At 40.6% G+C, this 50,512-nt stretch overlaps 1 protein-coding gene and 1 non-coding gene across 2 annotated transcripts; both read right to left on the bottom strand.

The window, feature by feature from the left end:
- Window positions 1-10,323: 10,323 nt before the first annotated feature.
- Window positions 10,324-48,864, bottom strand: kpna4 (karyopherin alpha 4 (importin alpha 3)). Its single transcript, XM_085990408.1, has 17 exons — window positions 48,638-48,864; window positions 39,301-39,345; window positions 38,830-38,919; window positions 37,483-37,512; window positions 37,342-37,394; window positions 36,145-36,240; window positions 35,870-35,955; window positions 35,264-35,350; window positions 32,683-32,852; window positions 32,530-32,574; window positions 28,665-28,796; window positions 25,641-25,769; window positions 24,816-24,920; window positions 24,336-24,407; window positions 23,957-24,119; window positions 22,139-22,233; window positions 10,324-12,381 (listed from the first exon to the last, which is right to left on the bottom strand). The coding sequence occupies exons 1-17, from the start codon at window positions 48,695-48,697 to the stop codon at window positions 12,283-12,285; spliced, it is 1,557 nt and encodes a 518-aa protein (XP_085846534.1). The 5' UTR covers window positions 48,698-48,864; the 3' UTR covers window positions 10,324-12,282.
- On the bottom strand, window positions 25,193-25,523 carry LOC147115821 (small Cajal body-specific RNA 7). The gene has a single exon (XR_015078902.1).
- Window positions 48,865-50,512: the final 1,648 nt, after the last annotated feature.

Below are 50,512 nucleotides of genomic sequence, written 5' to 3'. Positions count from 1 at the left end.
GTTGGACTATAACCTGGTGTTGTGTGACTTCTTACATAGTATGAAAAGATATGTGACCGCCAAACCCTACACCATACTAAAATGCACGAGTTCCCAGCATTTTGTTTTTATTTCAGTTTTCCAGCATCCGCGATATTTTACTTCTACATGTTACTTGTGTTTGCCACTGCACCCTCTTCTGGTAACCTGTGTTTTGCACATCGCGTGTTTAGTATTGATTGATACGCGAAGGCATTTTCCCGTGTAGAATCTGCGCTGTTATTATCTCGGGCTCGTAGCCAATCGCTCGGACAGACGACTCCAATCTCCACCATTACCATCACCACGCTCTTTGCATCTATTCAATCAACTGGATTCCCAAGAGTAGAAAATCTAATTTTTGGAAAATCTTGTAATTTCTTCTACTTAAGCTGCTAAATGACTTTATAAGATAAATAACCTGTAAAACCAAGATATTTATGCAACGAAGACGCTTTAATTGACCCAAGAAAATGCACATTTGAAGCGCGGGATTTTTTTTCCAAATCCATAAATTTAATAACGAGGTCTCAAGTCTTGTGAATGAAAAATCACATCCTCAAACCTCCTTATTAACTGAATTAGAGACAGAAGTGAAAATAATTATCCATTATTGGCAGCGTCCCGATGTGTTAAGACGAGCAGAGTTAGTTCTCTTAAATAAAAATAGAAAATTCAGCTCGATGCCTAACGTTAACCCTGTTTCTCTCTCCACAGATGCTGCCTGATCTGCTGAGTATTTCCAGCATTTTCTGTTTTTATTTCAGATTTCCAACATCTGCAGTATTTTGCTTTTGTATTAATTCTCTTCTTGCCTTGCTGGTTTCCCTAACCACAGTGCTAAAAACCAGTCTGTTGTTTTAAATGCCATTCACGGTTTTCAGACTTTACTGGTGTTTCTTAAACCATAGCCAGCATCACCAACAGCCTCAAGAGGCTGAATGGCCTACCCTTGTTCCTATGGTCTCCAGTTTTTCTCTCTAATTAAGCTGTTTTATGTTTTTTTTAAATCAGAAAGTTACAGCACGGAAGGAGGCCATTTTGGCCCATAGTGTCCGCGCCGGCCAACAAACAGCTATCCAGCCTAATCCCACTTCCCACCTCTTGGTCCGTAGCCCTGCAGGTTAGGGCATCCCAAGTGCACATCCAAGTATTTTTTTAATGTGGTTAGGGTTCCTGTCTCTACCACCCTTTCAGGCAGTGAGTTCCAGACCCCCACAACCCTCTGGTGAAGAAATTTCCCCTCAAATCTCCTCTAAACCTTCCACAAATTATTTTAAATCTGTGCCCCCTGGTTTTTGACCCCTCTGCTAAAGGAAATAGGTCCTTTCTATCCGCCTTATCTATGTCCCTCATAATTTTATACACCTCAATAAGGTATCCCCTCAGCCTCCTCTGTTCCATGGAAAACAGACCCAGCCTAGCCAGTCTTTCCTCATAGCTAAGATTCTCTACTCCCAGCAACATCCTTGTAAATCTCCTCTCTACCCTCTCTAGTGCAATCACATCTTTCCTGTAATGTGGTGACCAGAACTACAAGCAGTACTCTAGCTGAGGCCTAACTAGTGTTTTATACAGTTGAAGCATAACCCCCCTGCTCTTGTATTCTATGCCATGGCTAATAAAGGCAAGCATTCCATATGCCTTCTTAACCACCTTATCTACCTGGCCTGCTACCTTCAGGGATCTGTGGACATGCACTCCAAGGTCCCTTTGTTCCTCTACACTACTCAGTGTCCTACCATTTAATGTGTATTCCCTTTCCTTGTTAGCCCTCCCCAAATGCATTATCTCACACTTCTCCGGATTGAATTTCATTTGCCATTGTTCTGCCCACCTGACCAATTTATTGATATCTTCCTGTAGTCTACAGCTTCCTTCTTCAGTATCAACCACACAGCTGATTTTAGTATCATCTGCAAACTTCTTAATCATACCCCCTATATTCAAGCCTAGATCATTGATATATACCACAAAAAGCAAGGGACCTACTACTGAGCCCTGCGGAACCCCACTGGAAACAGCCTTCCAGTCACAAAAACACCCATCAACCATAACCCTTTGCTTCCTGTCTCCAAGCCAGTTTTGAATCCAGCTGGACACTTTGCCCTGGATCCCATGGGCTTTTAACTTTGTGACCAGTCTGCCATATGGAATCTTGTCAAAAGCCTTGTTAAAGTCTATATACACTACCCTCATCTACCCTCCTTGTTACCTCCTCAAAAATTTCAATCAAGTTTGTCAGACACGACCTTCCTTTAACAAATCCGTGCTGACTATCCTTGATTAATCCATGTCTTTCTAAATTAAGATTCATCCTGTCCTTCAGAATTCTTTCCAATAATTTTCCCACCACCGAGGTTAGGCTGACTGGCCTTTAATTACTCGGTCTATCCTTTTCTCCCTTTTTAAACAAGGGTACCACATTAGCAGTCCTCCAGTCCTCTGGCACCGCACCTGAAGCCAGAGAGGATTGAAAAATGATGGTCAGGGCCGCTGCTATTTCCTCTTTTGCTTCGCTTAACAGCCTGGGATACATTTCATCCAGGCCTGGGGATTTATCCACTTTTAAAGCTGCTAAACCCCTTAATACTTCCTCTCTCACTATGTTTATTTCATCTAATATTTCACACTCCTCCCCCCTGATAGCAATGTGTGCTTTGCCCCTCTCCTTTGTGAAAACAGACGCAAAGTATTCATTAAGAACCCTACCGATGTCTCCCGCTTCCGCACACAGATTACCCTCATGATCTCTAATAGGCCCTACCCTTTCTTTAGTTATCCTCTTACTCTTAATATATTTATAAAACATCTTTGGGTTTTCCTTGATTTTACTTGCCAAGAATTTTTCATGCTCTCTCTTTGCTTTCCTAATATCCTTTTTAATTGCACCCCTGCACTTTCTGTACTCCTCTAAAGATTCTGGAATATTTAGCACTTGGTATCTGTCATACGCCTCCCTTTTTATCTTTATCCTACCCTATCATTCCTGGGATGTGGGCATCGCTGCTACGGCCAGCATTTATTGCCCATCCCTAGTTGCCCTTGAGAAGGTGGTGGTGAGCCACCTTCTTGAACTGCTGCTGTCCTTGTGGTGAAGGTACTTCCACAGTGCTGTTGGGGAGGGAGTTCCAGGATTTTGACCCAGCGACGATGAAGGAACGGCAATATATTTCCAAGTCAGGATGGTGTGTAACTGAAGGGATAATTACTAGTCCTAGCCCCCCAGATCAGGCGTAATCCTCAGGCGTTCACTTTCAACTAAAGTTTGAGGTAGCCGAATCCTAAAGACGCTTAATTGGGTCTAAAGGTCCGGACTATCTCTCCCTAAAGGAAAGGAACAACCTGTAAATGTTACCGTCCTCCAGATAGCACTTTTAATAAGTTTAGCTAGACTGTAACATTCTGGATATAAGGGACCGGAAAACTCCCCCAGAATTCTGCTATTCCTCACCAAAGAGTGTACAGAGATTGAGTTCACGAGTTTGACACATAAGTCTTATGTGAGACAATTCTAAAAATATATAGATTTATTAAAGAACTGACATGTAATTTACAGTTGGTGAGTCAATCGCAACATTAACAGTTCCAAAAAGTGAAAGCTTACAATTCTAGTATCAGAGAACCTTACTCTCAAATCTTAACTTCGCTAGTTTTAGAATTCTCAGTTTTCTACAGGATATCCACCAAAATCAAATACCTTTGATCCCTATGGTACAAAGAGTTGGAGACTTACAGAGCTGCCTCTGAAGCCGAGAATCGCTTTGCCCCTTTAAAGCGAGTCTACTATCCCATTTGAGAGTTCAATATTTATACCCTTTTCCAGTGGTATTTCCTTTAAGGTTTTCTGCTGATGTAAGCTAATTATCTCTAGTCATTTTTCTGCTGACCCCTGCAATTTTTACAGTCACCTCAGCTGGTAGCATTACAGAATTATGTCTCTTTAGGTGTTCTAAGTTTACCATAAAAAAAGTGTAATGGCAGGTGTGTTTTACTTGATGTCATTTTTACAAAGGCAGATGTTTCTTACTTTTATGTGCTTCTCTATGAAGTGTAAATTAGAACACCTTGTACAGGGTGAACCATTGTTTGATTCCAAAAGGTTCAGACTGCCGGAGCCTTTAACTTTCTGTTTCAATAAGGTTATTGATTCAGTGTCAACAACTATCTTATCTCTATAGCCAGGATGCTTTCACAGCTTTTTCATAGTTAGGTTTCTAGATTTCCAGACCCAGTTTGTCATGTTTTAATAAGGGCAGAATTCTTTCATAGAATGGTGTATTTTTCTGAATAGGTTATATGGCTTATTCCTTCACATAACTTGATGGGGAACTTGCAGGTGATGGTGTTCCCATGCGTCTGCTGCCCTTGTCCTTCTAGGTGGTCGAGGGTTTGGGAGGTGCTGTTGAAGAAGCCTTGGTGAGTTGGTGCAGTGCATCTTGTAGATGGTACACACTGCAGCCATGGTATGCCGGTGGTGGAGGGAGTGAATGTTTAAGGTGGTGGATGGGGTGCTAATCAAGCAGACTGCTTTGTCCTGGATAGTGTCGAGCTTCTTGAGTGTTGTTGGAGCTGCAATCATCCAGGCAAGTGGAAAGTATTCCATCACACTCCTGACTTGTGCCTTGTAAATGGTGGAAAGGCTTTGGGGAGTCAGGATGTGAGACACTCGCTGCAGAATACCCAGCCTCTGACCTGCTCTTGTTGCTACAGTATTTATGTGGCTGGTCCAGTTAAGTTGCTGGTCAATGGTATACCCCAGGATGTTGATGGTGGGGGATTTGGCGATGGTAATGGGATTGAATGTCAAGGAGCGGTGGTTAGATTCTCGCTTGTTGGAGATAATCATTGCCTGGCACTTGTGTGGCGCGAATGTTACTTGCCATTTATCAGCCCAAGCCTGAATGTCGTCCAGATCTTGCTGCATGCAGGCATGGACTACTTCATTATCTGGGATTTGTGAATGGAATTGAACACTGTGTAATCATCAGCGAAACATCCCCACTTCTGACCTTATGTTGGAGGGAAGGTCATTGATGAAGCAATTGAAGATGGTTGGGCCTAGGACACTCTCCTGAGGAACTCCTGCAGCGATGACCTTCAATAACCACAACCATCTTGTGTTAGGTATGACTCTAGCTGTCGAGTTTTCCCCTGATTCCCATTGAATTCAATTTTACTAGGGCTCCTTGATTCCACGTATGGTCAAATGCTGCCTTGATGTCAAGGGCAGTCACTCACCTCACCCTTGGAATTCAGCTCTCTGGTCCATGTTTGGGTCAAGGCTGTAATGATGTCTGGAGCTGAGTGGTCCTCGTGGAATGCAAACTGAACATCAGTGAGCAGGTTATTGATGTGGAAGTGCTGCTTGATAGCACAGTTGGCAACTTCTTCCATCACTTTGTTGATGATTGAGAGTAGACTGATGAGACGGTAATTGGCCAGATTGGATTTGTCCTGCTTTTTGTGGACAGGACATACCTGGGCAGTTTTCCACATTGTCGGATAGATGCCAGTGTTGTAGCTGTACTGGAACAGCTTAACCAGAGGTGCAGCTAGTTCTGGAGCACAAGTCTTCAGCACGACAGCCGGGATGTTGTCGGGGCCCACAGCCTTTGCTGTATCCAGTGCACTCAGCCATTTCTTGATATCACATGAATCGAATTGGCTGAAGACTGGCTTCTGTGATGGTGGGGACCGCAGAAGGAGGCCGAGATGGATCATCCACTCAGCACTTCTAGCTGAAGATAGTTGCAAATGCTTCAGCCTTGTCTTTTGCACTTGCATGCTGGGCTCCGCCATCATTGAGGATGGGGATATTCATGGAGCCTCCTCCTCCCATCAATTGTTTAATGGTCTACCACTATACAGGACTGCAGAGCTTTGATCTGATCTGTTGATTGTGAGATCACTTAGTTGTCTATAGTATGCTGCCTCCCCTTTTTCCATGCATGTAGTCCTGTGTTGCAGCTTCCCAGGTTGGCACCTCATTTTTAGGTATGCCTGGTGTTGCGCCTGGTGTTGCTCCTGGCATGCTCATCTGCACTCCTCATTGAACCAGGGTTGGTCCCCTGGCTTGATGGTAATGATAGAGTGAGGGATGTGCCAGGCCAGAAGATGGTGAATCTTTGGAATTCTCTACCCCAGAGGGCCATGGAGGCTGTCGTTGAATATATCCAGAGCCGAGATCAAAAGATTTTTGGATATTAACAGAATCAAGGGATATGGGGATAGTGCAGGAAAGTAGAGTTGAGGTAGATCAGCTATGATCTTATTGAATGGTGGAGCAGGCTTGAGGACGAATGGTCTGGTCTACTCCTGCTCCTATTTCTTATGTTCTTATGAGGTTATAGATTGTGGTAGACTACAATTCTGCTGCTGCTGATGGCTCACAGTGCCTCATGGACACCCAGTTTTGAGCTGCTAGATCTGTTCTGAATCTATTCCATTTAGCACGGTGGTAGTGCCATACAACGGAAGGGTCCTCGGTGTGAAGATGGGACTTTGTCTCCACAAGGACTGTGGTGGTCACTGCTTCCAGTGCTGTTATGGACAGATGCACCTGTGACGATGAGGTCAAATAGGTTTCTCCCTCGTGTTGGTTCTCTCACCGCAGGTCCAGTCTGGCAGCTATGTCCTGCAGGACTCAAGCCAGCTTGGTCAGTAGTGGTGCTACTGAAACACTCTTGGTGATGGACATTTAAGTCCCGCACTGCCGCTGGGACAGGACATACCCAGGGATGGTGATGGAGAAATCTGGGATATTGGCTGAAAGGTATGACTCTGTAAGACTATGCCAGGCTGTTGTTTGACTAGTCCGTGGGACAGCTCTTCCAATTTTGGCACAAGTCCCCACATGTTAGTGAGGAGGACTTTGCAGGGTCCACTGGGCTGGGTGTGTCATTGTCATGTCCAAAACTAGTGCCTAGGTTGATGCCGGCCCGTCCAGTTTTATTGTTTTTTGTGGTGGTTTGTTACAACTGAATGGCTTGCTTGGTCATTTCAGAGGGAATTAAGAGGCAACCACATTGCTGTGGGTCTGGAGTCATATCTCAACCAGACCAGGTAAGGACAGCAGATATCCTTTCCTAAAGGGCATTAATGAAACAGATTGGGTTTTTACAACAATTCAATAATTTCATGGTCACCGATACTGATACTAACTTTTTATTCCAGATTTATTTAATTAACTGGATTCACATTCCACAGCTGAATGGTTCATTAGCCCAGGCCTCTGGATTACTAGTCCAGTAACATAATCGCTATGCTAGTTTCCATCTTCTTTTGGACAGTGGAGCTTAATAGATATGAAGGGTAAATTAAAAATGCTTGCCTTCATTGTCATAGGCTATCTTCAAAACTTAATTTTTCACTTTGTCAGGAAATGAAGGTTTCAGGAAAATATTTCAATCTTTAAAATTAATTCATAGAATCATACAGCACAGAATGCCATTCAGCCTGTGCTGGCTGTTTGAAAGCGGTCCAATTCAGTCCCCACCTTTTCTCCGTAACCCTGCAATTTAGCCCTCTTCAATTACATGTCCAATTGCCTTTTGAAAGCTACTATGCAATCTGATTTAACCACACTTTCAGGTAGTGCATTTCCGATCTTAACACTGCAAAAAATGTTATAATTTCCCCTCTAGTTCTTTTACCAATTATTTTACATCTATGAACTCGAATTACTGACCCACTTGCCCGAGGAAATAGTTCTTCCCTACTTTCTCAATCAAAACCCCTCATAATTTTGAACACCTCTTAGGTCTCCCTTTAACTTTCTCTGCTCTAAGGAAAACAATCCCAGCTTCTCTAGTCTCCACATTAACTGAAGTCCCTCATCCCTGGTACCATTCTAGTAAATCTCTGCACCCTCTCCAAGGCCCCATTCTTCCTTAAGTGCAGTGCCTAGAGTTATACACAATACTCCCAACTGTTTGCAAAGCCAAGTATCCATAATTCTAAGTTTCCTTTTCTAAATTATATTTATTCTCAGCACAAAAGCATATATCCATATTTGGCAATGGAACACTGTACAGCTGTTGGCATTCTATGCTACCATCAAATAATGCTGGTTTAGATATAAGCTAAATATATCTATACGGTGAGATTAACCTCAAAAGAACCCCTCTCCCAAACACATCAGTGATAGAAGCATGTCTGTTAGAAACATAACTAAGTGGGGCTGCCAGTAAATACTGAATTATGGAGTGTTATGTTGTACCTTGCATACACCAGGAAGTGGGTCACTCTACCCAGCAATGAAAAAATTCTAATCCAGTCTAATCTTGCTTTGATATGGAAGAGAAATGTTAGCTGCATTTCCTTCTTTCTCCAACCGAACTGGGATATTCTTCAGTGAAAGCAGCAACTATTCTTCTCCCCATTGTGAAACTTGTACTCTGACTAAAGTTGATTGACAAGAGTAAAATGAATTGCTTTAATAAATCTTCAACCAAAACAGTGAGGTTAATGGTGTTCAGTTATTTATGCGTAAATGGTACAGGAACAGATACGCACACATCCAAAAGTTGCTGTCAGAATTGCGCCACTACTGCAAACAGCATTTAGTTCTCTGCCTCGCCCTTGACATGCATTGAATGTCTTGAAGTTGCTGTATGTGTGGTGGATACGAACTAAACTCACTGCAGATATTTAGTACTAGTAATTAGTGCAAGTACCCTTTTAATGATGTGGTAATTGTTAATTACTGACCATCAACCTCTGGCACTGAAAATTAACTATTACAAGTGTGGAATCTCATGCAAGTTTTGAATTTTTCATGGAGATTTTAATAATGTCAAATTTTAAATGTTACTTTGTTTCCCCCCCTCTCAATCCAATCTTTATTTTCCTCCCGGTACCTGATTTGACATTACATTCACCCTCCTCCGTCCTTCCGTTGTATTTCCTAATCCTTAAATCTCCTTAGTTAAGGAGATACCCTATTGGTTTCCTGTTCACTTTAGGTCCCAGATGCCATTTTCAGCTCACACTTTCAGCAACTTTGTGGGCAAAATTTTTTTGAGCTGAAGGGGGCAGGGGCTATTAGAGGCCCTGCTCCAGCAAGATCTGGCTCATGTTTAACCAGCACTACAGACAAAATAAGCCTAAGTGCACAAACATAAAAAGTTAAAGATTCCTACATTTCCAGTGCTTCTTCAGATGGTTAGTTAATCCCTAACATTTAAGCTCCTTCCCTTTACTTTAAAATTAAAAACCTGGGCACTACAACAATTGGGCAGCTTCCTATTAAAAGTAATATTGGAATGTAGTCATTTTTTTGCCAACCCCCTCTCCTCATGCCCTCATCTCCCAAAGGAAAGGTCACAAGCATATTCTCCAAATGCAAACCTACTCATCAAATTCTCATATGGTTGCATCTTCCAAGACAACAGGTAGTAAAGAACCCAACCCAATACAGAAGTGATTAGGCCCAGTCTTTTATTGCTTTCTTCATTGGTAGTACTTGGAATTCTCCTTGTGGGTTTTTTTCCCCCTGAGCTTTGTCCTCCACAAGGATAGCAGCTTTTTTCTTTATGCAGGTGGGATTTAATGTTGCCAAGTCTATTTGCCTTTTTTGAAAACTTGCAATATATTTAGCAAGGCACAAGCACAGGGCTTAATGGAAGCACCAGAGGCACTCTACATGAACGTAAAAGCTTTTCAAATCCATAGATGAGGAAAAAATACATTTAGTGGCCTTGTTACTGTATTACTCTATTAGTGAATATACCTGAAGTAAAAACAAAAGATGATAATCAACATAGTGAGCCTTTGGTTTAGTGGTAGCATCCTCACACGAGTCAGAAGGGTTAGGTTTGGGCTCTACTCCAGGCAGACCCAGCGAGCAGAGACTGAAGCGCTGGCTCTGAAAACTAGGTGACACCCAGCAGGGGCACTTGCTCCCAATGGGGGGGGGGGGGGGGGGGGGGGGCAGCAGCCCCTCAAAGGGCAGGTGGGGCTATTTAGCCTGGGTTGCAGTCTACCTAGGAGAAGGTACACCAAAGATAAAAACTGATAACAGGAAACCACCTCAGCTACCCTTCCCAAGTAAGTGGCTCAAGAATCTAGTGTGAGATTTGATTTAGGACCTGCCCTAGAACAGAACACAATAGATGGAATCAACATAGATGTTGAAATTTAATGTACTACCAATTCAAGCATGTGATTTGAACACTTGCATTTTTTTTTGTTGAGAAATGCATCACAGCGGGACAATTCAGATGAATCTGTTCAATAGATTAGTCCACCCCATGGTGGAACCGCTCAACATTAATACTACAATGCAACATCAGGCCACACAGAATCATTTCAAAGTTTATTTTTCTCTAAAACAGATTAGCCTGCACTCTAATGGAAAACAGTGTAAGCAAGCCAATTTTCTGCCTGTTCCAATTTTTGTTTAGCTTTCAAAGCATGTGTATGACGACAAGGAATGCTTCAAGGGTAAACCAACTAATTTACAAAATAAATCACAACTACATATTAATCCAGTCTACAATATTTCAAAATTTTAAACACAAAATAAGAATCAGGTAATCATTTTTCACATTCCCCTTTAGTGACTATTACCTTAGGTTTTAAATACAGCAACACTTGTTCATGCAACACTTGTGCTCTAAGGGAGAAGGCACAGTATTTCCTACAATGAGCCACCTTACCAAGAGGGTAAGCATTTTCTTTCATAAACACTGATCAATAGGCCAAATTTAGTGTACTGGACCTCTTCAAGGAAGCAACTACCTTCCAGATTTTTTTTGATTTTTTTTTTAAAACTTGCATAGTTTGTATGCAAGTCTCTTGAAACACAACATACTCTTTTTAAAGTGGCTCAGATGGTTCATGGCTACTTGTATCTAATTTAAAAAAAAAGGTCCTTCCTAAAAATATCAAACATGTCAAGGGTGTTTTCACATTTGATTAGTTCACCTATACATACTTCTATCAATCCCCCTTTAGCAGAAAGTATGCACCAAAATTAGTCACAACTGAAATATTTTAATCAGGAAAAATAACAGGAAAATAGGAAACAAATGTTAATAAACAGCATTTACCCCAAGAGGTACTGTGCTAAATTCTACACAGGAACTAACTAAAAATATAGCTAAAATAAATCAGAAGTAGCCATCAATTAATAGATGCATGTGATTTGATTATCTTAGCCAACTTTATGTATCCAAGTTATGACTAATAAAGATGATGAGCTCCACAACACTGCTGGTGTTTGACGTTCCCTGGATTTAAATTATGGCAACTTTTCAAAGTTTATTAAGCAGCAGAGCATGTACATGTTCTATTTTTTGTCTCTGCAAAATGTGCATGTGAGCAGCTTATTACCATTACAGCTCCATTAATTTATTATTGTATTCGTGATTTATATGGAAAGCAACTCACAGCATTTATTGATTTTAACTGGTGCAATTGTTAAGCGAGGAACAATTCATAACTACAAATAAAGTACATAAGTTGTATAAACATTAAAAAAATAGAATGGCAAAGGTGGAAGTAAAACAAGCAAACAACATATGCTGCAAGATTCAACCCAAATTGCTACAGATAAATTATACAATGCACTGCTGCTAAATCGGTTAAATTCTCCAGTGTATGTTAAATATTAATAAAAACAAACTCATTTTGGTGTTTTTCTGGGTTTATTCATTAGCCACTTGAAGGCAATCAAGTTTGCATGCGTTCACATACAACATCACGCCCATACACTACTCTCTTCCACACACAACTCCATCACGAGGAGTTTATTTTCATGAGTGAATACAGAGCCCAAGATTTCAAGTAATGAACCTGGCTCCACAGCACCGAGTCCAGACATTCATACAGTGGGTCCATTCACACAGTGCTTCATAGCAAGGCCTTGACTCGGTCTTCTGACTTGGTCGATGTCCCTTTCTTGGTTTATGAAGTTTGAAGTATCTTAAGTGCTTCATTCTTCTAATTATTCTAGATAACTGAATTTGATCTTGGTTTAGTTACTTCGAAGACATTGACCTTTCTTTGACTTTTAGCCCCCTTTCTTTAAACAACCTAAATAGCATTCACTGTGAAATTTTATAACATTTTACCACTCTCACGCGCACTCGCACCCACTCGCCAGCTTGACTTCATTTGGGCTTTTCTCGGATACCAAACGCAATCTGCAAAACAGCTCTCCGATTTAATGCAGCAGTGGATCCCACATGAGCCAAGCATGATCGATCAAACCTTCCTTTAGTGCTGCATTATTTCACTTGCTCCAGGAATTATGCCTTTCTAGAATTGGAAGCCTTCTGCTGGAACATTGGTGGATGAGTTGAACCCAAATGTCCCACCTTGAATTGCTTCTGGAACCAAGGCAGGATCTTCATCAATCTTAAAAGAAAAAAAGAGGGAAAAGTCAACTAAGGCAAAACCTAACAGTTAAAAACTCTCAGTACTTCAATAGCTAAGAAGGTAGTGAATGATGATGATACAACCAGCAAATAGGCTTAAAAGAGGGGAAGAACACAAAACAGTAAATATTCTGAATGATTGCATCCTCCAAGTATTCATTGGGGAAAACAGGAGTAACATGCCCATGCCAGAGTTAACCAAGGCAAAATTAATGACAGATACAAAAAGAGATAGAAGTCTTAAACAGGGTGAAACATAAAAGATAGGAGCAGGAGTAGGCCATTCGGCCCCTCGAGCCTGCTCCGCCATTTAAATGAGATCGTGGCTGATCATCCAAATTCAGTACCCTGTTCCTGTTTTCTCCCCATATCCCTTTGGCCTTAATATATCTAACTCCTTCTTGAATATATTTAATGAATTGGTCTCAACTGCCTTGTGTGGTAGAGAATTCCACAGGTTCACCACTCTGGGTGAAGAAATTCCTCCTCATCTCTGTCCTAAATGGCTTACCCCTTATCTTTAGACTGTGACCCCTGGTTCTGGACTCCCCCGCCATCGGGAACATCCTTCCTGCATCTAGTCTGTCTAGTCCTGTTAGAATTTTATAAGTTTCAATGAGATCCCCTCTCATTCTTCTAAGCTCCAGCGAATATGAGCCCAATCAACCCAATCTCTCCTCATACGTCATTCCTGCCATCCCAGGTATCAATCTGGTGAATCTTCACGGCACTCCCTCCATGGCAAGAACATCCTGCCTCAGATAAGGTGACCAAAACTGCACACAATACTCAAGGTGTGGTCTCACCAAGGCCCTGTACAACTGCAGCAAGACATCCTTGCTCCTGTACTTGAATCCTCTCACTATGAAGGCCAACATACTATTTGCCTTCTTAACCGCCTGCTGCACCTGCATGCTTACCTTCAGCGACTGGTGCACTAGGACACCCAGGTCTTGTTGCACTTCCCCTTTTCCCAATTTATTGCCGTTCAGATAATAATCTGCCTACCTGTTTTTGCCACCAAAGTGGATAACCTCACATTTATCCACATTATACTGCATCTGCCCAATCACCCAACCTGTCCAAATCATACTGGAGTTTCTCTGCATCCTCCTCACAGCACACACGCCCACCCAGCTTTGTGTCATCTGCAAACTTGGAGATATTACATCTAGTTCCCTCGTCTAGATCATTAATATATAGTGAATAGCTGGGGTCCTAGCACCGATCCCTGCAGTACCCCACTAGTCACTGCCTGCCATTCAGAAAAAGACCTGTTTATTCCAACTCTTTGCTTCCTGTCTGCCAACCAGTTCTCCATCCAAGTCAATACCTTACCCCCACAATCCCATGTGCTTTAACTTTACACGCCAATCTCTTATGCAGGACCTTATCAAAAGCCTTCTGAAAGTCCAAATACACCACATCCACTGGTTCTCCTTTATCTATTCTACTAGTTACATCCTCAAAATATTCCAGTAGATTAGTCAAGCACGACTTACCGTTTGTAAATCACAGAAACCCCACAGTGCAGATAGAGGCCATTTCGGCCCATCGAGCCTGCACCGACACATATCCCATCCCATCCAATCCGGTCACTGTTTTTCAAGTGCTCTGCTATTACATCTTTTATAATAGACTCCAGCATTTTCCCCACGACTGATGTCAGGCTAACCGTTCTATAATTCCCCCTTTTCTCTCTACCACCTTTTTTAAATAGTGGGGTTACATTAGCTATCCTCCAATCCATGGGAACTGTGCCAGAGTCTATAGAATTTTGGAAGATGACCAGCAATGCATCTACTATTTCTAGGGCCACTTCTTTAAGTACCCTAGGATGTAGCTTATCAGGCCCTGGGGATTTATCGGCCTTCAATTTCCCTACAAATACCGATTTAATTCAGTTCCTCCCTCTCAATAGACCCTATGTTCCCCGACATCTCTGGGAGGTTATTTGTGTCCTCCTTTGTGAAGACAGAACCAAAGTATGTATTTAATTGGTCAGCCATGTCTTTGTTCACCATTATAATTTCCCCTGATTCTGACTACAAGGGACCTACACTTGACTTCACCAATCTTTTTCTGTTCAGATATCTATAGAAGCTTTTACAGTCAGTTTTTATGTTCCCTGAAAGCTTACCCTCATACTCTATTTTTCCCCTCTTAATTAATCCTTTTGTCCTCCTTTGCTGAATTCTAAACTGCTCCCAATCCTCAGGTTTGCTGTTTTTTCTGGCCAATTTATATGTCCTCTCCTTGGATCTTATGCTATCCCTAATTTCCCTTGTTAGCCATGGCTGCGCCACCTTTTTTGTTTTATTTTTATGCCAGACAGGGATGAACAAATTTTGTAGTTCATCCATGCGACCTATAAATATTTGCCATTGCCTATCCACCGGCAACCCTTTAAGTAACATTCCCCAATCCATCCTAACCAACTCGCGCCTCATACCATCGTAGTTTCCTTTATTTAAATTCAGGACCCTAGTCTCTGAGTCAACAACTTCACTCCATCTTAAGAATTTATGATATTATGATCGCTCCTCCCCAAGGGGCCTCGCACAAGATTGCTAATCAATCCTTTCTCATTACATAATACCTAGTCTAAGATGGCCTGATCTCTAGCTGGGTCCTTGACATATTGGTCCAGGAAACCATCCCGTAAACACTCCAGGAATTCCTCCTCCACAGTATTGTTACTAATTTGGTTAGCCAAATCTATATGTAGATTAAAGTCACCCATGATAACTGCTGTGCCCTTATTGCACGCGTCTCTAATTTCCTGTTTAATGCCATCCCCAACCTCAGCATTACTGTTTGGGGGTCTGTATTCAACTCCCACTAACGTTTTCTGCCCCTTGGTATTTCTCAGCTCTACCCATACAGATTCCACATCAGAGCGAATATCCTTCCTTACTATTGTGTTAATCTCCTCTTTAACCAGCAATGCTACCCCACCTCCTTTTCCTTTTTGCCTGTCATTTCCTGAATATTGAATACCACTGGATGTTGAATTCCCAGCCTTGGTCACCCTGGAGCCATGTCTCCGTAATTCCAATTATATCAAAGGGCTCAAGACAAATACATTTCCAGGGATAGAAGGTATTTATACCAGAGAGCTGAGACACTTGGGAGATTTGTGAGGCATTGACACTAGATACTGGAGAGGTACCAGTAGATTAGAAACAGACTAATTTGTTGTCCATATTCAAAAATGCTGACAAAATAGAAACAGGCAACCACAGACCCATTAGTCTTACTACAATTCCATGTAAAATAATAGAACCGATTATCTGGAGTAAACTTGATTATAGAATCATAGAATGATACAGCACAGGAGGCCATTCAGTCCATCGTGTCTGTGCCAGCTCTTTGAAAGAGCTATTAAATTAGTCCCACTCCCCTGCTCTTTCTCTACAGCCCAGTAAACTTTTTCCCTTCAAGTATATCAAATTCCCTTTTGAAAGTCACTACCGAATCTGCTTTCACCACCCTTTCAGGCAATGCATTCCAGATCACAATAACTCGCTGCATAAAAGAAAATTTCCGTACGTCACCTCTAGTTCTTCTGCCTACCACCTGAAATCTGTCTCCACTGGTTGCCGACCCTTCTGCTACTGGAAAGTTTCTCCTTATTTACTGTATCAAAACCCTTCATGATTTTGAACACTATCAGTTCTCCTCTTAACCTTCTTTGCTCCAAGGAAAACAATGCCAGCTTCTCTGGTCTCTCCACACAAGTCCCTCATCCCTGGTACCATTCTAGTAAATCACTTCTGCACCTTCTCCAAGGCCTTGACATCCTTCCTAAAGTGCAGTGCCCAGAATTAAACAATACTCTAGCTGAGGCCTAACCAGTTTTTTTTTTTTAAATAAAGGTTTAAGCATAATTTCCTTGCTTTTGTACTCTATGCCTCCATTAGTAAAGCCATATGCTTTTTTAATGGCCATCTCAACTTGTCCTGCCACCTTCGAAGATTTGTGTACATACACCCCCAGGTCTCTCCATTTCTGCACCCCATTTAAAATTGTACCATTTTAGTTTATATTCTATCCTCTTTCTTCCTACCAAATGCATCACTTCACGCTTCTCTATTAAATGCAGATTCTCTGTGCAGCTTAGTGGGAACATTGTCAGTAACCAGAGGACACAGATTTAAGGTAATTGGCAAAAGAACCAGGGGAGAGATGAGAAGATTTTTTTTTAATGCAGCGAGTTATGATCTGGAATGCACTGCCTGAAAAGGGTGGCGGAAGCACATTCAGTAGTAACTTTCAAAAAGCAATTGGATATATACTTGAAGGGGAAAAATTGCAGGGCTATGGGGAAACAGCAGGGGAGTGGGACTAATTGGATAGCTCATTCAAAGAGCCAGCACAGGCATGATGGGCCAAATTGCCTCCTTCTGTGCTGTATAATTCTATCTGGAAGGCATTATCGCTTGCTGTGGGTATAGTTCCAAGTGCACCAGCTGTCCTCCAGTACCTCACCTAAATGGCTATTCCTTCCCTAGGGACTGCACCTTTGACATGGTGGGAAGGCTTGCATGCTCCTATGACACAGCTATGCAGGTGGGAGTATAACACCTGGTAGGGCCATCCAATTCAAAAAGGTAGGAGCCAGATTAAAGGCAGTCCAGCATTTTTCCTGGTAAGGGGTTTCGATGCAGGCCAACAACCCATCCACGTAAAAATACCTCTAGTCATGCAAACAACCCAGAGACGAGTTTGTTAGACTTGTAAATATAAACATCAACTGTGAAGAACAATAATTTTCTGGATGTACGGCATGACGATAGCCCGATGGAGTCAAATATCTTGCTTTGGACAGACAGCAGTGTTAGAATGGGTTGTCTCATGTGTCACCAGGCACAGGAGACTAACCAACAAGTGGTTATTCTTCATCTGCAAATCTAGACAGGTGTTTTGTCTCATAATGGTACATTAGAGCCAATCCAATCCCTAAAACTTCTACACATTCATTTGCAAGTAGGCATCACTGAATACTGATCAGGAGAGGGAACCCGAGCTGATTTGACTCTCACTGGACAGGTATTCTGCTAGCGATCCTACCAACAACCCAGGCTGAGATTGACAAACTAGGAATCAAACTTGGGACCTTCTGGTCTGGATGGCTCAATGACAAGTTACAGTTACCAACTGACCATTGGTTCTTTTTGAGCAACCAAAAGGTTTTAATCTTACTCATTTTTAATGTTACTTTGCTACAAATGGAGAAAAAGCGATATCTACGGTACACCTAATAGACTTTAAGTGAATGCAAAGATTACACTTTGAAAATGATATTTGGGGCTAGGTGCACTTAGTTACATGCACTTGAGTGTACCGTGAGTTAAAAAAAAGTGATAAATATATAGAAGACTGGCAGTTAAGGATTGTTCACTGTAGTGGGAGTTGTGTATAGGCCCCCTGGTAGCAGCTGTGACGTGCTAGATTGTATAAATGCAGAGATTAGACAAGCATGTAAGCAAAGGCAGAATGGTTTTAATGGGGGATTTTAACTTTCATATAGATTGGGATAAGCAGACTAGCACCTGCCAGAAAAGTAATGAATTTCTTGAGTGTATCCGGGATAGTTTTCCACAACAGTATGTCCTAGAGGCAACAAGGGGGCATGCTATATTAGATTTAGTAATGAGCCAAATTTAGTTAACAACCTAACTGTGCATGAACAGCCATGGGCGACTAAAGAGGTAAGGGACAAAATAAAACAAAGAAAAAACATAAAAAATGCAAAAAATAGCACAGATCCTACCAAATGGGAAAGATACAAAGACCAGCAAAGGGCCATAAAACAGATAGTAAGAGCTACAAAAAGGGAGTATGAAAGGAAACTTGCAAGGGATATCAAAATCAACAATTTTTTTTTTACAATTATATTAGGAAAAATAGGGTAGTCAGGAGCAATGTTGGCCCCTTAAAAACTGAAAGCAGTGATATTGTCAATGATAATAAGGAAATGGCAGACATGTTGAATAATTGCTTTGCATTAGTTTTTACAGTAGAGGAAGAGGATAGCATACCAGAAATCCCAAGGAAACTAAATCAGGGACAGAGACTCAATAAAATTAATAAGTAAAATAACAGTAATGAAGAAAATAATGGCACTAAAGAGTGACAAATCCCCAGGATCAGATGGTTTCAAAGGAAGTAGATGAGTACATTGCAGGTACCCTAACTATAACCTTCCAAAGTTCTCTCGATTCAGGAATTGTTCCATTAGGTTGGAAAATTGCGCATGTCACTTCGCTATTTAAAAATGGTGAGAGGGGGAAACCAGGGAATTATAGACCTGTTAGCCGAACATCTGTTGTCAAGAAATTGTTAGAGTCTATAATTAAGGATAGGGTGACTGAACACCTTGAAAATTCTCAGTTGATCAGAGAGACAGCATGGATTTGTGAAAGGTAGGTCATGCCTGTCAAACCGGATTGAATTTTTTGAAGAGGTGACTAAAGTAGTGGACAAGGGAATGTCTGTCGATGTTATTTATACAGACTTCCAGAAAGCATTTGATAAAGTCCCACATAAGAGACTGTTAACTAAGGTAGAAGCCCACGGAATTGAGGGACTTCAGTTACGTTGATAGACTGAAGAAGCTGGGGTTGTTCTCCTTGGAGCAGAGAAGATGGAGAGATTTGATAGAGGTGCTCAAAATCACGAGGGGGTCTGGACAGAGTAGGTAGAGAGAAACTGTACCCATTGGCAGACGGGTCGAGAACTAGAGGACACAGATTTAAGGTGATTGGCAAAAGAACCAAAAACGACACAAGAAAAAACTTTTTTTTTTTTTTTTTTTTAAAAACGCAGAGAGTGGTTAAGATCTAGAATGCACTTCCTGAAAGTGTAGTGGAGGCAAACTCAATCTTATCTTTCAAAAGAGAGTTGGATAAGTATCTGAAGAAATTTTTTTACGGGCTACGAGGAAAGGGCAGGGGAGTGGGACTAGCTGAATGTTCTCGCAGATTCTCGTCACGGGTTCGACAGGCCGAATGGCTTTCTTCTGTGCTGTAGCCATTTTGATTCTATGAAATTATTGACCTGGTTAGGAAATTGGCTGAGCAGCAGGAGACAGGCAGTAGGGATAATGGGTAGGTACTCAAGTTGGCAGGAGGTGACTAGTGGTGTCCCGCATGGATCTGTGTTGGGGGCCTCAACTATTCACAAACGACTTAGATGATGCCACAGAAAGTCATACATACAAATTTGCCGATGACACAAAGATAGGTGGTGTAGATGGAAGCATAAAAGACAGATTAAGTGAATGGGCAAAACTGCAGCAAATGGATTTCAATGTAGGCAAATGTGAAGTCATCCATTTTGGACCTAAAAAGGACAGAACAGAACAGGGTACCTTCTAAATGGTGAAAGGCTAAAAACAGTGGAGGTCCAGAGACTTGGGGGGTCCAGGTACATAGATCATTAAAATCATGTACATGTACAGAAAATAATCAAAGTCTAATGGGATGCTGGCCTTTATATCTAGAGAACTAGAATACAAGGGGGTAGAAGTTATGCTGCAGCTATACAAAATCCTGGTTAGACCACACCTGGAGTACCGAGCACAGTTCTGGGCACCACACCTTAGGAAGGATACATTGGCCTTGGAGGGAGTCCAGCGTAGGTTTACCAGAATGATACCCGGACTTCAAGGATTAAGTTACGAGGAGAGATTACACAAATTAGGGTTGTATTCCCTAGAATTTAGAAGGTTGAGGGGTGATGTGATCGAAGTTTTCAAGATATTAAGGGGAACAGATAAAGGTAGATAGAGAGAAACTATTTCCACTGGTTGGAGATTCTAGGACTAGGGGACATAGTCTAAAAATTAGAGCTAGACCTTTCAAGGAGTGAAATTAGGAAACACTTCTACACAAAGGGTGGTAGAAGTTTGGAACGCTCTTTCACAAAAGACAATTGATGCAAGATCAATTGTTAATTTTAAATCGGAGATTGATAGCTTTCTGTTAACCAGAGTTATTAAGGGATATGGGCCAAAGGTGGGTATATGGACTTAGATCGCAGATCAGCCATGATCTCATTGAATGGCAGAGCAGGCTTGAGGGGTTGAATGGCCTACTCCAATGTTCTGTTAAATTTGAACCTCCAGCCTACAGAATTCCTTTGGAATTAATTAAACTGCATCATAACCACAGTGCTAGCCATAACAAGCTTACTAAATCATCAAACTTCCACTGTAAATATTCCCACAGTTGTTCAGTCAGTTGAAGGATACACAATTTTATATTAGGGCTGTTTATATCATGTATGGGGGTACCATCAGGGCCACTGATTTAGTGACTGATTAAGTCCAATTCCATTTGCATTAAATGGCACTCTGCAATTTGTTGGTATTTTACAGATTGAATACCATGACCATTCATTCTTTTGTGAAGAACTCTTCCTTTCAGTCACACACAAACTCCTTTACTTATGTATTTAATGTTTATCCCTCATCAGTTTTAAAGCTGGGAATATACAGCAAGTATGCAAGATGTATAATTAAGAGATAGATATTGGATATTTAGCAAATACTACGTATGCGGAACCTGGGGGGGGGGGGGGGAAAGAGGGTGTGGTGGTTAGCTGCACAGGGGCAATCTTGGGCTTTGTTAATGGTGGGGGATATTTCCGGGCTTCGGCCAACCTAGGAGGGGGGGATCCTAAAGTTTGTCAGCACAGGGAGGGGGATATTTTGGGTTGGCATCACTGTGGAGGGAGTACCTGGAATTGGGCAGATTTGTGGCTAGGGAAACCTGAGGTTTGAAAGAACTGAAGTGTGTATTATGGGATTTGGCTCACTGGTGCCTGTCAGTGAGGGAAAGGGCAGAGCATTAGGCTGGTAGCACTCTTTGGGGCTGAGGGTGTCCCAGGACTGGCAACTTTCAGATGTCTGTAAATTGCGGTCTTTTGCAATTGCCTCCTGAAAGTTTGTCTCGGTCTGTCTCACCCACATGCATCAATAAATAGTATGTTTACATGTTCTAACCATCAAAACATTAGTGATAATCAGGTGAGTGACTTTACTGTCATTTAAAAAAAAAGGGTGAGGAAAGACACTGTACACCTTTCTCTATGCTTTCTGAAGTTTAGAATATTTCTAATTTGAAACCAACAAAAAGCTCCAACACGTCTGCAATCAGTAGTCATGTTTCCCACCTTACTTTCTCTCACACTTAAAGCATGTTGAAAAAATAATCAATAAATTTTACCAGAATACAGCTTTTGAAATCTGTCACCTTGTTTTATTAAAATAATTAAAGAAATCCAAATAGGTTTTTTTAGAAACAGAAATAAGTATTTGGCTAGCTAAACACTAAAGCATACTGCACATGTTCAGACTGCAGAACTTGCCTGCAGCTGATGATACTTTCACCCAGAGTGGTGACTGTATCAAGGTTAAGCCCAGACTTTTAAGGAAGGCATTAAAAAACACAAAAGACGTTGCACCATGTAAATTTAGTCATATTATTGTGAAATGTTTTAAATTCTTTTAAAACATTTTATTTAAAAACCTTATTTTAGACATTTCATTTACAAAGGGGAAAATAAATGGTCAATAAAGCGCCTTTTGATCGATTTGATTGGCGCATCAACAGACCATGACAGCAAAATGTTGACATAGAACATGACTCAAAATCTTGACACAGGAAGTAAGATTTGTGGACAAGAAAATACACAATAGAAATCTGTATTTTGATGCTCCTTAAACTTACATCATCTGTTGAGAAATACTGATCAATGATCTCATATGCCAATTTATAGATGTCCTCGTTTTCATGGTGTTGTAACTGTTCGATCTTTTCCAAACCTGAAGAGAATTTGAAGAGTATTAATTGTACTTTTTCTTTAAAATTCCAACGCCCTGTAATTTCGATACATCTTCACCAGGCATCAAATATTTTACAAGGGCGATTCTGCGATCAGTTCTCCCAGTGGAGAGCAGTGCTCACAGGATTTGCATTTTAAGAAGTCACAGGCATGCAGCCTGCAATGGATAGAAAAATCACAGGCTACACACTAATTTCCAGAGATTTCCTGCAAGTGCTAATTCACATAGAATTATTCCTTATATGCTGATCTTTTGCAATACCAACAATTTGGCCAAACAAATAATCAAACGAATACCACAAATATCTCAGGAAAAACATAAAACAGCAAGTATCTCTTTGCACATTAAATGGAGTACTGCAAGGTGATAATTGTTGTTAGCCAGAGCTCACTGGTAGCACAATCACCTCTGAGTTTCCTACAGTACTTCATTGGCTGTAAAGCAATTAAGACTGTGTCTAATACCAATCTTTACTTAAGTAGGAGGAGGACCTGCAATCAAAATAAAAATGCACAAGGATCAATATTCAAAATCTCCTATCGTCCACTATTCTAGTCTTCATGCTGGCTGGTGTCCACAATTATGCTTTCTTTTTGTCCTTGACCAGCACATTTTATTCATTCATGCTCTGCTCTCTGGTGTGACATTTAAATGAAAACTCTTTCAAAAATTTGGTCCTGGCTCCGAACTCTGCTTTCAAATCTCCTCTCCCTGCATCCATTCTATCTCAGATTTTGTGTCAGCACTCAATTCAGGAATCAGAGAGGAAGTTCCAATTTAAATATCACAACACGAGAGAGGCAGGACAACAGCTGGCAACACAGCATGGTGCTGCTGCTGGATCCACCAACTTTAGCAAAACTGTTATGTTGAAAACACCATCCAGGAGGGAACCCTGATGGAGGACATAGGCAGTTATAATATAGCTGTAGCCCACCCCACCCCTACTTTAATCCCAAATAGGGATAAACATTTCTAATTTTATACGCTAGTATATACAGTAACAATTATTCCCAGGCAGGCTGATCTGGCTGCCCACTATCACTATGATGAATACCAGCCTTTAATCGTCATTTAACACAGAATGAAGGCACCCTTTTTGGGTATTTGATTAGTCCAAATTAAAACCAGGTATTTCAAAATCATTTGGATAAAGTCTGGTCATATAGTTGTTGTGGCCATTTGTAGCTAGATCAAGAAGAATAGCTTTTCTTGATTAGTAAGCGTTTTTTTAAAAAAGATTTAAATCTCACTATTTTGTGGTCAGAAGACTGAAATGAGGAAGTATCCAACAAATTGACACACAATATGATTTAATGGGACACATGGAATGTGACAACACCACTGCAGAAACAGAATGTCTACTATGAAACCCAAATAATTCATCCATCGTCAAATTAAGAATATTAGGATGTATACATAGACACAGTGTGCAGATTTTGCTTAGCACTGTTCGCTTTGGAGACAAGTCAGTTCTGCTCGGTTGCCAATTTGCTGGGAGGCATTCTTGATCAACTTGGAAAGGCACCCCATCCCGAATCCCAGTTTCCCTTCACACCCTTACCCACAGGACTTGAGTGACTGTAAAAAGCTTTACCTAGAAGAAAATCTGGGAGGGGGGGATCTTAAGCAATACAAACTTAACATCTAGTTGAGAGTCAAACTCTCTACAAGTACTTTCCAAGGATTATTTCATTCTTACCACCACATTCTTCAATCAGACTAGCTATTGTTTCTGCCTCATCATCTGCCATCTTGAGGATGTTACTCAATCCGTCCAATACCACTTGCACTACCTGCGAGTCTTTCACTGTTAGCAGGTTACAGAATGGAGGAACAACTTTTTGTTGGATCAGGTATGCAACCTAATGAAAAATAATTTAGTCAGTTTCACAACATATTTGTCTTTTACAAAACAGGAATGACAAAACATTTTGTACAAAAAAAAACACAAATTCCAAGTGGAATTTACAAACTAAAACTTTACCCCAACAATGCAATACAAGAGTTTATCAATGAATTAACTTTGTATGACTTCCTGACACTGTCAGCCATTTTACCTAAACTTTAGTCTTACCCACCTGTTCTTTCCTGCCACTAATAGTTAGATTACTTATCGCCCAAGCAGCTTCTTTCTGAGTACCAAAATCACCCTAGGGAGGAAGAAAAAGAAAAAGCAAACAAGCCAGAATTGAATCCACAGTGAAGTAATAAAACAGAACTTATTTACTGTTCAGAACTTTTGGTGGCTATTTTACAATCATATGGACCCAGGAATATTGTTCTTTTCTGCACTAAACCCACAATGAATCTACAAATTATTACATTTGAAATAACATTGCTTTCCCCATGACTTTTTTTGCACATCTGTTGCAATTTCTCACTTTGAACAGGTTTTGAAATATGGCAATGAACCTAACATTCTCTTTGTATACTGATGAGTTAATAGGGTTACCTATAAAATTCAATTCAAAAATAAACTTTAGAAAGCATTTTGAAAGTCTCAACATGAAACACACTATATAAATGCAACAGAAAAAAAATGAAGTGTAGCATCTCACCTTATCTAAGAGGTGTATAATCATAGGAACAAGGTTTGCATCAATCACTGCTTGTACTTGCTGCTGGTTGCCAGCTGTGATGTTGGATAGGAACCATACTGCCTCCTGTATAATTAGCAGACAGAAGGGAGGTCAAGTAAAAGTACAAAGTGCATTGAGTATTTATTTACAAGTAACATTTGCTTGTACAGTTCTCATTTGTTGAGGCATCTGGACTTCAAGAGCAAGCATTTAAATTATGCACATTAACCGATTCACTACTGAAAATATCTTTGTACAGAACATGTATGGGCTGCAGAAAGCAACTTCCCAAAAACAGCATACAATGCATATGTTCAAGATCCTACTTGGAAATATATTATTAGATGCTAACTCTGTTGGATCAGCTCACAGGGTCACAACAATGCCACCCTGTCAGAGTTCTGGCATGCTCCAGCTGGCAAATGGACTGTTTGAGGCTGTAATCAGCAGCAAAAATCACACTGTAATGCCCCTCAAATGAAATGTGATTGCCTTCAGATGCACTTCAGTATCAGCACTGATGTTCACAAATGAAATCAGATCCATATTCATTCACACACACACACTTATATAAAAGTAACATTTACATAAAATTATGTACCTTACCATTAACAAATAGCCACATTAAAAAACACCCAGACCTAATACAGACACACAGAGCCAATAATCTCTATTTCATCATTTCCAACAGAACTGCTCTAAATGTCATCAGACTTGATCATTAGGAACATGGGAACAGTAGCTATACATAATCTATATGAACAAGGGATTTACCAGGCAGAATAGAATTCTGAAGTTTCTTACCTTATTGATTTTCTCTTTAGGATGAGTCAACAATCCTGGGAAATGAGAAAGAGCTTCGCAGTTCAGGACTACTTGTGTTTGCTCATCAGTACCAGTTACAATATTTCCCACGGCTCGCAAAGCTGCAGTCTGGACAGATATCAGTATTTTGTTAAATTACAAAAATGTGTATACAAATAAGTTTTATCTTGCTTTTGTTAATACCACAAAGCTCACATATTCAAACATTTACAAATTTCTCTTGGTAGATACAGGAAACTTTGTGCTATCCGGCACAGACGGGACCGAGCTGTTGCCGTCCCATCAAAACTGGACAAACCAGCGCAAATGTTGAAACATACGGAGGTTTTGAGCTCCGTATCTGGCAACAAACCCTGTTGCTACAGCTTCTAAACAGTCGGCCGTACCTTGCAAGCGTCTCTGCAGCTTAGCAACAGCTTCAGCGAGACCTTGCAGAGCCTGACTGGTGAAAAAAAAAGCAACGAAAAGAAAAAAACCTAACGAAACGTCTCCTGATTTTTGCCGGTGGCTCAAGCAGTTAACCTCCGGATAAACCAAAGTTTCCTGTACTGGACAGCCAAAAACAAATTCACGTATTTAGTAAAAATAGCACACATCCACTGAAGCTAATAATTATACTACAGTATTTTCTTAAATTCATTCCAACATGTACCACATTTTGCATCATTTGTTTGATCAATAGTATCTTCAATTTAAAGTCAGGTACTGTATATAGCTAATTTCATTCTCCAAGGAATTGCAGCAGAATCAACATTGACTCAGATTAACAGCAATGTGACTTGACACGTGTCAGATTGAAATTGTAGACATGCCAATTTTATCTCAAGACTCAACGCTGGCATGGAATTTCCGTTAAGTGCGCAGCGCAATCAGCAACATGTGCCCAGAATGCACTGGACACCGCAGCGCTTTTGTCGAGGTGAAGTTACACTCAAGTTTCAGCGAAAATTCATCAGCATAAGCCCGAACATAAAATCTCCCATGAATCAACACAATCGATTCGTGACTAACATGGCATTCTCCAGCATCACAAAGACGAGTGGGATTGCCAAGAAATTAGCCAGTCAACTGACTAATTTAATGCTCTTGGTCTTACATTTTAACTGGCCTCAATTGACTGCTTTGATCTGCCCGATACACTAGACCGATGACCAGTAGTCAATTGAAACCACACAGGTGTGTCCTTTACTGCTGTAATTGACTATTTAGACTAATTTAAAGTAACTGCAGCAGAAACATAATAGGGTCAGACATCAATCGACTGCGGGTCACTGAAGGTACAGGTAATTAACGCTGCATTCATGTGACTACGGGTGCCTGAGAATCTGGGCATAATGTGATGAATCAGCAGAAACTCGCCATGCCGACCTGGCGGCGTGGCCAGTTTTGGGCAAATAGACTTTTGTATCATAGAAACATAGAAGATAGGAGCAGGAGTAGTCCATTCGGCCCCTCGAGCCTGCTCCGCCATTCAATGAGATCATGGCTGATCATCCAAACTCCGTACCCTGTCACTGCCTTCTCCCCATATCCCTTTAGCCTTAAGAAATATATCCAGCTCCTTCTTGAATATATTTAATGAATTGGCCTCAACTGCCTTCTGTGGTAGAGAATTCCACAGGTTCACCACTCTCAGTGAAGAAATTCCTCCTCATCTGTCCTAAATGGATTACCCCTTATCTTTAGACTGTGACCCCTGGTCCTGGACTCCCCCGCCATCGGGAACATCCTTCCTGCATCTAGTCTGTCTAGTCCTGTTAGAATTTTATAAGTTTCAATGAGATCCCCTCTCATTCTTCTAACTTGTGAGTATAAGCCCAATCGACCCAATCTCTCCTCATACGTCATTCCTGCCATCCCAGGTATCAGTCTGGTGAATCTTTGCTGCACTCCCTCCATGGCAAGAATATCCTTCCTCAGATAAGGCGACCAAAACTGCACACAATACTCAAGGTGTGGTCTCACCAAGGCCCTGTACAACTGCAGCAAGACATCCTTGTTCCTGTACTCGAACCCTCTCGCTACGAAGGCCAACATACCATTTGTCTTAACCGCCTGCTGCACCTGCATGCTTACCTTCAGCGACTGGTGCACAAGGACACCAGGTCTCGTTGCACTTTCCCTTCTCCCAATCTATTGCCAGATAATAATCTGCCTTCCTGTTTTTGCCACCAAAGTGGATAACCTCGCATTTATCCACATTATACTGCATCTACCCAATCACCCAACCTGTCCACATCATACTGGAGTTTCTCGGCATCCTCCTCACAGTACACACGCCCACCCAGCTTTGTGTCATCTGCAAACTTGGAGATATTACATCTAGTTCCCTCGTCTAGATCATTAATATATATTGTGAATAGCTGGGGTCCTAGCACCGATCTCTGCGGTACCCCACTAATCCCTGCCTGCCACTTGGAAAAAGACCAGTTTATTCCAACTCTGCTTCCTGTCTGTCAACCAGTTCTCTATCCAAGTCAGTACCTTGCCCCCAATCCCTTGTACTTTAACTTTACACGCCAATCTCTTATGCGGGACCTTATCGAAAGCCTTCTGAAAGTCCAAATACACCACATCCACTGGTTCTCCCTTACCTATTCTACCAGTTACACCCTCAAAATTCCAGCGTAAAAGATCGCATATAGTAGTTATGGGCGCAACTCACTTACATTTAAAATTCTGCAATCTTTAGGGCTACTTCATTCGATTCCACTCAGGTTATGCCGATATCTGGGTGGAAACCATCTGGAGACGCCAGGGTTTCCAAGACTCAACTCTGGGGTTCCAAGTGCTGGCCCATAATAGAAATGGAGCAGAACATGGTCCCAAATTTAAATAGACAACATTTATGATTATGTGGAATAAAGTGAAGTTCATCTTTAAAGTTTTGATAAATATTAGCATTGCAAAAACTTGAAAGGACTTTTTTTTTTTTTTTTACAAATTTGGAACCAAAAGATCATCAGAGGAATAAATTCATTGCTCGGCTGACTGCATCCTTACCTGAACTTTGACCTCCTGATGGCTGAGAAGGGGCACCAAATGAGGAACTATCCCAGAATCTATAACCATCTGAATCTGCTCATTTCCAGCATCTGTTAGGTAGGACAAGGCCCAAACAGTGTCTACTAAAATCTGAAATTCACAACAAACATTAATATATGAGCAGCTACAATTAATTTTACTAAACGGAGAAATGTAAAATATGCATCTATCCATAACATACTAAAAATCTCAGGCAAGACACACTTCTTGTAACCACTCGAGTAACCTGTTGTCATGTTTTAGTCACATTTTCTGTCAATTTTTTATGACGACAAATTAGTGTCTACATTTATGGAGAAATTGAAGTTTACTTCAATTTTCAAACAAAACGCCAGGTAAATTTCAAAATCCAACTGATTAGCTCATGGCAGTTGTTGGGTTAATGCTAATAGCTTACACTTGACAAGACAGATTTTAATTTTTAATGAGACACAGTGAAACCAAGCACACGAGAGGGGGGAAGAGGGGAGAGAGACAGAAGATACACGAGAGAAAGGCAGGCAGTTTCTTCCCTTGTTCTAATTTGATTTTTTTTTAAAGTTTACTTTTGACTACAAACTAAGTCGCTGAAGGAAACATATAGCAAGGCAGAGTGGGGAGCGGGACGTGAAGCTGGTTATGGGGTCCTCTAGCCTCACCAGCTGCCCTGGGGGGGCGGGGGAAGAAAGAGGGGGAAATGAATGGAGGGTTATGGGTGAAGTGAGTGACAGCAGAGAAAGGAGAGGGGACAATTCAAGTGTTGAGTGGATAGAGAAGTAGCGAGACTGATGGAAGTGAAGTGGTGGGAAGGGCAATCGGTATTGAGAAGGTGCAGAGGTTGTGATGGGAACAATGGACTGGGAGACAAGCATGAGTAATTGGGGAGATGAGAAGAGAGCCACTGACTGCCACATTTTCCCCACATTCCCCAACTGCAACTGTGTTGGCTCCTTCTTCCTGACCTGTCACCGACCACCCAAAAGAGAAATAAAAAGCAAAATGAGTTAAGGGAACAGGAGACAGACGCAGGCTAGAAGAGAAACAGGATACAAAGACTATTGAGAGAGAGGCATGAGTGACCATATTCTCTGACTTACAACAACTTGCATTTATATAGTGCCTTTAATGTACAAAAATGTCCCAAGGTGTTTCACAGATGTGAATATGATACAAATGAATGCTGAGCCAAACAAAGATATTAGAAGTGACCAGAAGCTTGATCCAAGAGGTGGTTTTTAAGGAGGGACTTGAATGAAGAGAGGGGTGGAGTGATTTAGGGGTTGAGGGAATTTCAGAGAGTGGGGTATAAATAACTAAAGGCACAGCCCCCCAATGGTGGAGTGACAGAAGGGGGGTTTGCAAAAGAGCCAGAGATCTGGTGGGGGTGTTGGGGGAGAGTTAGAGATAGGGAGGGGCAAGACAATGATGGAATTTAATCACAGAGCATGCAACACATTAAAAATCTATATGCACTATAACATTTCTGCAGTGTAAGAAAAACCTGTCATGCTCTTCTGATTACTGTAGATCCTGGGAAATTTGATCGTGAAAAAACATTTTAGTTACACAGAAATTAGCCATTTGGTCCAACTACTCATTGAGATTTAACCTCCATACAAGCAATAGTCCTAATCGCATGTTTGCCCTGGTCCTATATTCCTTTACCACCTTTCCTTCAACCACCTAACTTATTAAATGTTGACATGGACTGTACTTCAATCAGGAGCTCCGGTTGTGCATTCCTCAACCTCACAAACCTGTGTAAAAGTTTCTCCTGCTCTCTCTCCAAAGTCTCTTACATTTAATCTTGTAGCTGTGCCCCACCATTCTAGACCCCTTAATACTGGAACCAGTCTGCTTCTATCTACTCTGCCCCATGCCATCAAAATTTTAAATTCCTCTATCAAATAACCCCTTAATCTTCTCTGTTCTAATGAAAACGGACACAATTTCTGAAGTCTCTTTTCGTATTTGCATTTTCTCATACTAGGCTGCAGGCTCGTGAATCTGTGCTGTCCCCTCTATTGCCTCAGCATTCTTCCTATAGCGTAAAGCCCACAACTGCACACAGTATTCCAACTGTGTTCTTACTAACGTTTTATATATTTACCACATCAAACTTTTATGTTCTATACTTCTTGCCATAAAACCCAGCATTCTCCCAACTTTAAGGCCTTATCCACTTGAGCTGCTGCTTTTAATGTTGTGAATCTGAACCCCAAAATCCCACATCACCAGCCCTTCTCTCAAACTATCACTTTTTTGCCAAAATGTAGCACCTCACATTTACCAACATTAAATTTGATCTACTATTTTTTCACCCATCCAGCAATATTTACTTGCAGCTTCCTTTGGTCCTTAATTATTTACTATGCCTCCTATTTTAGTATTGTCTCCAAATTTGAACAACATTCCCTCTAGCCTTATATCAAAATCATTGATGTACACAGTGAACAGAAGTGGTCCCAGAACAGAGTCCAAAGGGACACCGCTACCCACTTCCAGCCACTGAAAAAACATAACCCCTACTTTGTTTTCTCCCTTCTAACCAGTTTTTAAATCCAACTTGCTACCCTTCCCTTAATTCTAAACCCGTTAATCTTCTCCAGTAGTCTCGTGTGGTACTTTGGAAAGGCTTCTGAAAGTCCATGTATATGACATCCGCTGCATTTCGCCCATTCACTACATTCGTCAACGCCCAAAAGAATTCCATCAGGTTTGTTAAGCATGATCTTCCTATCTGAAATCCATGTTGGTACTTCTAATCATTTTCTCTTCATCTAGTTAATTTGTGATTTTACTTTTAATTGAAGACTCCAAAATTTGCCTACCACAGATGTTAAACTAACTGGCTTGGAATTACCTGGGCTAGCTTTGACTCCCTTTTTATTCCACTGTCTTTACAAACTTCTCTTGTACTCTTGATTTACTGTGAGAAATGTCACAGGTGACCCACTAGTTGCAAATAAATTGGCAAAGACTAGATTATATATTTGATGGTTATAAAAAGTCTTCAAAGTGATTAGTGAACATGTACAGTATATAACACAAAATAGACAGTTAATATTCTTAACTGAACAGACTATTAACACTATTATATTTCTGTCCATAGGTATTTTACTATTTAAAATAAGTGAAGCTTTTACAAACTAGATAATTACTTAAAAGCAGAAGTATGTGGTCTGATTTTTACCACCACCCACAGAAGAGAATTCCCTTCTGATTTTCCTCTTCCTTGCAATGCTGCCACTTGACACTGGCTCCCAACAAGGACAAGCCACATGAAGAATTATTGCTGCTAATTGGCTACAATTTATCCTTTCATCTGGAAAATGTTGATGATATAAATGTATTAAGAGAAATGCTAGCCCAATGGTGATAAGAAATAGCATTATTTAAACACTGCAAAGTTCTGAAATTTCGACCTCAAGAAAGAACTTGGATTTATATAGTGCATTTACTATAGTAAAAGGAGTTTGAGAAAAAGAAACTGATGTCCAATAATACTAAGATTTAGGAAGGCGACTGAAGGCACACAGAGGCATGTTATCAGGAGGCTATGAAGATGGGGAGAGAAGTAAAAAAGTGGAAGGATTTAGGGAGAAAGTGCCAATGTGGTATCAAGACGGCTGAAGACTCTGCCACCAAAGGCAGATAGAGGTGGGGTTACAAGGGAAACCAGATTGGAAGAGCAGGAACCACATGCTGGAGTGCAGGGCTGGAGGAGCTGGGAAAGGGAATACACTTTCAGCCTCAAAAAAAAAACATGCAGTTAACTTGTGCAAGCTACACACCACTACTCCAGAGACAATTTACACACATGTGCTGACTTCACATTACTTACATTAACATCTGTGTGGTGGATGAGCACGCACAAGGCTGGAAGAATCTAGGGGAAAAGTTTTTTGTTCAGATTACAATTAGTGTCAATTTTAACTTAAAAAATCTCCTGAATCATTTGAAATTGTGAAAAATTGACAAACCTCAAATTACTTACCTCCTGAATTGTTTCCATTGGTGGAGGAGGGTCCTTGTGACGGCAGAGATTAACCATCACCCATGTGACATTCCGAAGAAAGGTAATGGGAATAGATGGACTAATGAAAGAAAGTAGGGGCTTCACAACTCCCAGACTAATGACATAATCTCTGCATTGAGGACCATCCCCTGTTTGTAACAATTGAGGAAAAAGATAGAATTTCAGTTTTATCACACAAAGCACAATATGCAAAATGCCAATCCACATGAAAAAGCAGCAGCCCATTCCATAGAAAGCTAAAAGACAAACTGCACCATTCACACATTCAGGACATCTCAAAGTGCTTCACAGCAAATCAAGTACTTTTTGATATAACAAAAAATGCTGTACAGGTAGTTGTTTTTGTTAGTAAACAAAGCAGCCAATTTGCACACAGTAAACGCTCACAAACAGCGATGAAATGAACAACCAGTTCATCTGTTTCAGTGGTGATAGTTGGTCAGGACAACTAGAGAACTCGCTTTTCCTCAAAATATAGCAGTGATCTTTTACACCTACCTTAACAGGTGGACAGGGTCTTAGTTTTAACGCTTCACCTGAAGACAGCATCTCTGACAATGCATCACTGAGTACTGCACTGAAATATCAGCTTATATTATATGCTCAGATTATGAACTTGAATGCACAACCTTCTGACTCAGGTCACCTGAATGCCACAGCACTGAACCAAGCTGGCACTCAAGCCACATTTAGGCTGTTTCCAACAATAAAAGAAAATCTCCCAGTACAATAAAACCCCAGAATATGAGTTTTTTTCTATCTGTAGCAACTGTCAACCAACAGAAAATACTAGCCTAATTATATAAATGACAGAGTACTTCACTTTATTTGAGACCTATGAAATGTCTAATTCAAGAGGTGTGCAGTAATTACATAATGCATATATATTTTAATTTCAAAGTTTCATCCATTTATTTCATCAGAGTAAACATTTTACATCCAATATCTGCCAAATTATGTCTTGAGGCAAAGCTAATAACAGAAAATTGAAACTATAATTATAAAGACGACAAGTATCTTTCTGCTTTTCAGTCATTTCTGAAAAGTAGGCCCTTTGTTTTCAGTAATGACTAATATATTGAAAATGTTAAAATTCTTCTGTATCACGTTAAAATAAATTGCAGCATCTCTTTTGGACTAACCAAAGCATACAACAAGTGGGATCTGAACACTTGTTGCACAACACCACCTTCACCAGAATATAAAACACTACAGTTCTACATATTGTAACAGAACACCACTCGGTGTGTTTCAAGATGTCAAGTTGAATTTGCATATCTAACACTAAAATACCGCTCAAGGCACTTCACAGAAATGGAAGCCATGCCAGGAGAGAAATTAGGAGATGTGGAAGGCGGCTTTGGCAAAGAGATGCATTTTTAAAAGGTGGGAGAGAGAGGAGGCCTAAGGAGAGTTTCATAAAGCAGGACTGATGTGGCTGAAATGGAGGGACAGGGGATGAATAGAAAGCCAGGATCAGAGGAACAGTGGATTTGGGAGGGTTTATAGGACTGGAGGAGCTGACTGAGTTAAGGTGGGGAAAGGTTGTGAATGGATTTGTAGATAAGGATGAGAAATTTAAATTTAATATAATGGGAGATGGGAAACTAGTGAGGACAGGATTAATAATAGATGAATGAGACAGGGCAGCACAGGACACAAATGACAGTTTTGGACAAGGTATAATTCATGGGGACAGGAGGGTGGGAGGCTAGCGAGGAGGGCATTGGAACAATAGAAGTGACAAAGGCTGATACAAGGGTTTCAGTGGTGAAGAGTGGGGAGATGGGGCAGCAATATTGCAAGCAATCTTAGTAATGGATAGAATATGTGGTTTAAAGCTCAGTATCAAACAATACACCAGGAATGCTAACAGTTTGGTTCAGCTTGAGAAAATAGACAGGGAGGGGGAATGGAATTAGTATCAGGGATCGAAGTTGATGGCTTCAGACTGTCCCAATAGTGAGCTGTAACTCACTCAAGATTTGATGCCAAACCAGCAATCTTACAGCATGTAGGCAACTGAAGAGTCCAGGAAACTGTTAGAGGGGTAAAGTTGGACATTATCAGTGTACAAGTGGAAGCTAACCTAAATTCAAGTTTTAATCTCAAAACGTTATGACTCTTCTATGTGTCCCTTAACACTCCCAGATTCTCCTACATAATACAATGGGATAGATTTTTTTAACTTGTTACCCGGCCGTAAAACTGGTATTGCAGATTGCCCCCGAACCAAAGAAACTGCCCAATTTTCATTTGCAGCTGATCCACAGTGCCAGTTTTATTCTTTTGTCCGATCGCAGCCCTGCCTTCGATCTAGTTCCTTTTCTCTCCAGTTTTGAAGAAGGGTCAAGCCCGAAACGTCAACTCAAATTTCTCTCCACGGATGTTGCCTGACTTGCTGAGTTTTTCCAGCATTTTCTGTTGTTATTGCCAGTTTTATACCCAGGTGGCAAGTTGAAAATCTACCCCAATAACTGCAAAAGAAAAATCCCCTCAGCTTTTAACAGTCAGAACAATTCCAAATGACAAAACATACCTATGATGTTGCCTAAAGCCCAAACCGCTTGTTCACACACATTCTGATGCGGAGAGTGTAGCAGTCTTAAAAAAAGGGGAACAGCATCTAACAGGAAGAAGAAAATCATGAAATAAGTTCTAGAAAGAATTACATTTCAGTAAAAGGGAGGATAACCAGATTTTATTCTTGCAAAGCACACTGTAGTTTCCTTTTAGCTTGTTTTATGCTATCATAATTTTTCAGTTAGAGATTTTAGAATCAGCATCAAAAGAAAAAGTCAAATGCAAAGATGGGTCTTACAACACTAACTTTGAAAATAAACTATGAATTATTCACAAGCTGTAGCAATTCACAACAGAAAGGAGTTTGCTTAAACCACTGTTCGACTAAGTCATTTAAAGCATTATCCAAAATATGCCAAACACAAGTCATCTGTTGTCCTAAAGGATTCGATCAGTAACATGCCCACAACTTAAAATTTTAATTAATTAGTTTTTAAATTGAACTATCAAACTAAGTTTGAGAATTATTAATTCATGTCCTTTGCAATTATATTTAAAATATTTATATTGTGCAATTACGAGTAAAATCTCAGTATCCAAAAGATAAAGAGGCAACACTCACTTGATTTAACCACAGCCTGTGTTTGTTCTGAAGTGCCAGAAGCAATGTTTGTTAAAGCCCATGCTGCTTCAAATTGTAATGAAGGACTATAAACAAAATACAGCAAATTACTACGCCATTCTACATTGCATTGTGAAATGCAGCTTTTCATTTATTCATTAAATATCAGGGAAAAAAAGACTTTTCCCAATAGTTCATTTTCTTTCTATAGATTTAACATTCCAAAACTGAGACAAAGTTTATTTTAAATAAAAATGGCCATGTTCACTACTCACTTGTCATCTCGTTCTAGACAATGGACAAGAATTGGTAAAATGCCAGAGTTTATTAAATCATCTATTGGTGGATTGCGATCACTTGACAACAACTTCCTGTTGAAAGGAATAAACAGCAAAAGGTAACTTGAAAGCTTGGAAAACTTTTACTTCAACAACAATTTGCATTTATGTAGCAAACTTCAACGTAATAAAATGTCCCACAGCGAGCATTAAACAAAATTTGACACGAGCCACACAAGGTGGTATTAGGTCAGGTGACCAAAAGCTTGGTTAAAGAGGTAGGTTTTAAGGAACATCTTAAAGGAAGAGAGCGAGATAGAGAGGGGGAGAGGTTTAGGGAGGGAATTCCAGAGCTTAGAACCGAGGCAGCTTAAGGCACGGCTCCCAACGGTGGAGCAATGAAAATTGAGGATGCACAAGAGGCCAGAATTGGAGGAGCGGAGATGAGAGTTGTAGGGCTGGAGGAGGTTACAGTGATAGAGAGGGGTGAGGTCATGGAGGGATTTGAAAATAAGGATGAGTTGTAAAATCGAGGCGTTGCCAGATTGGGAGCCAATGTAGGTCAGTGAAAACGGGGGATGGGTGAACGGGACTTGATGCAAGTTAGGATGCAGCCAGCAGAATTTTGGATGAGCTCAAGTTTATGGAGGGTGCAAGGTGGGAGCCTGTCCAGGAGAGCATTGGAATAGTTGAGTCTAAAGGCAACAAAGGCATGAATGAGGGTTTCAGCAGCAGAGAAGTTGAGGCAGGGGCGGAGACGGACAATGTTATGGAGGTTGAAGTAGACGGTCTTGGTGGAGAGTATATGGGGTCGGAAGCTGAGCTTAGGGTCAAATAGGGCGCCACAGTTGCGAACAGTCTAATTCAGCCTCAGACAGTGGCCGGGGAGAGGGAAGGAGTTGGTGGCTAGGGAACAGAGTTTGTGGCGGGGACTGAAGACAATGGCTTCGATCTGCCCAATATTTAATTGGAGGAAATTTCTGCTCATCCAATACTGGATGCTGGACAAGCTGCGTGATAAATCAGAGGCACTCACATTCTGTTCTTCAGATCAGAAATGGACAAATTCTTGGTAACAAACAGTAGCCTCCAAATTTTCTACAGGAAATGAACTGGCATTTATGTCCAGAGATAGAAGTTACTTATATTTTGAGATTCTATTAAATGTTAGAAAATTCAGAGTGACAATCTCACCTAGCAGCCTGCACTGCACTGAGCTGAAGCCCCTGGTTGTCACTGGAAGCATTCTGTTCGATAAAATTACAATTAGTAAATACTAATTTAATTTCACATTGTGGCAAATAAAAGTACAATTTAAACATTAAAGTTGGTCACCTGCACTATTGCTTCTAGTGATGTATTTTGCTGCAGAAAGGAAGTAACAAAGACAAGAATATTAGTTTTCAAAACACATTGAAAAAAGTTACGGTAGTTTAACACCAGGGGATATTTTTATGGAAAAAAACTGCTAAGTTGCAAGCCTACCAACCATTTAATTTACTGTATAATAAATCAATCCCAAGGCAAAATGTACAAACTATTTACAAGAATTCAAATGTTACATATTTATTGTTTACATGCACATAAATAAATAATCTGTAGGCCACATAAGAAATAAATCATATCTGCTCAGAGGGCATATTAAAGAAGGCTACAACTGGCTGGCAGTAGAAAAGTTGTTTACTGAAACTGGTAAAAGACAATACAAAATTGCTACAAAGCGCTTTACAAAACCAAAAACATACGATCTGGCAAAATGCCCCTAAAGGGACAAAAATGGAGTCCCCATTCGAGCCCAACAGATTTTGAGAACCCCAACTTACAATAAAGCAGACTTATAATTTTAACCACTGGGCAGTACCAAAACTGGTTATAATTACATTAAGATATGTGATAAAATGCTATGGAATACAATTTACATTTAACAGGACTGACCAATAACTGAAGAGTGACATCACTGCCAGAACGGATGATTGCATCATCCTCTTGCGCCTCTTCATGTATTGTGTTTACATTAAATCATTTAAGTAATTACAATTAAGTTAAACGTGAATCTTAAATTAAATGGGGAACAAAATTGATGTGAATTACAAAGTGATTCCAACAGCACTCAAATTTTCCCCTATAATGAGATCAGTTTTGAATTGAGATATTATCCCCATGAAATAAAAAAAATCTATTTGCTAGTGATGAAAATGTTGTTCTGATTGACAATATCACTACCCTAAATTCATTAAGACCAGGATAAAACTAAGTTTAAAACAAGAAACTAACTTTCATCACATTGTTATATATTTAAAAAAATTGATACCATATAAACATCCTTTTAAACAGTGTAAACTGTTCAAAAAAAATGTCAATATTAGCAAGTTAACTTAAGTACAATAATTCATTCTCCTCTTTCGTCCCTAAAAGTTATGGGTGGGAAAGAAAGTAATATTGTGACTGAAAATACCTAGTGCATTTCAAGGCAAGAGATCTCTACTTCCACAATTAGTGTTTGCATCTTATTAACTATCAAATGCTCATCAATTGATCTAACCAGGCAATAATCAAAAGTGCTGGTGATGTTTCAAAAGCAGAAGCAGGCTTGGCAGCGGTGTTCATCAGTCAATGCCAGCATCAAAATTTGAGCACCAAATTCTACTAAGTATTTCTCTGTACAGCAGTGAATGTATTTACCACTCTGATGTCGCCATCAAGGTCAGAGTCTTCACAAGCATCCTCTTGAGGTACATTTCTTCGCTTTAATAAATGTTCATCCCTCTTGTTCTATATATAACAAATATTTTGCTGTTCAGTTGAGAAATAGGAATTTTTCATTGCAACATTAAATGCCAACAAAAATCCAAATGTCTTACACATGTTTGACTATAATAATCCCAATGTTCTCATACATGCAATTTAATTTTCTCCACATGTATACAAAGTAACATGCATCATTTTACATGGCATCTCGTGTACACTCAACCGGTTAAACGTTAACAATCTTTCAAGTGACTTTTCATCTATACAAAAAAATTCAATCATAGGCTTATATGGTTCCCATTTTCATAACCTTTTACTAGAAAACAGTTAGTGCATAGATTTAGTTGCTAAATATTAATCTCCATTTTCCTTCAGCAGTGGTGTTGTTTCACCAGGAATTCTTACCTTTCTTAGTTCTACAACCACCTCATTTCGTTGTCTTCTCATAGACTAAAGGAAAAGAAAAGTTTATAGTTTATTTGTTTCATCTTCTAGGTTACAACAAATTGTAATTCTGCTATTTAAATTATGGAGTTTAAAAAAAAATTAAAACTTATTCTAGCATAGCTGTGTAGATTATGGTGATCACAAAATCCTAAAATTTAAAAGGTAAATAGTATTCAAACACGATTCTGAACTGAACTAAAAGCTAGTGTAATTTCCATTAATATATAGTGCAGTATAAAATGAATGTAGGTTTCTTCAACTGGTTAATGCAGTACATGTGGCGCTGACTAAGACAGACCAGGGTGGTCCAAGGTTTGATCCCATGGCTGGGGGTGGGGAGGAAGCAACAAGAGTTCTTGCTATCCTACAGACCTCTGCTGGAAAGTGCACATGTTAAGACATATGGTAGGACTGGATTTGGCAGTTTGCTGCTCAAGGTCAAATACCAACTAATTAGCACGCTCTTTCCAAGTTCACATATGCAGAATGGGTACTTGATGAGAGCATCAGTGTCTGTAGAACTGAACTCAGCTCCTGGTGACTGGAAGCCTGAATCAGTTTCCAGAAGTTCAACATACCAATACCAAAATAGGTAGTTAGGATTTCTAATGCATTTACATACAGTTTTAAACTCATCTTCCAACTAACTGGAGTGGTAACTATTCCACAATGCTACCAATCAGTTGAAAAACTATAAGCCTATTAAAATTTAAATCAACACCAAAGCAGAAAACCAAGGTATATAGGGAAACAGATAGGGTAGATAGAGAGAAATTATTTCTGCTGGTTGGGGAGTCTAGGACTAAGGGGCATAGTCTAAAAATTAGAGCCAGAACTTACAGCAGTGAAATTAGGAAACACTTCTACACATAAAGGGTGGTAGAAGTCTGGACCTCACCTCCGCAAATGGCAATCGATGCTAGATCAATTGTTAATTTTAAATCCGAGATTGATGGACTATTGTTAACCAAAGGTATTAAGGGATATGGGGCAAAGGTGGGTATATGGAGTTAGGTCACAGATCAGCCATGATCTCACTGAATGGCGGAACAGGCTCAAGGGGCTAATGGCCTCCTCCTGTTCCTATGTTTCTAAAATAAACTCTGAATTTAAAATTCTACATAGCATCCGTACAAGCATTATGGTGATATTCCATAGGAATGATGCATTTGAATGAAAATGCGTCTGTAAATAAGCATCATGGCTTATTTGACTGGAAACATGTTCCATATGGAAACAATATCCATCACATGGAAACGGCAAAACAAGTACAAGAGCTATATATTAAAATCAGCATTCCTATTATCTTTCCATTCAAAAGGCATGTCAACAGGCCCTATGAGCCTTTCAATGTCAATTGTGTCCACACCGTGTTACATCTTGTGACACGTGCCATGTCATATTTTAATAGGATTTTTCCCTTAATGCAAGTCTGTGATACTAGAAACTTTTAAGTAATACTTTGGATGTATATGCAGTTGCAGGCTCTGGCCACTGTGGAGCAACTTTCTGTTCTGCCTCTCCCATCTCCCACACCATCTTGGTTTTTTTCCAAGCAGATCTTTGTTCTGAGGAAAGGTCATTTTTAACTTAACTATATATTCTTCAATAATTTTTTTCTTTAATTTAATATGTTCTTTCCTTCTGGGTTGTAGTTTTCTCTCCCCACCCCCAGCATTTTATTGGAATAGCAAATCCCCTCAATGCTCGGGCTCGCCCCCTGCTGTTTGAACTAACAAGTCATCCACCCAGACCACACCTCAATTCTCTTAATGGTTTCCTTTTCAAAGACCAAAAAGGGTGGTTCAACTGTAAGCCTAACCATGGTACTTTTGCACCATACTTCAAAGGTGTAACACCACCCTCCCCCCAACATAATCAACCACCTTTGCACACTTTTAGGATATTGATGGCTATACCAAAGTTGTGCTCCTCAACCTTGAACCTAATGAATAATTTAGCATCCACAACCAGCTCCCTTTCTTGGCCCGTTAAGCTAAAGAGAAAGCATGGGTCATGAACCTTTCCCCATCCGTTGCCCTGGACTCTGCCTGGCTGTGACACCGCCCTTTCTTGTCTTTATCCCACTGAATGGCCACTTACGAGTTGAACGTAAAGGAACAGTGTATCCCCCACAGAAATGTGACAGGTGAACTGATTTCTGTTACCAGTGCAGTAAAAGAAACAAGCACTTAATTTCCCAAGTATTGCTGCAGTGTAGAGCCACACAAAGGTACCCCATTGAGAAGGTTTTCTGTCCACCCCACTCAGCACGATTACTGGCTTCTTACCCCCACTCTGTATGCACTCCGATCACAACTCCCTGCTCAGCAAGTCCTCCACCCAACTGAACATGTCTTTGACTAGTCCCCCCCCTTAGCATGTCCTCATGTCACTGCCGAGTTATTTTTTTGCCCCTAAGTTACCAACTCCCGACCAGCAGCCCCCCTCATTATGCAAATTAAAAAGGCAAAATCAGAGTAGACACAGAGGGTGTTTCCTCTTTTGGGGAAGAGCAAAACTAGAGGACATCAATATAAGATAGTCACCAAGAAATCAAATAGGGATTTCAGAAGAAACCTCTTTACCCAGAGAGTGGTGAGAATGTGGAACTCGCTACCACAGGAAGTGGTTGAAGCAAATAATATAGATGCATTTAAGGGGAGGCTAGATAAACATATGAGGGAGAAGGGAATAGAAGGTTATGCTAATAAGAGTTAGGTGAGGAAAGATGGGAGGAGGCTCGAGTGGAGCATAAACACCGGCATGGACTGGTTGGGCTATATGGCCTGTTTCTGTGCTGTATATCCTATGTAATACTATGCAAGAAACCAGAGTGTAAGGAAGAGGACTGAGGGTTGATAAAAGTTTTCAACTGAAGCGTTCAACATTAAATACATGCAACTGTCCTTTAAGCCTTGACTGATTCTAAGGCACCATAGAATCCGGAGGCATGCACAAATTCTCCAGTTAGGATTCTCAAAAAATCAGTTTCATTTTCAGTTGCGATTCCCCAAATTCCTATAGATGTGATCTTGGGGGGTTCTCAATACTGTTTTGAACCGAGTTCAGAATGGAATGTCAGTGCATTAAAGCACCGTCTCTTCACGTCTGTTGAATCTAGTCTAGATTGATGGAAGTATTTTACTGGTTTTAAGGACCCTACATGTTGATTCTGGGGAACCGGATGTAGTTACTTAAGTGCACAGGTCCCCAACACAAAACTGCTATTATACTGGCAGTTTCTTTCCAAAGGATGTCTAGAGTGGATGGGAAAATTGACATTGCTGCAGTAGGATGTGGTCCTCTGAGCCTGGAATTAAGGCAGAATCGAGTACTTTGCCCTCAAACATGAGGCATATACTAGTAACTAATGCAGACACTGGGTACACAAAGTAGGCATTTGTTCTATTCCTCAACATTGAAATCCATCGCCATGATGAACATACAAAGAAAATTACAAAATAACTACCCCAGCTTCACTCTCATAACATCTGATTCTTCAATTAGATCACTGGAGTTTAGAAGATCGAGAGGGGATCTCATCGAAACCTATAAAATTCTGTCAGGCCTGGACAGGCTAGATGCAGGAAGGATGTTTCTGATGGCCTGGGAGTCCAGAACCAGGGGTCATAGTCTAAGGATAAGGGGTAAGCCATTTAGGACTGAGATGAGGAGGAATTTCTTCACCCAGAGAGTGGTGAACCTGTGGAATTCTCTGCCACAGAGGGCAGTGGAGGCCAGTTCATTAAGTATATTAAAGAAAGAGTTGGATATATTTCTTAAGGCTAAAGGGATCAAGGGATATGGGGAGAAGGCAGGGACAGGGTACTGAGTTTGGATGATCAGCCACGATCTCATTGAATGGCGGAGCAGGCTCAAAGGGCCGAATGGCCTACTCCTGCTCCTATCTTCTATGTTTCTATTGCCAGAGATCAACCATACCATTATTTTCTGAATAGTTTTTTTTTTAAAAAGCGGACCAATTCTCTTGGTAAATTACCGACACCTGCAATTTGAGCCCGTCATTTTCAAGACTGTATATTGTACAGGGGCATAAGAATTGCACATAATGAAACCCATCACCCCAACTGATCTGCAAAGATAGAGCCAATGGATTTGGGGTGTAATGAGTACACTCTCCATGTTGAATTTCACATTGCACACTTCAGAGATTGTACATCTAGACAAAAGTGCCAAAACACCAACATAAACTGTGATACATTTTTATTAACTTCCAGTCTGATTGTATTTCCGACTTCACTAGTAAAATGCCTGTATTACTAAGACGACAGGATCCTCAGGTGATGTATACATATTTAACCTACCATGATAAACGGGACATCTTCATCAGCTTTGTACAATTCTTCAGGTATTTTACTATCTGTACTAAATAAATCTCAAATTCATAAGTGGTGCAAGTAAATTAATTTAAACGTAGCACATGGAAATTTACTGTTGTGCCCAAGAAATTTTTAAATGCCCACCTATTACCAGTTTTCCACTGCAAAAGACTCAAGCTTTTATGCATACCTCATACAAGTCTATCACTTTTTACACTGAGAAAGCCCATGCAGGTAGGTCAGCACACAAGCCAATGTAAGACACAGAAAAATGTTCCATTCACATTACTGTACTTTCATCTAAACTGAATGTCCTATTTTACAGAGCAAGGTAAATCAGGATCAGAAATGCCTTGCCTTACATGTACTGAAATGTTTTGACAAATAGCTGTCTCCACTGAATGTGTCCAGTATTAAGTATCTAGTAATGTACTAAATTAAAGCAGTAGTGTATTTTATGAAGTTGAATACTATAAAATGTCTTTAGCTGTTTGATACCTAGTGAACAAAAGTAAAATTATTAAAAGTTGCCATAGACATGGAAAGAAAACAGAATGAATCAGAAATTTAAAGAAAGAACTTGCATTTATATAGCACCTTTCACAAACTTGGGATGCCCTGAGGTTGTGAAAGGCGCTATATATAGTCTTTCTTTTTGGGACATCACAAAGCATTTTACAGCCAATGAAATACTTTTTTGAAATGTAGTCACTGTTGTAATGCAAGTTAAACACCAGAATCCACTGATCTTTTGCTAGCTGGTCAAAATTAACATGTAAACTGATTTTTTTAACTGAAACACTCAGAAGAATCTCTAATTAAACTTTCAAAGCTTCAGAAAATAAAGGATATTGTCCAATGCTCTTTTGGCCAGCCTCCCATCTTCCACCCTCCGTAAACATGAGCTCATCTAAAACTCTGCTCACCCACCTACATTGGTCACAGTCTAAGGAGAAGGGGTAAGCCATTTAGGACTGAGATGAGGAGGAATTTCTTCACCCAGAGAGTGGTGAACCTGTGGAATTCTCTACCACAGAAGGCAGTAGAGGCCAATTCATTAATTAAATATATTCAAGAAGGAGTTGGATATATTTTTTAAGGCTAAAGGGATCAAGGGATATGGGGAGAAAGCAGGGACAGGGTACTGAGTTTCGATGATCAGCCATGATCTCACTGAATGGCGGAGCAGGCACGAGGGGCCGAATGGCCTACTCCTGCTCCTATCTTCTATGTTTCTATGGCTCCAGCGGGGTCCACCAATGCCTCAAATTTAAAATTTTCATCCTTGTATTCAAATCTCTCCATGGCCTCTTCCCTCCCGATCTCTAACTTCTTCTAGCCCTATAACCCTCCAAGAATTCTGCATTCATCCAACTCTGGCTTCCTATACATCCCCCACTCCCTTTACCACACCACTGGCTGCCATACCTTCAGCTGTTTAGGATCCAAGTTCTGGAATTCCCTCCCTTCTCCTCTCCACTGTTCTCTCCTCCTTAAAACCTACCTATTTGACCAAGCTTCAAGTCACTGGTCCTATTATCCTAATATCACCTTCATTGATTCGGTATCAATTTTTATCTGATTACAATCCTGTGAAGCGCCTTGGGACTTTTTCCTGTTAAAAGCGCTATATAAATGCAAGTTTGAGTTTTGTTGCGTGGTGACCCAGTAGTTCAAAGCATCTAGATACTCAACCGGCGGACCATAAATTGATCAGATGATACCCGTATGTTTGCTTCAGTTGGAGAAGTTCCCTTAGTTCCACCAGGGAGTTAAATCATCCACTATTTTCCATTTCCATACGTGTTTCCCAATAGTAGACTGCACAGCTACATTCATAGTTATCAATAAAAAGGAAAAAATATTCTTGCCAGTTTGCTTTAAAAAAAAGTTTTGAAACAAGCAGGGTTTTTCTCAATTCCATTATAGCTGCATCTTTAAACTGTTCCAATACTAAATGTCCACTGGCGCCCATGCATTTATCAATAGAAAATACTGCCCCTTTCCTCAGCTCTTCAATGTAAAGAGCAGTAAGGTTAAAAAGCACACCCCGCTAAAATGACTTACAACAGAAGGAAGGGCTATTATCCTTTACCACCATAAAGTTTGACTGGAGAATTCAGAATTTAAAAAAAGTGATTTTCCTTTATTTAAGTTTAGTGTCTCATTTTTTCTGTTTAATTTGTGATCAATCAAGCTTACTGATTGTAAATGGCTACTACTGTTAAGTTATAAATTAACATTAATACTCATGAACCCAATATGATTCAGCATCAGCTATGTGTGTTAATTCAACTCGAACATAGGAGTAGGCCATTCAGCCCCTCGAGCCTGTTCCATGCCATTCAATGGCTGATTTGCAATCTAACTCCATATACCTGCCTTTGGCTCATATATATCCCTTAATAATACCTTTGGATAAGAAAAAGCTATCAATCTCCAATTTAAAATTATCAATTGATCCAGCATCAATTGCCGTTTGCGGAAGAGAGTTCCAAACTTCTTCTACACTGTGTATAGAAGTGTTTCCTAATTTCACTCATGATTTAAGACTATGTACCCTAGTCCTAGAATCCCCAGCCAGCAGAAACAGTTTCTCTCTATCTACCCTATTTGTTCCCCTTAATATCCAGAAAACTTCGATCAGATCACCCCTTATAACCTTCTAAATTCTAGGGAATACAACCCTAATTTGTGTAATCTCTCCATGTAACTTAACCCTTGAAGTCCGGGTATCATTCTGGTAAACCTACACTGCACTCCCTCCAAGGAGGCATAGTGGTTAGCACTGTTGCCTCACAGCGCCAGAGACCCGGGTTCAAATCTGGCCTCGGGCGACTGTCTGTGTGGAGTTTGCACATTCTCCGTGTCTGCGTGGGTTTCCTCCGGGTGCTCCGGTTTCCTCCCACAGTCCAAAGATGTGCGGGTTAGGTTGATTTGGCTGATAAATTGACCCTTAGTGTTAGGGGATTAAATACGTGGGGTTACGGGGATAGGGTGGGATATGTGTCGGTGCAGGCTCGATGGGCCAAAATGGCCTCTATCTGCACTGTGGGGATTCTGTGATGGCAAATATATCCTTTCTGAGGTGTGGTGCCCAGAACAGCGCTCAGTACTCCAGGAGTGGTCTAACCAGGGTTTTGTACAGCTGCAGCATAACTTCTACCCCTTCGTACTTTGGTCCTCTAGATATAAAGGCCAGCATTCCATTAGCCTTTTTGATTATTTTCTGTAGCTGTTCAGGACATTTTTTTTAATGATTATGTACTTGAACCACCCCCAAGTCTCTTTGGACATCCACTGTTTTTAGCTTTTCACCATTTAGAATGTACCCTGTTCTATCCTTTTTTAGGTCCAAGGTGGATGACCTCACATTTGCTTACATTGAAATCCATTTGCCACATTTTTGCCCATTCACTTAATCTATCAATAACGCTTTGTAATTTTATGCTTTCATCTACACTGCCGCCTATCTTTGTCTCATCGGCAAATTTGGATATGACTTTCTATGGCATCATCTAAGTCGTTAATAAATATTGTGAATAGTTGAGGGCCCAAACACAGATCCCTACAGGACACCACTAGTTACATTCTGCCAATTTGGGTACCTACCCATTATCCCTACTCTGTCTTCTGCCACTCAGCCAATTTCCTAACCAGGTCAATAATTTGCCCTCAATTCTGTGGGCTTCTACCTCGTAACAGTGTCTTATGTTGGACTTCCACTAAAGCATCAAGTTATCAGTTAGCCCTTCGCAGTGATATCAGTTGTATTCAATGTTTAAACAAAAATATTCAAGTCAATAAAATAGTTTTTTGTTTACAAGCTATTACATTACAAGTCACACGCATTTTACTCTATGTATGTCAGATACTACACTCTTGGGAAGTGAAAAAAAATCTGCAGATAGTTAAAAGCCAACAGGACACAATTACATCCATGTAGTTACTGTTGGCCCTGTAGGTGTTTCTGGTGAAAGGGGGTGGGTAAAGAGGATATAATCCTGTCACAATGGCAGTCCTCATTATAACTCTGACACTCATGGGATCCTTCCTGCAATACAAACATATTTTAGCTATATGTTCTAAAGTAATCAATGCAATAATTTCTCAATGTTGCACTGAACATACATGAACAGCATCAAAATGATTCCCAACAATATAAAATCACATGAAGCACATTACAGTACACATTAAACAACATCAATCTCATCTCTCAACTCAGAAGATTGTGATTAACTCGTGCATTATTTCTGTGATGCACAGGTTAGTTACAACTTCTGTGAAGTAACTTAAACACCTCAAAAAACCTTGTAATCACTTCTAGGTACCCATTATTCTTAATTTAATTAACAAAAAAGCTTCCCCATACTATTTTCCATACAGCAGGTTATATAGTGATTATCTTAAAATCACTTTCACTTTTGCACAATGTGCACTGTACTTTGATTTTAATGTAGTGATTTTATTTAGTTGGGAATTTATATTTCTTGTAGTGGTTACTTCAAATATTTACTTTATAAATATATACACTTAAAACAATGTAACAATTATAATTATTTATGAAAAGGGTATCTGGTTTGGAACATTTTTAAAACATTTACTTTTGCTTACAAATCGCTAACTTACACAATATTAAATATGGACAATTAACACATTTTCCATAAACCTTTTACTTTCAAATCGCAAGAAAATGCCAAGAACTGTCGCTTGTAAATGTAGCCTGCCCGGTTTTATTCGTCGTGAAGTAACCCTGAACTCTGCTGCAGAACGAAGTTACTTTAAAGCCTCTTTTTTGACACATCTTTTAACTTTTAACATACCCGAGTGGCTGCCCGGCTCGGATAGGCCTCAGACAGGCCCGACTCGGGTTACTCACAAATTACTAAAGACGTCACAGCGGCGGCACCACCAACAAACACCGAAAGGAACAATAAAAAAAACTCCTTCACCTCCAGATCCCGCCCTTTGTTCTTGAAATTCTTCAGCCTCTGCTTATCGTTGTCCGCCATTGTCGCCCGCCTCTACAGATGTAAACTTATTTTTTTTAAATTACGGATAGTTAAAGAGAAACAATGACCAGCAGCTCCTACACCTGCCCTTTCCCCCCACTTTGCCTCTCCAGAATAAGGCAAAATGCCGGTAAAACGCTCAGCCTCGTTTTCGCCGCAATAGGCAACTCGCAGTAAAAGACGCGCTTATTGGTTCGCGGCGTCCTGGTGACGCGAAGGGGACAATTGCGGCGCGACGGGGTCATCCGGGCCAGGGGGCGCTGCGCTGCCCTCCCTCTCTTCATCCCACCCCTCCCCTTTCTCCTCCCCTCCCCACTTCCTTCCCTCCCCTCCCCACCTACCTCCTTCCCTCCCCTCTTCCTTCCCTCCACTCCCCACCTCCTTCCCTCCACTCCTCCCCTCCCCACCTCCTTCTCCCCTCACCTCTTTCTCCCCACCCCACCTGCTTCTAACCCTCTCCCCTCCCCTCCCCTCCCCACCCCACCTGCTTCTCCCCCCCTCCCCTCCTCCCGCTTCTCCCCCCCTCCCCTCCCACTTCTCCCCCCCTCCCCTCCTCCTTCTCCCACCCCCCTCCCCACCTGCTTCTAACCCCCTCCCCACCCCACCTGCTTCTCCCCCCCCTCCCCACCTGCTTCTCCCCCCTCCCCTCCTGCTTCTCAAATTCAAATTCAAATTGCTTTATTGGCATGATGATGACAAGGTACATCTTATGTTGCCAAAGCATCGAGAAACATTCATGGTTGTACACAAAAATACAGATCTATCCATACAGTGTATAAACAGATATATCCCTGAGTGTATAAATATATACATTCATATATAATTTGTATATACTCTTCTTATATTTAGTGGTTGTCCCTCTGTTTATGGCAAGCTGTAACATAGTGTGCCGCTAAGGTTACACAATTTCTCTCTTCCCCTACTAGGTATGGGAGTTTTTGGTCGTCATTCAAATTTCTGATTTCCGGGCATATTTTTGTGAATTTTGGGTAGAAATTCTCCCTTATGCCCTGATATTTTCTACAAGCTGTGAGGAAGTGCATCTCTGTCTCCACCACTCCCTGACTGCAGTGAGAGCATATCCTGTCCCCTCTTGGTAGCCGGGTCTGCCTGTGTCTACCTTTTTCGATCGCCAGGCTATGTTCACTCAGTCTGTACATTGTCAATGTTTTTCTCAGTTTGCTATCCTTTACCATGGTCAGGTAATCAGCCATGTTGTATTGTCTGTTTAGGGCCAAGTAGCAATTGAGTTTGCTTTGGGTTTTTTTTGTTCCTGCCCAATATGACAGATATTCTTCCTTTTGCTTAGCGACGATTGTGTTGGGTCGAATTCTTTGTGTTACGCTGTCACTGTCCTGGGGCTGGTTCTTGTTATAAAGTATGTGTCTATACTTAATGCAATAATGACGAGACAGCTTGGAAGATTCAACGTAGGTCTTTACTTAATACCAACAGGCGGGAAACTGAGGGGAGATCAGTACCCACAGTACTATTTATACCCCTATGGCCAGGAGTGGTACTACGGTATCACTACGCCCTACAAAGTAGTGCTGCCCTGGCCATAGGTTTAAAGTAACATACCTATTACATACACAACATTCCTCCCCTTTTAATTAAAACGTACCCGTGCAATTAAGTCAATAGATGCCCCATAACTAGGGCTAATAACATTTGGTAACACAATATACATAACATATTTACATCAAGAGTTGTCTACTTATATATATATAAACAGAAACATGTTATAGATTCAGTCTCTGAGGAGGCCTCCTGTCTCGACTAGGATAACGTCTTTCTCTAGTCGGTCTCGGTGTA

Source organism: Somniosus microcephalus, chromosome 6, assembly GCF_052327205.1.
Source record: "Somniosus microcephalus isolate GS21.2 chromosome 6, FLI_Smic_1.0, whole genome shotgun sequence".
NCBI classification, from domain to species: Eukaryota; Metazoa; Chordata; class Chondrichthyes; order Squaliformes; family Somniosidae; genus Somniosus; species Somniosus microcephalus.
This window is presented reverse-complemented; position numbering and strand designations above follow the sequence as displayed.

Bases quoted from the DNA above. Each gene is read 5' to 3' on its own strand.
- kpna4 (XM_085990408.1), bottom strand. From the start codon at position 48,697: ATGGCGGACAACGATAAGCAGAGGCTGAAGAATTTCAAGAACAAAGGG. The intron at 32,853-35,263 runs GTATGTTTTGTC...TGTTACAAACAG, and splicing joins GGCTTTAGGCAACATCATAG to GGGATGGTCCTCAATGCAGA. The intron at 28,797-32,529 runs GTAAGTAATGTG...TGTGAATTTCAG, and splicing joins TCCACCACACAGATGTTAAT to ATTTTAGTAGACACTGTTTG.